General features: G+C 46.1%; 2 protein-coding genes across 2 annotated transcripts; both read left to right on the top strand.

The window, feature by feature from the left end:
* The first annotated feature begins 22,444 nt into the window (after nt 1–22,444).
* Nucleotides 22,445–26,086, top strand: NKX2-6 (NK2 homeobox 6). The gene is made up of 2 exons (XM_027087955.1): nt 22,445–22,718; nt 25,452–26,086. Exons 1-2 carry the CDS (start codon nt 22,445–22,447, stop codon nt 26,084–26,086), a joined length of 909 nt encoding a protein of 302 aa, XP_026943756.1.
* Nucleotides 26,087–49,574: 23,488 nt separating this feature from the next.
* NKX3-1 (NK3 homeobox 1) lies at nt 49,575–53,209 on the top strand. The gene is made up of 2 exons (XM_027087973.1): nt 49,575–49,929; nt 51,162–53,209. The coding sequence occupies exons 1-2, from the start codon at nt 49,623–49,625 to the stop codon at nt 51,578–51,580; spliced, it is 726 nt and encodes a 241-aa protein (XP_026943774.1). The 5' UTR covers nt 49,575–49,622; the 3' UTR covers nt 51,581–53,209.
* The last annotated feature ends 18,719 nt before the right edge of the window (nt 53,210–71,928 follow it).

Here is a 71,928-nt window from a genome sequence, read left to right as displayed (position 1 = left end):
AGAATAAAATATTAATTCTTTATATGTGGTCAGTGTTTTAGCTTTTTAAAAAAGTACATTCAGGTGGGGATTTTTTTCCCCCAGTGATCCTCGAATAAACCCAGTGATACAGGTTACTATGCGCATGTACAGATGAGGAAACAGAAGTTGAAAGAAGTTGTGTGACAGCCAAGTTCCTGCAGTAAATGGCATAAGCCAAACTATGGCTTGGTCTCCAAGACTCTACCCTTCATCACATACCTCATTGTCTTTCTAATCAATTCATAAGCAAAGGGCCTGCCTCAGGCAAAAGTAAGGTAATGCAAAGGCTCTTCTGGGGAAGAGCAACTGTCCCCACATTTTCTGCCTCTCTAGTTAGACCAAAAGTCTGAGTCCCTTGCATCCTTGCTACTCAGATTGTGGTCTGAGGACCAGCTGCATCAGTATCCCCTGGGAGCTTGTGGGAACTGCAGAATCTCAGGCCCTACGCTGCTGAATCAGACCTGCGTTTCCACAAAGTCCCAGTTACTTCATAAGCACCGTAAAGTCTGCGAAGCGCTGGGACAGACCCTCAACCCTTTGGGGTAAGACATGGTCTGGAGTCAGAACTGCCCCACAACCAGCGAACATCAGAGTCTGAGAGGCAGGTGGAGCCAGCCAACCAATGCCATCAAATTGGCTTGTTGCGTTGTTTTTGGAAGGGGCATCTCGCGGCACGATTAAACAGAGACTCTGGGCAAGTGAGGCTCAGCCGCCCTGAGCCAACAGGGCGGCTCTGAGGGACACAAGGGAGGGTGGGGACGCTTGTGAATGGCACCAGGCTTGCCCTGGGGTGGGAGTGAGACACCACCTTAGAACAAGAGGCAAGACGGTAAACAGGCAAGGAACTGCTTCCTAAATGTGTCTACAAAACACTGGATACAGTCTTTTGTGTCCGAGCAAATGGCAAGTAGGTGGTCTCCTGCATCTCCTATCTCTTCCCAGGCTGGTGGAGCGGTTGATGCTCGGTCAGGGCCCCTGGACTAGGATGCGGATGTAGACCTTCTTCTCCAGCCTCGGAGTCACGGGGCAGAGGAGCAGGTGCAGCCCATGTGGGGCAGGTGTGCGTTTCTATCCCAAGAAAAGGTACCTCCTATATATCTCATTTATAAAACGGGCTGGTTTTCATTTGGGGAGGGGGGTTAAAGTAGAATAAAGCAGTCTCTTCTAGAGCGTGTTGTCCAAATCGCAGATGGTGTGAAAGATGGACATTTGTTTCAAGTTATGGTTACAATGCAATATGTATTGGTGCACGCGCGCGCGCGCACACACACACACACACACACACACACACACACACACACACACATATATGTATGTATATGGCTCCAAACCTGTGCTTTAGTGAATACTATGATCTAGACTCAGGTTAAAATAAATATTTACGTTTTCTAAAAGCGGGTCCAATTAACATACTATTAAGTAAATTACAGTACCAAGGGACATCCGATACGGGCAGGAAAAGGGAACAGGATCGGGGATAAGAGAGCTTGGCAAACGCGGCTAAGTGCCCCTCGAGGGCGCGCAATAAACGCCAGCCTCTCTCCTTGAATCTGGACAGCACAGGGCACCCGGTGGTTTTATGGCTCTAAGTCTCCCCTCCGAGAGGTGACACCCAAACGGCCGGGTCTGGGCTGGCTGCGCCGCGCGTCGTCAGCCGCTCGCGGTGTCGGGTTACGGCCGGGGTAGGGGCCACCCCAGGAGGCCGTTGCAGTGACAGGGACGGCCCCAAGTCAGAGGAGAACAATTCCCCCGCCCACCACGGAGCTTCGGGAAGTGCAGAGGGACGGGGGATGGGGGAGGCGCAGCGCGGAGAGCCCACCGCAACCCCGCTGGGGACAGTGGGTCCCAAGGTAAGTGGATCCAACAGGCAACGTGGGCTCCACGGTCTCACCCTTCGAAGAAACACTAGCGAGGTGGCCAAGATTTCAAAGCTATCCCTCAGTTTGTTTCCAGTATCACTCCTGACTGGGTCCTTGTTTGCGGTGTCGCCGGAGCTTCGCCACCGCGCGGTTGGCACCCGGCCCTCCGCAGGGCTAAGGCCGAGACCCGGGCCACCCGTACAAAACATGTATAAAGCGTGAGCGCCAAGCCCCTTCCCCGCCCCACCCCGCCAGGGAAGACTGCCACCACGTCCCGCCCGCCGCGTGCCGTACACGGTGGGGTGTCGCTGCGGGACCTTGCCTCAGATGTGTAAGATCCCCCATGCATTAAACCACTGATGTCTCTGTTGCTGACTCGGGGCTCGCTCTTCCGTCTTGAAGCTGGGCAAGCACATAGGCTTGTGGGGTGCAGCGCAATAACTGGGGGAGCAGCCAGGAGACGGAGGAAACTCCCGTGAGCGCCAAGGTGCGAGGAAATACAGGACAGGGAATGGACAGTTGCGGAGGTGATCTCGGGGTGGCCGTCCTTGCTGAATGGGGGCTGCCAATAGATTTAGAGGACAATGGCGTCTAATGGCTCTGCTGTTGTATCAAAGGGAGACTTTTGTAATTGGTTAAACTAGCTCTCCAGAAGGAATTGGTATTTCTCTTGTGCCTTTGAGATGTAGATTATCTACCTGGGCTCTCTGGAACTTTAACTTCTGTGATCACTAACAGTCAAGGAGAAAAAAAGAGCTTTTAGGTAAACTCTAATGAAATAATTATGTTTTGGGAATGTCTATCTAAAATAGTCTCTCCAGATTTTGTTAACTTGAAACTAAACTAAGTTAAATGAAGAGAATTCATTGACTATCTGGGTCATTTCAAATAGGATAAAATATTGGAACATTCATTGCTGGGTGGGTCTAAGTTTACCTACCCTTGCCTTCTTAGGAGAGGAAGACTAAAGAATAAGTCTTCTAGTCAGAAAATGCACAATTACTTGCTTCTTGGTGTTTGCCAGAGATTAAGGTTTTCAGGGGTTAAGATTATAATCAGTCATAATTCTTGTAACCGAGTTTCTTTATCCATTACATTGTGATCAGGTGTTTACCGTGACTTTTTAAGTGTTTTGTCATTTATAGACAGTTATTGTTGTACTCTGATGCTTTTGCAAAAGTGCTTCATCTTCGAGAAGATTCTTAGGAAGGACCTTTTGACAGTAACAGATCTCTGATAAATTTCAGATTATACTGCTGAACATGGTAAGAGGTTGAAGAATCCTAATGGAAAACCTGATGGCTTCAGAAAAAAATAACAAAAGAATCGGTTACAGAGTGAACTGGTGAATATAGTTATAATTTTTATAGTTTTGTCTGGAATGCTACTGGTTTATATCTGTTTTCCAGGTAGAGAGAAGCCCTTCCCCTCAAGTTAGTTATGACCTACAGCAACTGGGTAAACAAACCCGTGTGTAGAGTTGAGACTTTTTTCTTTTCTCTCTGTCTGGTCCCTCCAGAAACTGGGAGCTCTTGGGTTCTGAGCAGCTTATCAGGGGAATGGAAAAGACCCTCACCTGGCATGTGCAGGAGTCTCAATATATTGGGGACTTCCAGAAGAGAAAAATCCACCAAGGCAGAATCTGATGGCAGGCCTTTTGCATGCATGGCTTTCCTGGCCTCGAGAGGCCTTTTGGGAATTCAGTCCGACACTCCTGAGGAATTCCACCACAGCCGGTTTGGAGGAGCCTAGGTGGTCAACTGACCACACTGGTTTTTGCAAACAAATTAGTTTTCATTTGGCTCTGTTTGGTGATGAGGGTAATTTCAAGAAGAAAGAAGACTATGTCTTAGTAGATATTAAATTCTAGTTCTGTTAACTGAAGTCTGTATTTATGAAAGTTATTGTGTTAGCCATACTTTTGCCCTGATGTCCTGGATGGAAAGAAAATTATCTAGTGAAATTATCACAGAGTATAATTACTCAGGAAGTGTGACACTGCATGCTTTAAGTCTGCTACTAAAAGTACATGTACAATGCTTGTCTGACAATTGGGTATAAGTGATAAAACGTATGGCCTATAAAATGTTTCCCCATTAACATACCTCTGAGCCTGTTCATGAGATCTGATTAGTTTTCCCTCAGTGTGAATGTCTAGGTGAATATAAAGGAGGCCTAGCATCGAGGGACATGATCTAAACCTGGGGTAGAAGCCAGCACCCCAGCATCAAGGGATGGATATTTTGATCATCAATGCTTTCTATTGAAAGATTTGCAATCAAAAGGGGAAATGATGGAAAAATCTGCACGTATCGAGGTATAGTGAAGTCATTTTGACTTAACTTAAAGTTTACTGACCAGGGCAGCCTGTTTTGTGGTCTTTCAGACATGTGTTGTACATCTGCTTTGGCCATTGAGGAAGGGAATGGATTTGAAAGTCAAAATGGACTGGCTGTGGTTCAGACATCCAAGACAAAACTAGGTGGCCATTGTATATGTGATTTTAGACACGTTTTGGTATCATTCAAAAGTTGAGTTTTCTGAACTCTATTGCAGACTAGGACAAAAACCACAGGCGGGGGTGGTATTATCTCAGAATGTGGTCACGGCTTGTATTTTGCTTAATTGTCATGATCTCCCCTGTGTTGTGCCTGTTAGATGTGTTGCATTTCATCCCTAGTCTGAGCGAGGAAACCTGTCTGAGGGCTGAACAGCGACACTGGCCTCACTGCGAAACGAGTCTAATCGCTGGGTCTAATTGCTGCTCTTGTCCTCCTCTGGACTTCCATGAAAAATTGATCTGGGTACTGTGACTGTGTAGGGACTACTGACAATGGGGGGGAAAGACTCTCACCATCTTCCCGTCCCACCTGCCAATACATCAGAAGGACCCCCGTTGGTAAACGTGACTGTACAGCTGACTGCCCATGAGCCCCCATGGGCTATGCTGTGTGGAGCGGGATAGGCTGCCTCTGGACACACAAAGCCAACTAGTGGCATTAACTGGTTTTTGTTTGGAAAGACCTAATGGGTCCACCCCTAATGGCACTCAACATAGCAGGGGATGACAGATCTATACTGTGACTGCTGACCCCTGGCTAGGCTACCAGAACGTTTCTTTTAAAGCTTGACCTTCCTCTTCCCATGGGGGTGGTTCTGGGTTTATGAAAACCAGGGGTGGCCTTACCTTCCTTAGAGCTGGACAGGATACTGCTGCTATTGACTCCCTTTCCATTGACCCAGGAAGTGCTTGGCTCCAAAATCGGCCCACATCCTGGCAAATGACTCTTCTGAGCATACTGGGTATCCTACCCCTCCTTGGTCCTCTTGGACTGCTGCCGTCTGTATTGTATTTGTGGTATCTGGTTGCAGTGCCCCCTACATACCTGACCCGAAGGATATCACGGAAAGGAGTGCACCAAGACTGTAAGGGTCGTAGGAGCGGAGTGTACAGTCAGGCCACTCAAGATGGCTGCTCTCTTGCTCTCTGTCTATCCGCTGCCCGACCGGTGCCTGCTTCACCTACACCCTACTCACAGGACTGACCTTCCTGCGTACTTGCCTCCGCCCCAGCTAGTGATTGTTCTTATCAAAGGAGTGGTGAGGGGTGTGCCCCTCTACTGGTTTCCCTGGTAACTAATGAACCCCCCTGACACCAATCTCCCCCCAATATAACTGGCCATGTTCTCTTCCCCCCGCCCCCCAAGCACCCCCCCAGGAGTGAAGACTGCCACCATGTCCTGCTGCCGTCTACTGCACATGGTGGGGTGTTGCTCCAGGACCTTGCTTCAGACGTGTAAGTTCCTCCTTCCATTAAACCATTGATGTCTCTGAAAAAAAATAAAGTGCTGGGGCTTCCCTGGTGGCGCAGTGTTTGAGAGTCCGCCTGCCAATGCAGGGGACACGGGTTCGTGCCCCGGTCCGGAAAGATCCCACATGCCGCGGAGCGGGTGGGCCCGTGCGCCATGGCCGCTGAGCCTGCGCGTCCGGAGCCGGTGCTCCGCAACGGGAGAGGCCACAACAGTGAGAGGCCCGCGTACCGCAAAAAAAAATAATAATAATAAAATAAAATAAAGTGCCAAAGCTAATGAATTGTTCTAAAACAAACACTAGGATAACAGCCACCCAGGTGAAGACTCTCTCAGAAACTCTGACCAGCCATTTCTGAATCATAAGTCTCTCCCTCTCTCCTAGAAGTAACCTATATTTGTATTACGTAGGGATGCATCTCTAAATGATATATAGTAAATTTAATTTTGCCTGTTTTTAAAATTTTGTACAATTGAAATCATCTGGTATGTGTTCTGTTGTATCTGGCCTCTTTGGCTCAATATTATGTCCTTGGGCTTCCCTGGTGGCGCAGTGGTTGAGTCCGCCTGCCGATGCAGGGGACACAGGTTCGTGCCCCGGTCCGGGAAGATCCCACATGCCGCGGAGCGGCTGAGCCCGTGAGCCACAACTACTGAAGCTTGTGCGCCTAGAGCCCATGCTCCGCAACAAGAGAAGCCACCGCAATGAGAAGCCCGCACACTGCAACGGAGAGTAGCCCCCACTCGCCGCAACTAGAGAAAGCCCGGGGGTAGCAACGAAGACCCAACGCAGCCAAAAATAAATTAATTAATTAAAAAAAAAAAAAGATGTAGTCCAATGTACCAATCTTTTCCTCTATAGATTGTGCCTATTGCAAGAACACCCGCCTACCCCAAGGATGTGAAAATGTTCTGCTATGTCATTTTTTTAAGTTTTAATATTTTGCTTTTCATATTTAGGAATTCCAGTGAGGTTTGAGCTTTAAAACTCTACCTGCCAGATGTTCTTAGGCGACACAAGACAAATACCCTCAGGATTTCGCTTGTGGCCGCTGTATACATTGGATTTTTCTGGGCTCCAGAGAGCCCAGAGTGTGGAAAGCACAGGTGGCCGAGAACAATTCATTTTGCGAACTGCCTCTGTGTAACCAGGCCGAATCCTGTTCTCAATGCCAAATGAGGCAGAGGAACAAGCTCCCTTTTGGCCCCTGGTCCCCAGGACAATTTGCAAAAGGTCGGGAAACCCCACGACTCCCACCTCCATGGGGCATGAAGGGCGGTGGCCGCCCGAGCTGCAGGCTGCACAGGACCGTCCCTGAAGTGAGAGCTGCTGCAGCCTCCAGCCTCCAGCAGCCATTCCTTGAGCTCTTTGGGAACCAGGAAGCCACCCTCCACCATCACTTCCTGCCTAGGAGGAGGGGAAGCATTCGGAAGAGCCCCTACAGAGAAGGAGTCCCCTTGTGAACGGTCCTGCGAGGCGCCCGCCCAGCATCAGACTCCTTGGGACAAGCCCCCCTCACGCCCTCTAGTGCCTGGGTGCGGTAGGGCGCAGACAAAGCTAAGAGGCATCTACAGGAGAATCTCCGACTTATTTCCATTTTTCTAGCAGATTCTGCCACTACGTGCCACCTTTCTGGAAGAACTAATGCCTTCCTCTCCTCTTCTCCCCTCAACACACTTTATACCAAGGAAACAATCTGGGAGGCATGCAAGATATTTATTACGGGAATGTTTATAGTAATAGTACTTAAAGGGAAATTTTGGAAGAAACTTCAATACCCTACAAAGAAACCTAGCTTTAAAAGTCCTATGTATCGGGGCTTCCCTGGTGGCACAGTGGTTAAGAATCCGCCTGCCAATGCAGGGGACACGGGTTCGAGCCCTGGTCCGGGAAGATGCCACATGCCGCGGAGCAGCTAAGCCATTGCACCACAACTACTGAGCCTGCGCTCTAGAGCCCACGAGCCACATCTACTGAGCCCACATGCCCCAACTACTGAAGCCCACGCGCCTAGAACCCGTGTTCCACAACAAGAGAAGCCACCGCAATGAGAAGCTTGCGCACCGCAACAAAGAGTAGCCCCCGCTCTCCACAATCAGAGAAAAGCCCATGCGCAGCAACGAAAACCCAATGCAGCCAAAACCAATAAATAAATAAATAAATTTATTTTTAAAAGTCCTATGTATCCCTAGATAAAAATATTCTACAGTTACTCAAAATCACGTTATAGAAGAATGTTTGATGACATGAAACATTTTTCATGATACAATGTTAAGGGAAAAAAAGCAGTTAAGAAAACAGCATATCCAGTTCCTATCTCTTTAAAAGGAAGTAATTATACATATATATATATATATATATATATATATAAAAATGGATAATATCAAAAAGTTTTCTCTGAGTCAGGATTAGAAAATTTTCATTTTATTTGTGTTTTTCTTTATTTTCCACGTGTATGCTACTTTAGGAATGTGGTTACTTTTGAAGAAAGGAAGGAGAGAGCAAGAGAGTCAAGAGATTTCCAAAACTGCTGTGACGTGGGGTGAGGATGGATCCCTCATCTAGGCTGGTCTTGTATCATCAACACGAGGGCAAGGGCTTCATCCCTAGAAAACTGAGTTGAGGCAACTACTGGGGTAATTTAAGCAGCAGATTAATAACAAACAAACAAAAACAAAAAACAAAGCAAAACAACCCTTTGCTTACTGTTTCAAAAAGATAGGAATTTGTTTTTCTAATCCTAATTATCCAAATATCAATACAATGTTATCTTTTTTTTTTTTTTTTTTTTTTTGTGATACGCGGGCCTCTCACCTCTGTGGCCTCCCCCGTTGCGGAGCACAGGCTCTGGACATGCAGGCCCAGCGGCCTTGGCTCACGGGCCCAGCCTCTCTGCGGCATGTGGGATCTTCCTGGACCGGGGCACGAACCCGTGTTTCCTGCTTCGGCAGGCGGACTCTCAACCACTGCGCCACCAGGGAAGCCCCAATGTTATCATTCTTAATCCGTATTTGATCAGTGCCCCCTGAAAGCGTTCAAACTGAAGGAATAAAGTAAATGTACTTCTAGTGTCTGGTACACAAGAAGCTAGTAAATGGCAAGTATTATTGTCTTTGTTATTAAATACATGTGAATTTGAACTACCCCCCAAGAAAAGTAAAATAAGTACACTTCTTATTCTAGTTATTTTGTTCTCCCGGTTCATCCTTCTCCATCCGCATAAATCTACTCCCTGCGCAATAAAAGCCAACGTCAGTATTTCCTGTACTCATAGGTTGTTTGATGGGCGCTTCGCTCTTCCAGAGGAAAACGCCAATCAGTGCTCCTAAACTGGAGAGTGGGGACTCCTCGCCCCCGTGGTTCCCCCCCAGGACTCTTCCCTGTTGCCCTCCTGCCCTGGGTGCGGCAGCCCAGTTCACTCACCACAACTGGTCCCCGTGACCACACACACACACACACACACACACACACACACACACTCCTGGCTTCTGGAAGCCCAGTCTCTGAATCAGCAGGCCCATCCTTTGGGCTTAGCCAGCAAGGTGGTTGTCACCCCACCACTGTACCCAATTGCCCTGCCAAGGTCACCATTGATAACATTTTTATAACCAAGAATCATTCCTGTCATCCTACTTGACCTTCCAAGAGTACTTTACATCATTAATGTTCCCTTCTTACCTACTTCCTTCACTTGGTTTCCAGGTTATCACCCTCTGGTTTTTCTGCTCCTCTCCAAAGTCTCCTTCATGGTTCCTTCTCTTCCTCCAATTTTTTATTCTCTGACTTTTTTATTTTGAAAAAATTCAAACTTACAAAATTGAAAGATCAGTACAATAAATAACCACGTGGCCTTCTTCTATTCAACTAACCATTCAGCAGCTACTACCATTTTGCCACATTTGTTCTCCCTCCATATCTCTTTTACTGAACCATTTGAAAATTCATACATCATGACTCTTCATCGGAAACACTTCCAACAAAACCATGCTACTATGATCACAGCTAGGAGAATTAACATTAATCCCATCATATCGTCTAATATCTATTCAAATTCAAATTTCTGAGAAAGATACCATATCATATCACTTATATGTGGAATCTAAAATATAACACAAATGAACTTATCTACAAAAGAGAAACAGACTCACAGACATAGAGAACAGACTTGTGGCTGCCAAGGGAGAGGTGGTGTGGGGAGGGATGGAGTGGGAGTTTGGGATTAGCAGATGCACACTAGTATATATAGGATGGATAAACAACAAGGTCTTACTGTGTAGCACAGGGAACTACATTCAATATCCTGTAATAAACCATAATGGAAAAGAAAAAAAAACACCCCCATGAGATATCACCTCACACCTGTTAGAATGGCCATCATCAAAAAGTGATAAATGCTGGCGAGGGTATAGAGAAGCCGGATCCCTCTGCACTGTTGGTAGGAATGTAAATTGGTGCAGCCACTGTGGAAAACAGTATGGAGGATCCTCAAAAAGTTAAAAAAGGAACTAACCATATGATCTAGAAATTCTACTTCTGGGAATATATCTGAAGTAGACAAAAACACCATGCTGAAGAGATATCTGCACCCCCATGTTAATAGCAGCATTATTCAGAGTAGCTAAGACAAGGAAACAACTTAAGTGTCCATAGACAGATGAATGGATAAAGAAGACTTGGTATGTATTTACAACGGAATATTACTTGGCCATAAAAGGGACGGAAATCCTACCATTCGAGACAACATGGATGGACCTAAAGGGTATTATGCTAAGTGAAATAAGTCAGACAGAAAGAGACAGATACTGTATGATCTTACCTATATGTGGAATCGAAAACAAAACAAATAAATAAATAAATAAACTCATAGGAAAAGTGACCAGAGTTGGGGGTGGGAGAATTGGATGAAGGCAGTCAGAAAGTACAAACTTCCACTTACAAGATAAATAAGTACTAGGGATGTAATGTACAACACTGACAATAGTTATGACAGTAGTTAACACTGCCATATGGTATATTTGAAAGTTAAGTGAGTAAATCTTGTGTTCTTATCACAAGGTAAAAAAACATTTTTTATTTTTGGGGGGAGTATCTATATGATGGGTGTTAACTAAACTTATTACAGTATATGCAAGTCAAATCATTATGCTGTATACCTTAAGCTTACACAGTGCTGTATGTCAATTAGCTCTCAATAAAACTGGGAATTTTTTTTAATTTAAATTTCTTCATTTGCTCCCAAAATGTTTTTTTGTAGCTTCTTTTTTATCCAGCATTCAACCCAAGTTCTCAAAATGTGTTTGGTGGTAAAGTCTCTTTCCTCTTTTATGTAGAACAACCTAGCACTTTTTTTTTTTAATGACATTGACGTTTTTGCAGCATTCAGACCAGTTGGTGTGTGAATGTTTCCTGTACTAAAAATCTTAACTTCGGGGCTGCATGAGAATTTGGTTTCAGACTTCTTTTCTTCTCTATTCACACTCATGCTCTTGGTGATCTCGTCCAGGATTGTGGCTTTAAATGGCATATATATGCCAACAACTCTCAAATACATATTCTCAGCCTAGGCCGGTCTCCTAGACTCCTGACTCCAACTGCTTACTGGAGGTCTCCTAGACATCTCAAATTTTGTAACTCAACTCCTGGTCTTACCAAAACATCCTCTGCCTGTAGTCCTTCCCTTTTCAGCTGACGGCAACTCCGCCTTTCCATTTGGCCAAGCCAAAAACCTTAGAGTCATCCTTGACTCCTGACTGTGTCTCACACTCCACATCCAATTGTCTGGAAATCCTGTTTGCTCAGCCTTCAGAATATGCTCAGAATCTGACCACTTTTCACTTCCTCCTTTGCTTCCACCCTGGGTCCATTATCATCATCTGTTGTCTAGATTACTGCAGTTACCTCCTAACAAGTCTCACCCCTTCCATCTCTGCTCTGCTACAACCTATTCTGAACACAGAAACCAGGGAGGTCCTCTGCAAAGTCAACTCACATTATATTGCTCCTCTACTCAAAACCTTCCAAAGTTCTGAGTTTCCCTCCAAAGTAAAAGCCAAAGTCCTTCACTCGCCCACCAAGGCCCCTTACCTCTCTGACCTTATCTCCTGGTACTCCTCTCCTTCCCACCCTCCCTCACTCCACTCCATCTATTCTCAAGACACTGATTTCAAACATGCCAAGTGTGATCCCATCGTAGGGCCTTTGCGCTAGCTGTTCACACTCCCTCCAGATCCACGTGACTCACTCCCTCACCTCCCTTGGGTTCTTACTCAAATGTCATCATCTCAAAGAGGCTTATTCTAATCCCCCTTAAAATCGCAATTGCCCACCTATGCACGGACACACACACAAGCACACTTCTGATCCTGTTACCTATTTGCTTTCTTCACACCTATTTTCTCTATATCCTATAGCACCTTCTAACATGCTATTCAATTTACTTACGTGCTATATTTGTGTGTAGTTTCTTCACCCCTCCCCAAATATTATCTCACTGAGGGCAGGAATCAAGGTGACCTGAGATGACCTGAGCGAAGACCTGAAGAAGCCATGAAGGCATCTGGAAGAAGAGGACAAGTGGTGGGTAATAAATTGTATAAATACATCAGAAAACTCCATGTAAACTACAGTGCCTGCTAAGCACAGAGTATTGGCTATTATAATATTCAGCCCACCCCTTCGCTCAAGGTGGAAAAGTAATGCTGAGAATTTTAATGCATTTTTTAATTAAACCATCTATATTTATTAAAGGCTATTTGGCAAGGAAGCACTGGATAAAAGGATAAATGTCAGAGGCGAACACCCTGTAGATACCTAATCATGCCTGGTGGTTCCAAACAGGAGTCTGGCTCCCTCAGGCTGAGCAGAAGCCCTGCTCCTTTGCTGCTAAGGAGGTGCCCTCGGCCACATTATTCAGGTTCTCTGGCCCTGTCTGTAAAAATGAGGGAGGTGGTTGATAAAAATAATGCATAGAGTTTGGTAAATTAGTGCTCAAGTATTAGGTTTGGACGGAGGGACCCTCCTGGGGATTAGACAGCAAATAATTATTCTTTGGACTGACACTTCCTTCTCTGCATTAATGTGGTTTGACAAATATCAAACCTGTGTCTTATAACAAGCACAGTTTTGCCACGCCCATCGTGTCTCTGTTCCCAGACCCCCAGAGAGGTCAAAAGGAAATGCAAAGTAAAACTTGGAAGATTTAGATATTTAACAGTCCTCCTGATGGATCAGAGTGAAACACTTTATATCTCTTTTTTATAATCCCCTGTTCTCCAGTCTCTCCAAATGATCAGGACTTGAGAAAGAAGAACGTATCAGCACCTTCTCTTGGGGTACAGTTGTTTCCCACACAACCTCCACTCTACCCCAAGCAAGCCCAGGACTCTGCGGCTGCAGATCCACTCCAGCCCTGCTCCAAGCAAGCAGGGCAGCCTACAGCATCCAGGCCCTGGAGGGAACCCACACCACAGCCGAGGTCAGAAGGAGCCCTGACTAAGGGAGCTGGATGAAGGGCTTTCTGGCACAGGGAGAGCTTTCTGGGCGTATTCTCCTGTGCAAAGTGGTACTGCTCAAAACACCAGACCTTCCCTAGGTCAGGTTTTAAATGAGCCGTACTACTCTCTAATGCGTCTACTCAGCGTCAGACTGTCTGGGGAAGGGGTGGAAAGGGAAAACGCACTTGGCTATCAGGCTAATTTATCTAGTGGCACCAAATATCAACATGCTGGCTGTGCCTGTGTGCTCTGTCTTTGTCCAGGAGGCTGTCCCTCAGCTGCCACTTACATACGGAGAGTGCCCACTGGGGAAAGGGTAATGGACCTGTTCCCACAGCTCCCCAGGTCCTGGGATCTCCCCCAGCACAGGGGCCCATGTGCCCTTCTCCCTGAGTTTTGGGGGAAGTATCCACAAGTTCCTGGGGGAGAGATCTCAGAAGAGTTTCCACTTTCCTTAGTATCCATCCAGGATAAACAAACATGGAAAACCGAGATTACATTACAAATTATATTCCTTATACGTAAGGCACCCACCAGGAATGGGTGGCCCCCCAGAGGGCTGCAGACAAGGTTATTTTCTCAGGGGAACATAAGAAGATTATGAATGCCTTAGGACTCAATCTGGGTTGGATGGTATTTAACTACAAGTTCACTTCACGATTATTTCCTTCTAGTGTAATCCTCACCCACCACACCTTAGCAGGTTTCTAGTTTTCCTAAAGGATGTGCTTAAATTGCCTGGAAAAATAATTGAACAACTTGCAATGATATTAAAGAAATAAAGAAGTTTTTGATGTCTTGTTAGGGTGAATTTTTGGTAGAAAGATTCCATTTAGAATGTTTTCCCCTTAGGACACCCCACATGCTTACACTCAGTTAAGAGGTGGCCCTGTGTGCTGAGGTGTTGACATCTTTTACATTTGCAGGGTATAACAATAATGATAGTAGAATATCATTTATAGCAACTTGCAAGTTGGTGGTGACCTCTCAAGGAAGGTGCCACTTGGAGCCGCAGACCCCAAAGCTCTGCGTGTCATTGCCCCCTCAGAAGGCAAATTGCTATAAACAATTACTGGACCTCTGTTCCTCAACACCCCATCCCTGGGATTGAGATGCTGACATCTGTCCTACTTATCTCAAAGGGACATCAATGACATCATGGATGCCCAAGCTGAGCAAGACACCAGATACTAAAAAGGCCGGGAAAGGATCTGCCTGATGCCCAAGGTCAGGCAGTCTGTGTGAAATTCCTTTCACAGGCTCTGGGGACGCAGCGATGCACTTGATCATTCCACAGGCTTTGGGGGTATCAGGAAGGCTCAGCAAGACCGCCGACTGCCAGTTTATTAAAAGAGTAGCTGCGGTCTCGCAGTGTGGAGGGACCGCTGCAGCCGGGCGCACGTCTGGGGCGCAAATGCTGTTCCTCGGCTACCGGGTATCAAGTTACCCGGACCCGAGCCCACGGCGACCGCGACCGAGCCTCGCCACCCCACGGCACAGCAGCGAAGCCTCGGCACTGCTAGCTCTGGCAGCGCTGTTTATTTGATCTGGATCTCTGCAGGTCCTACACACACACACACACACACACACACACACACACACACACAGCCGCTGGGGCCGAGTTTATTTTTCCAGGGGTGGGGACTCGCTCCCGAGGCTTGGTGGCCGGCGCTATCAGGCGGAGGGGCGGCCGGGCGCTGGAATGTTAATTGAAATGGAGCTGGGAGCTCGGTGCAGATAAGAGTCTCCAGCATCACCCGGGCCTGGCCCCCGCCTGTGGCTCCCGAATTCCCGCCCGCGCCTCCCGGAACAGAGCTAGCCCCTCACAGAGGAGCCCTGGCGTCCCCCGGGCCAACGATGACAGTCTTTTATGCTCTGAAGGTGTGGCCGGCGCTCGGGAGGAGGCTCAGGGTCCCACGAGCGCCGCACCCGAGCGCCGGACTGGAGGTGGTCCAGCCCCCGCGGTCTGGCAGCAAGACTGAACTGTGTCCGCCGCCAAAATGAGGCTGTGGAGAGATGACGGGGAGAAATTGAAAAACTGGTTGTTTTTTAAACAATTCATAAATCTCTTACCCCGTTCCGCTCTTCACTCCACCCATATTCCTCCTCTAACCCTGAGATTTTTGCACAGATTTTTCAGGGGTTCGAAGAGAGCGCCTCTGAAAGTCACCTCAGGCAAATCGTTAAGTGGTCCCAAAATAGCCATTTGGGAAAAGATAATATTAGATCTTCAATTGACACCAGACACTGGAATGCACTCCAAATAAATTTAAAAGTAAACAGCAAAACTATACAAATACTAGAAGAAAATATGGGCGATTAACCTGGGTGCAGGAAAAGTTTTTCTCATGACGACTCAAATCTAGAGACAATGAAAGAAAAGATGAATACATGTGACTACATTTCAAAATGCATGACAGAACGCACTATGAAAGGAGTTCAAAGACAACTGACAAACAGGAGAGAGTGTTCGTAACATACAGCACAGATAGCCAAATCACTGTACATATACATACATATATATATATATGAGAGAGAGAGAGAGAGAGAAAATTCTTAAAAATTGATAGAAAATGGGGGAAGATACAACTTAAATGTATTTATGTCTATATATTTATGTGTTTTTATAATTTGTATGTATATATGTCTATGCATACACACATCTGTCTATATCCCATAAAAGATGTTCCATCTCACTAATAATCAGAGAAATGAAAATTAGAATAACACTGAGACACCATTTCTCACCCATCAGATTGGTAAAAATTAAAAGGTATAATACATTCTTTTGACCAGGATACTACAGAGGAGGCAGCCACTTTCGTACATTGCTGGTGGAACGCAAGCCTGTACAACCATTCTGGAGGGAAACCTGGCAAGCCGGCATGAATGATACATGCATTTGCTTCTGACCCACAATCCCACTTCTAGGAATATGCCCTGAAGATATACCTCTACTAGTACAAAACCACAGAGCAACAATGTCACTCATTACAACACTGTAATTGCAAAATACAGGGAAAATCTAAATACTTGTTCAATGGCAAGTAGTTGGATAAACTATGGTACATTCACACAATGAAGTACTAAGCAACTGTAAAAAAAGAATAAGGAAGGGCTCTTTGAATCAATATGATATATTGTTAAGTGAAAAAAGCAAATTGTGAGAGAGTAGCTATTAGAAGGAATGGGTACTGGGAGCAGCCCTTATTCAGGGGAGGGTCCTGTGCTAGCAGGGGGGCCTTAGGCATGTGACTGTAGGTGGGCCTGCCTGTGGCAGCGTAAAAAATCGTACACTAGTGATGAACCACTCTGTTAAATATGGTAATCAGATCTACATCATAGATGTTGATGATGAATGTTTTCCCTCATCAAGCAGGTGAAATTAGACACATTAACGCCAGTGTACCAGATAAAGGTGTGCTGATGACATCCCATCATCCCATCATAAAAGTTCACTTGTCTTCTCTCTTACTGGACTGGATACTCCTGGAGGATTCTGGAATATGTGCTATTTAACCCTGTGACTTGAGTATTTGCAAAATACTATATATATATATATATATATATATATATATATATATATATATATATGGTGACCATATGTCCTAGTTTCCCTGGTACAGCTGTGGTTTATGCCTGACATCCCATCAGGTGAGTGCTTCCTTTCTTTTTTAAGAGTCCTGCTTTAGATGATAGATTATGTGATTACCTTCCCCATAGGTAATGGGCACTAGGAAAATTCTACTGAGTTGACTGGAATAATTTGGAAAATATTGGAGTAATAGTGTCAGTGAAATTTTAAAATATGTAGTGAATTTTCCTTAGAAACAAGTGTTCTAAGAAGTACTGAGCAAAGAACTAGGAAGAAACATAAGAAAAGATGATAACAAAGCAACTGCATTCATCTTAGTCTGTGTGCTCTGAAAGAAAGAGTTCCATCCTGAAAATGAGGAGACCTGTGACTCAAAACAGGTTTCTTGATCTTTCTTTGTAAACTAGAAAACTAGTTTCTTTCTTTGTAAATCAGAAATAATAACTGCTTTACACACCTCAGAGTTATTTTGAGAATCCATGAGTTGCGATGTAAATATGGATTTAAAAATCAAAAAGAAAACTATGTATAAAATAGTCCAGTTCTTTTGGCCAAATTGTTCCCAGTTTTTTTCTTAAATCTTCCTTTCTACTCTTGAGGGAAGTAAAGTGGGACAGCAGAGGTAAAGGGTGGTGTCTTTGTGTTTGTAACACAGGAATATGGTGGAAAGAAAACCAGCATCAGTAGTGAGAAAACCTGGAGTCTGATTTTCTTCTGGTAGTTGTGTAGTTTGGTATCATCTGTGTTCTTTAGCTGTAAAATAGAGTTAATTAAGCTAAAAGAAAACATGAGAAACCATCATTCAAAAGACACCATCATTTTAAAGAAAAAAAAAAGAGAAAACTCAATGAGTTGTTTTGAAAGGATTTACTTTAAAACTGCAATTAGGCATTCTGTGAAAATAAGGCTACGGAGATCTATGCAGTCATGAACAGTGGGAGATACTCAGTATCCTGAGTATACGGTACACATGGATTAGCTTATTTTGAGCCAAGGAGATGTAGGTATTGATAGAAAATGCATAGACATCGTTGTTGCAGCTGTGACATCCTGTGTTATAAAGCAGAACCACTCACAGGTGGCAATCAGAAGTGATAATACCAGCACAAAACTCTTAATAAATGTCACTGCTTTATAACCACAAGAAAGAGTCCCCATATTATGCTACCTTGTCAGCTAAGGAAGACAGAAAAATAGGAAACATATACGTGTAGCTGTTCATTTGTGCAAAACATACAGAGAGAGAGAAAGAGGAAAAAACCATGAGAGTGTATAGGAACCAGGAAAGAAAGAGGAACAGAAATTGAAAGGATAAAGCTGTGTGGCCACTTCTTTTCGCATAATTTTGACTTTTAGAATTATGTTACTGTTTCACATACTCAAAATATAAACAAGCTATTATAATATCTTTAAAAGAACCCCAGCAATAGAAACCGTGGCAAGTCAGTCTCCCCACTCCTGGAGGGCCAGACTCTACTGAACCAGTCCCCAGGGTATCGGAAGGACTATCTCCAAGCAAACAAGGCAGATTCCTTTATCCAACAAATGTTGATTGGAGAGCTACTATGTGCTGGTTGCTAGCCTAGGCCCTGGGGATACAGCTGTGACAACAGACCCAGAGCCCGAGTCCAATCTAATGGGGATCCTGAGCTCCCGTCAAAGACCTTGGAGACAGTTGATTTCCTGCGAGCACACAGGCCCCAGCGCCGGACTTTACTGGAAGTTGCCTGTTGCGTATCGAATTTTAAAGAAGGAATCCCTTCGTTTTGGTGAAGTCTGAAATAGGGGAGAAAAGGACACTTGTTAACCGTGGATGGGAAGAGTTTCAATAAATATGGCGCACAAATTCCATATGATTGTGCCAGGTATCATGGGAATGATTTGAGTCTGTCTCCTGTGCAAGAATGGGGTAAAATGGGGGAGGGGGGAGGAGATGAATTGGGAGATTGGATTGACATATATACACTATTGATACTATGTATAAAATAGATAACTAACGAGAACCTACTGTATAGCTCAGGGAACTCTACTCAGTGCTCTGTGGTGACTTAAATGGGAAGGAAATCCAAACAAGAGGATATATGTATACGTATAGCTGATTCACTTTGCTGCACGGTAGAAACTAACACAACATTGTAAAGCAACTATACTTCAATAAAAATTCATTTAAATTTTTTTAAAAAGAATGGGGTAAAATTAAGGCTCTGAGGCCCCTCATTTCCCCAGTATGTTCAGAGTTTGGACGGAACTAGCCCACGGTAGGCGCTCAAAACACATTTGTGGACCTAGTATTGTTTGAGCGTTTTGTGTTGTGAGCCAGGTGGAGTAAAGCAGATCCGCTCGGCTCACACACCGTCCCCCCCACCATCTCCCCCCGCACAGAGATGATGACTTCTCCACTCATGCCCAAGGGACACACACACCGCACCTCCTTGTCCGGGCTGCGCCGGGTCCGGGGATGCGCCTGAGAGCCCCAGGACTCCTGGCCTTTCTGCTCACGCCACCAGGCCAGATTACTCCCTCCCCTCCCCGACGCCCGCGCTCCAGCTAGCTGCCGAGAGCTCGCACTATCCTCCCGCCGCGGGGCTGTCCCTAACGCGGCTGCAATCCATTGACCCGGAAGGGGCGAGATCAGCGCAGCGGTTCCAGTCCCCGGGGCGCACAGCTCAATGCGCCCTGGCGCTGGAGGGGAGGAAAAAGTGGGACGCGGAGGCCCGGCTCATTTACCGCGATGTCCCAACGCCCGGGGTCCCGAACCGCGGCAGGCGACTCCGGGGGCGCGAGGCCCGGGCGAGGGGAAAGCGCCGGGAGCTGAGACCCGAGCGCCGAGGTGCAGGTTCCCGGTCCGCTGCTCTCCCGGCCTCGGTGGGCGAGGGCGATGTGGGCCCGGCTCTCCAGGTTTCCCCGGGGAGCCTGAGTTCTTTCGGTAACGAAGATTCGTGTTTGCACCGCTTGAGCGGGGTTAGCAATCCTTTCCACGTCCAAAATCTCATTTGATCCTGGCAGCAAACCAGGGAAGAAAGGCAAGCCTGCGGATCTGAGAGAAGGATTTGAACTCAGGGCTGCTGATGTCAATTTCTTCCAAGGTGCCCTTTCTTCTACGACTTCCTAGAGCGCGGCAGTCCGCCGAGAGAATTCCACTCTAGAATAACGTGCTGGAAGGTTTGTGACTTAAAGTTTTTAATCGGGTTCCCCTCCCAGCCGAGCTTGGAAGGCGAGGACTCTGCCTGCTCCCAGAGAGGAGTGGGAAGAGCGCCTACCCAGAGTGCTCTGAATGGAAAGGTTCTAAATTCGTCGTGTTTTGGGTGCCCGGCTGGTTGTAAACACACGCCTAACCAGACAATCGCTTACACCTCTGGAGGGAGGAGGATACCATAATACTGTTTTTCTAGGAAGTCGTGGAATATGTTTTAGAAGTGTTAAAATATTTGATTCATTGTTTATTCTACATATTTACGCTGAGGAAATAATCCAAAATGTTGACAAGGATGAAGATGTTCTCTGAAGCCTTGTTCACAGCGACAGAAAAAAAAAAAGCTGTAATGTAAAAGTATAAACAGTCTATTATGGTTCATCCATAACATGGACTATTATATTGCCATTTTAAAATATATCTGTAAAAACTCTTTAGAGAAGCTACACATGCTCATGATGTAAATTTAAAATATACAAGCTCGCATATCCCCTATGAGCGCATACATGCAAAAATATATAAAGAAGGAAGTGAGCTAAAATATCATCTCCGGATGGATCTTGTTTTTCTTTTCAACTTTTCCTAATTTTTTCCAAGTGTGCGTGACTTTTATAATCAGAAAAAAATAACAGAATTTAAATAAATGTATGAGTCATCGAAAGATTTCGATGTCTCTGAGGACAAAGAGATGTCTCTTTGTGGGGGGGGAGGAGGGAGGAGTTCTGTTTTGGCAAAACAGGGGTCCTGGTGCACCTTGCCATTGACGAGCTGGGCCACCTCTGGAGTCGCTCAACCTCTCTGATTTCGACTCTTCACTAATAAAAGAAAAGGAAAGCTGGAAACACTCAGGGTATATCTTCGATGTAAAGATTAAATGATACGATATATATAAGAAATTATTTCTCGACTGAACCATCAAATTTGCCAAAAATTTGCATGAATTTTTCCGAGAAATTTTGCGCTCACTAGCCTGAGGAGATGTGTACAGTTTATCTGGGTTTCAGGAAATAATAATGCCCAGTTAGTTCTTATAATATCGAATTCTCCTAAGAAGGTTTATTTAAGAAACATTGTATTTGAAATTCCAAAAAGAATTCTAATGAGATCTCATTTGGATTTAAAAAAATTTTTTTAACTTCTTAGATTCTGTGCTACGACTGCTGACCCGGAATCATGTTTGACTGAACCATATAGCGTGAGTAGTAACAATCGCTGATATTTTCATACATGTTATCTCTTAATTCTCACAATCATCCTGTGATGGACTTATTCTTATCTCCATTTTTTTTTTTTTTTTTTTTTTTTACTTAAGATTGGGAGGGTAAATACTTTGCTCAAAGCCCACAGTTGATATGCTCCAGAGTGAGGGCTGGACCTGTGGATTCCACCTGCATAACCACTGCACACACTGCCTCCCTTTACTCGGTCCGGCTGTGCCCAAGGAGCTTTCCCGAAGATTTGATGCTCATCAAAACTTCCCACCCCTTCGTGGGGTGCCGTGTTCGTACACACATGCACACACATTCAAGACAATCAACTTTAGGGAGGATAAAGGGGAGGAAAAGAAGGGCCCTGGGGTCGTGAAGGGCAAGGTGAGCACCTGTCTGGCCCCTACACCCCGGCGGGGACTATTACCTTTCTCCTCCTTACCCACTCACGGAACCTATAAAGAGGTCAGGGGCTCCCCCAATATAGCTCCCAAGTCCTTTCTTCGCTCCAGGTCTGAGATGTCCCTCCTGGGAAGTGGCGGATCTCGGCTCCCTACATGCGGACTCGTCTCTCAGTGAGACATTTCCACCTCAGTCTAGGCCGTGGAGGGTCCAGACTCGCTCCTCTGCGGTCCAGCCTCTGCTCCCTGGAAGGAGCTCTCAGCCTCCTGGCCCTTGCTATGCGCGCACTTACACTCATGCGTGCAGCTCCAATCCCGCGGGTGCCCAGCGGTCTCCACCTGAGTTTTCCTCTGCCAGGCGTTGGACAGTTGAGCTAAGGCTAGGCCGGAGGGACCAACTAGGGTTGCAGAGCAAGGGTTCTACCCCCATCCCCGCACACCCTCTAGGAGAGTCCCGAGGGACCCAAGGTTGACCTGGGAAGCTCCCGTTTGTACTGTATTCACCGAGATACGAGCCGTGCGCAGGCTCTCTCCCGTTTTCCTTGCTTTCGAGAACCCAAACCTTTCGGAAGGTGGCTGGGGGTTGGAGAGGAATTAGAAGGGCGAGAGAAGAAAGGACTGGGGCGGGGGAAGATGCTGAGTTAACACGTGGGTTCTGCGGGAACCAATGGGGGTCCGCGGTTTCGTCACCCGGCCCGGTCAATCGACTGGCAGGGATGGCCCAGAGGAAGGCGCAGTACGGGACGCTGGGTGTCTATCGTAGACCTTGGGTCTGCGGAGTCTGCAGCGGCAAAACGGAAAGCTCAGCGCGCTGCGCTCTGTGGGGACCGGGGACGCCCCAGCCCCGCCCCCTCCTCCTTCAGGATGTTACTGAACCCTGTCACCTCCACTCCCTTTTCGGTCAATGACATCCTGAGGCTGGAGCGTGAGCAGATTGGCCCGGAGGTCTTGCAACTCAGGGGTGCACGGAGGAGCCCGGAAAGCTCTCAGTACCTGCTACCGGTCCCAGAACAGCGAGGGTCGGAGGTTCCCAGCACCGGTAGCGGCGACGGCGACAGAAGGCAGGAAGGGTCGGAGCCTCCTGAAGGTCCCTGTGAGACAGTCACAGAGATGGACGCTGAACTGGTGGGCGAGCCACGTGAGTACGCCCTCGGGTCTTGGCTTCTACAGGGAGACCAAGAGGTGGGGTGGATTATTACCAATCGGCTCATGGGGGGACACGCATCTCCTGGGCTTCCCGGCTCCGAGGGCTAGCCCCGTTTTCCTTCACATGAACAGTCCGAAAGACAGGACTCCCAGCCCCCTCTAACATCTCCTCCAGACATCCTAACGAAAATGAGGTCCTGAATTTTGGGGGTTCACTATTTCCACAGCCAGTCCTCTGATTCCCACAGACACTTCCCCCCCGCCCCGACCCACAGCCACAGTTCCCAGAAACTCCAGCTTCTCTTTCTTACAGCAAAGCCCTCTACAGTATCTTAGCCGTGCTCCATCACCACCAGCTTTGCCAGCCATTTCCCACCCTCTATACCCTAAACCGTCTGCCGAAAGTGTAGCCATCAAATCAGCCGGGCGCTTTGGGAGTGGAAACTCCGTAGGCTCTGGGGTCAATCCCAGCCCAGCCTTTTCTTGGGGCTTGCCGAGTGGCCTGGCCAGTCCAGTCGTTCCTCTGCCTGGAGCACGGTAAGGGCAGCTCGCGTTTTAGCTGTTCTGGGAGACGAACGACTCCAGCGGAGTCTCAGCGCCTGGTCTCCGGAGGAGCAACCTTGTGCGCTGGCGGAGAGGCCAAGGCATCTGCGACCAGCGGCAGGAGGGGAAGAGGTGGACGGGGGGTCGTGCTGGGCTGGCTTTTGCAGCCGGGAAGTTTTGGCGGGAGAGGCTCGACATTCGGGGGGATGAAAAGGCTACTCCTCCTCTTTCCAAACCTCTGCGTCTTGGTCCGCAGCCTCCATGCTGGTCTGGGGGCTCCCGAGAGGCGCCTCTCAGGTCAGGCCTCCTCGGCCAGGCTGTGCCACGGACACTCCATTCGAGCCTCAAACTAACCACATGAAGAAAATTAAGATGCTGGTTCAGGGTTATTCGTCGACTTGCAGGCTGGTTATTCACCTGCTCCAGGAGCCTGGAGAACAGTACACTTTGCTGTGTTCCCAAAGAAACCTGTGAATTTTCTGCAGCGGACCCTAAACCTTCATCTCTCCCAGCGCTGCTCAGACAGTTCGCCGTTCACTTCGGCTTTGCCGAAAAAGGGGTCACGCTCCTCTGACCATTGCTGTCACCTGGCAGCTGAAGACAGCCGCAGGGCTTTCCTCCTCCCCTGGCACGCCCGGGGCAGCTCGGTGTTCTGCGGCTGCGGTTGTCGCCGAGAAGGGGCCGGCGCCCAGCTCCAGGAACTAAGCCCAGGGTCCATGGCAGCCACCGATCGCGCGTGGAAGGGATCTTTCCTGGGGGATTCTGTGCGCCTCCTCCGTCCTCAACTTGCTTGCAGGGACGCAGGGTGAGAGGGGCTCCGAACTGTGACCGGGAAGGCACGGAGTGGCCTGCAGCCCCTCGGTCTGCGTGGTCAGCGACTCCCAAATGGGGTCCTGCTTGTTCCACAGAGTCACCGAAGGCCAGCTGTTACTTTCCTCTTTCCTCTTTGCGGGGAGAGATGTCCTAAGTTTGTCTGAGCACAGGCTTCTCTGAAGGAAGGTTTTATTTCCTCAATCTGAAATACCAAACAGCCCCTTGCCCCAGGAGACTGCGCCAGCGCGGTTGTGGATTTGGAGTCGGATTCCAAGTAGTACTGGCTCTAATTAGGGTCTTCCTGCTCCGCCTCGCCAAGAGCATACATCCTTTCACGTTCCCGGTTTTCTCCTGGCGTGAATTTCCACGAAAACTCAGCATTTCCTTCCTACCTACCCTTGGATAAAAAGCAGAGCTTTGCCAAATCAGGAGATGTGGGAAGAAGGGAAGGAAAGTCTGCGTCTTGGAGGCCCCCGGGCACAGTCGCCCAGGGGTTATCTTCGAGGGCGCTGCCCGACCCGAAGAGGAAGTCCGGGAGAAGCCAACGCCACCCGCTCTCCCGGGAGACCCCAAAGGAGAAAGAGGACGCTTTTTAAAAGCCAAATGTGGATTTTAACTTTACATATCCCGCAAAGAGAACCTCAGTTTCCGAGCCAAGAATCAGCAGCCAGAAAATATTTTTTATTTTATTTTATGTTGTTAATTTGGATACAGAGCATCGCATCCAGGAAAGATGGGAAGGGTTCCTGGTGCCAGTGGAGCATCTGATGACCAAAGAGACAAGGATGTGAGCAAAGATGAGGTGAAGGTAGGAGGCACTGGAGACCCTGGCGCCTGGGCTAGAAACCAAGTACCCTGCGGTGCGCGCCGGGCCACAACAGATAGCCAGGCAGATGAGAGCCTCCGAGCAAGCATGTCACCGAGTTTTGGTTCTCTCTCTCTCTGCCTCTGTCTCTCTCTTTCCCCACCAAGAGCAATCTAAAGTCAGTCTCTAATAGGCTCGCAGCAAAAGTTTCCCCAAACTCGTCCACACTTTAGAATTTCAATTACAGAGAACAGCCCAGTTACAGACATTCTAAGAAGAGAATGAAGCTTAGACTCTGGATCAAGAGTCTATCTTTGGGGAAACGACTGTACACTGGGTACCACTGAGTGTCACAATTTGCATTATGTTCCAGCAGCTGCAAAAGCGACAGAGATTGGGGGAAAGGAACGAGCTTTGGGACGGGGTGAGGGGTCAGCAGAAGGGAGAGACGGGGAACCGAAGTGAAGGCTACTAGGAGGGGAGGGGAGTCCCTTGAAAACAGCGTAAGAATCTCTCGGGTGAGCCTTAGGCTGGCGCTGACGGTGTTCCTTCCTGTGCTTTTAGAGTCCGGCCTCAGCGCAGCCTCGCCCCCCTGCGACGGGACCCGAGTGCAGGAGCGCGACGTGGGTGACAGCGGCGGCGGCGGCGGCGGCGCGCGCGGGGATGGCTCGGAGCATCCCAAAGGGCGGCCCCGGCGGAAGCCGCGCGTGCTCTTCTCGCAGGCGCAGGTGCTGGCTCTGGAGCGGCGCTTCAAGCAGCAGCGGTACCTGTCAGCGCCGGAACGCGAGCACCTGGCCAGCGCCTTGCAGCTCACGTCGACGCAGGTCAAGATCTGGTTCCAGAACCGGCGCTATAAGTGCAAGAGACAGCGCCAGGACAAGTCCCTGGAACTGGCGGGCCACCCGCTAGCGCCGCGCCGGGTGGCGGTGCCCGTGCTGGTGCGGGATGGCAAGCCCTGCCTGGGCCCCCGCACGCCCGCCTTCCCCGGCCCCTATGGCGCGGCCGCGGCGCCCTATTCCTGTTTCGGCGGCTACGCGGGCGCTGCCTACAGCGCTCCCTACGGCGGCGGCTACGCCGGCGCGCCCCCGGGCCCCGCGCCCCCCGTACCCCAGGCCAGCTCTGGCTTCAGCGGGGGGGGACCGAGCGCCAACCCGCAGGGCCATCTGCCCGCCGCGCTTCAGGGGGTCAGGGCCTGGTGAGGCGTCTTGGCTCGGGTGCGCCACCCTGAACAGATGCTCGGTCCCGCCTCTCCGCTAACCTTTCGCGGCCGGGATGAGGGAGCGCCGCCGTGGAGGAAATATAGGCCACCCGATGGCATTTTTCTCCCGAGCGATCCCTGGGACTAGGAATTGCCTTCGACTAGCCATCCAGCTGAAGGCCCTGGGGGCGTTCTTCTCCCGAGAGACGCAACGCCGGGCCTCCGCCAGCCGCCCACGAAGCAGCACTGGGAGGGAGGAAAGCCAAGGGTGGCTGGCAGTTTCGGGCGTCAGAGTAGTAGTTCTGAGGCAGATGACTTTTCAGGCCTCAAATACAGGGGCTGAGAGGCTCCTTAATTTGTGTGCAGCAGCCCCAGGGAATAGGGAGGTGATGGGGGTGCTCTGGAGGGCCTCGATCCCCCGATTTAAGGCAACAGGTGGGGAAAGAAGGAGAAAAAGAGATGAGCCAGGGGAGGGGGATGAAGAGCCTGGAAAAGGAGGACCAAGAGGTCATGAGGACTTGTGTGCGAAATAGGTCCTCCTGCAGGGGGTAATCTGCGCCCCCCACCCCTTCCACGGGCTGCGCTCCCTGGAACTCAGTATCTAGTGGAGCGCTTTTTTCCTGGAGGCACAATTGTTCTCCAGAAGATATCCATCACACTCTAGTTCTTCCCTCACTGTAAGTGCTTTTTTTTTTTTTTTTTTTTTGCGGTACGCGGGCCTCTCACTGTTGTGGCCTCCGGACGCGCAGGCTCAGCAGCCATGGCTCACGGGCCCAGCCGCTCCGCGGCATGTGGGATCTTCCCGGACCGGGGCACGAAGCCGTGTCCCCTGCATCGGCAGGCGGACTCTCAGCCACTGCGCCACCAGGGAAACCCCACTGTAAGTGCATTTTATCTCCTGTATACAGTTCAACCTCTTGAGTAAATAGACTAAATATATTAGTGTGTGTTTGCCTTGTGTGTAGGCCATTAGAATCTATCCACCTCTAGGTTTCTGCTAAACAACTTCAAATTAAAGTAAAAATGAAACTCAGAAGTTCTAAGTCTTCAGTACACAGGGAATTCCCTAGAGAGACAAAAGTTGGATTCCGCTCTGGAGAGGTTACCTCTCTCCATCTCCTTCCCTACCAGCCCCAGTAGGTTTTCTTTCAGAAGGTAGTAGGTTTCTAAATTCCACAGAAAAGGAGGCTCCCACTTGTCCATAAGTCCTAACAGGATGGGCAGGAAGCCTGAGTTTTAGGGAAAGTTACAATTCCCCCAGGCGCAAATATGTCTGAAATCATGCAAACTGAAGACTGAGAACAAACTCATTTTGTTAATGGGAACATGGGAATCAAATAAGACAGTTGTCTTTGGCAGGTACTAGTAGAAAAATCAGGCTCTTTTCTTTTTCCTTGGATATCATTTTTTTAGACAATGAAAAACTCTGCTTCTTCATCCCCTGGACCACTAACTTGTCAAAAGTTCAATTCTATTATTTAATAAATTCTAATTTTAATTAAATTGTACTGGCCCTGCATTTTCTCATTTCTGCATCTGCCCTGGTTGTTTTTGCCAACGTGGAAAACAGGGACTGCTTGGTCCTATGTAAGCGATGCCTGACAATTGACAGCTTACATCTCTTAAAGTTTAAGTTAAAAAAAATGGTAAGTATTCACATTTCTCCTTACTACCATTTCCTTATATTTTCTCTCCTTTTTGGTTTCATCCCTTTTCTCTTTTATTTCTCCATAAATATCTGTTAATAAAAGTGTATTTAGAAACACCCTGCAGTGTTTTTCAATTATAGTTAGTCTTGCATCCCTGGGATAAAAATGTATATTTTAAATTAAGAAATCTCTGTAAATATTCCTTGGTCAGTTAAGCTAACACTAAAAAAAAAAAAAATAGAGATTACAGTTAAAATCTCCATCATGAGAAAATTGTCACATGGTGATATCATACTTCTTTCACTTTGCCCGGGGGGTGGGTATTCCTTACAAGAGGAAAAATTACCTGTGGACACTGGCCTTAGATTCATGACAGTTGAGTTTAAGTTTAATGCTGACACTCCCTAACCATCTGTCTGGCCCTCAGTTGTTCAGTGAGTTGTATTAAATTTTCCCGAGATCAGATTCTAAACTACTATAGGTTAATTTTTAAAAACCTTTTGCTCTTCTTTGGGCAAAGTTCTTACCTAGAAATGTAGGTCATCATTGTATGGATCTAGAAAAGTATTGATACTTGGCACAGAGTAGAAAATTAATAAATGCTATTCTCTTCACCCTCCCACCCTCTTGCAACCCAAGCAGTGGTTACCAAACACGTGTTGTTCTTTTTTTTTTTTTTTTTGGAGTATAGTTGATTTACAATACTGTGTTAGTTTCAGGTGTACAGCAGTATTGTTATGAACAGGGCTTGTCTCCTGAGCTCCCTCCATGCTTTTTGCCACACGGAAAAGCCCAGGAGGGAGAGCAATGACTGTGGTCAAGCCTGGGTGTGAAGGGGACAGGGGTTTCATTCAATCATCAATATCTCAGTCATCACTGAACATGGGACACAAGAGAAAATAAGATTTGGCTGGCACCCTGAAGGAATTTATTATCTAATTGCATACCAGAGACTACCATGAGAAAGATATCTGAAAATACAAGGTGGTATATGCTGCATGTCAAGTCAGACACACAATAAGCTCTCTAAAAAGAATGAAAAGCCAGTGTGAGCTGGGATGCTTAGAGGAGGTGGATTAAGCCTGGCGATTAGGGTGAGAATGACACTACTTACTGGGAGAGGGTCCGGGCAAGGTCTAGGACTTAGGAAAGGAGAAGAGTAAATGGGTACATGCCAAAGCTAGAGTCATATTTTCTAGTAGTTTGAGATACAGGTCAAGGCCAGCTTCTGGGACTTTGTAAACTGCAGTCAATGGGCTGAGGGGCTTTGGAAGGCAGGAGTGGATGTTGCTTTCACGTATACCCAAGATGTTCCATTGACCTGGGACATTTTCTGTTTTGCTGTCCAGATTGCTGTAGCATGCATATTTGCTGACCTAAACGAACAAGCAAAACCTACAACAAAACCTTGTCCATGTGCAACCCATGTGGCTTTTTCTTCAAATGAGCATGTGGAAGTTTGAGATTCCCAGGACACTGAGGAGATTTCTTTCCAAAAGGAAAGGAGAGTAAAGTAAAACTCTCTTCTCCCAACTCCCCACTTTAAGTGATCCTGTCAGGATCACTTTAAAACACATCCCTCTCTCAGATCCTCAAGCCCACCCCCAGCTGCCCATCTTCCGTCCTGTAATCTCTCCTTCGCACCGAAAGCTGTCCCTTTTTGTGTGTCTTACCAACCACAGCTTATCCAAGGCAGGGCTTTCACCAGGGAGCCGCTCTGTAAGCAATCAGCCTCTTATCTGCCTCGTTCAGTCCTGTCACTCCAGTCACCTCTTAATGTTCACAAGTTTCCCAAATGGGAAGTAATTGACCTCTAAACAAAACAAAAAAGCTCTCAGAGAGATAGCAGAGGTTCCTTTCCTGACTGTCCCAGGGCTAGGGTCTCACCTAGGCCAGGTGGATAAGTCAATAAAATTGCAGACTTCCTGGCTCCCCTTCCTCTGTCCTCCCCCACCCCGTCCCTTCAAGCCAGCTTCATCCGATACTATCTGCAAATCAGATGGTGTACGAGTCAAACCACAGATCTTAGGGTGGCCAGAGATTTCTGGTATTTATTTTTCGTCATTTTGTCATTATCAGGATAGAACGTTAAAGGGACATAGTTTTAAAATTCCATTTGAAAAGCGTTTACAGTCTTCAGGGTTTATATCAGCTCTTCATTATATCAGCCCAATGACTTGCCTTTTCCCTTTTTCACAAAACGAGGGAACTCCCAGGCATAACAGCTGTGCCCCCAACCTGCACCATTCCACAAAGAGGCCTCATCGGAGAGATGGAAGGTGGTGGAGGATCAGAGTTAGGAGTTGCTGGCCTTCATTCTAGGCCAGTTCCACTAGTGACACACTATGTGACCTTCAGCAAGACTGGTAGCCTCTCTGGGTTTCAGCCTCTTTACTTATAAAATTGAGGACGTGCATCTCTGAGGCTATTATTCTAATTTGGGGTGGCTCCCTATTGATTTCAGACGCCTTTATTATTTTTTAATTCTAGGATAGATGATATATCCAGAAGACTACCTAAAACATACATGTTTAACAACCGGCACAATTTAATAACTGTAAAGTGAACACAGACGTAACCCCTCTCAAGGCAAGAAACAGGGAGTGCCAGCTCCCCAGCAGCCCTTCTCCCCAACCCCTCCAAATATGTAAACCCCTTCCCTCCTTCCCCAAAGGAGATACCAGCTATTCTGACTTCTGTGATGATAATTCATAGGTTTCTCTTTGTGGATTTACCCATATGGACACCTGCTTCAACAGTGTGGCTGAATTTTGTCTGATTCTAGATGTTGCATAAATAGAATCATACTGCATGCATTTTTTAGTGACTTGCTTCTTTTTTTCAACTTTATGGTTGTGAGGTTTATCCATGAGGTTGGGTGGAGCTTAAGTTTGTTCATCCTCATTGCTACATGGTATCCCACTGAATGCATGTACCTCAATGTATGCATTTACCGAAAATGCAGCCAGCTGGGTGTCATAACACAGGACGCTGCTAGTGGTACCTTTCTCACAGGTACGGCTGCGGCTGCTGTATTCTCTAGCTGGAGTTGGTCCTGGCTTCTAGGAGCTGTTCTGCGTTGCAGAGCGAGGATCCATCCTCTGACAGATTTCTATTTATATAACAACAGCCTTTTGACTTCTGTATGATTTCATTGGGTACTCACCACCTCCATCTGAGGCAGAGCCTAGTACTCTTCCCATCTGCAGAGGAAGAGTCCAAGGGCTAGAAAGGTGACAGCCACGCTGTAAGTTAGTGACAGAACTGGGACTAGACCGCAGACCCTCTGCCCCCTAGTCCTGGGTTACGTCCAGTGAATACTCAACAAAGAGTTCAAGTTCTTACACAAATCAGGTGACTGTTGAGTGATACTGTGTTCTTCCTTTCCTGAGGGAAAAGTGCATGAGGGATGGGAGCCTTTTGGAAAGCATCCAGAGGGGATAAATATGAAGCAAGAGGCCAGAGAGGGTGGAGGTGGCGGGAGAGATATAACTGCATTTTCAGGCACTTATGAGCAAACAGAGTATTTCAGTGCTCTGGCTTTTGCACGCCCCCTGCCCATTTTTGTCTACATTTTCCTCTGACTTTGTGCCCCCAGAGACGTTGATTCATGCTTTCAGTGGCCAGCTCCTGAAGTGGAGAGAATTCAGCGCTGAGCTGTTTCTCCTCCGTTCCACCTCCCCCCACCTGGGGAGAGAGCTTCGTGGGAAGTCCCTCTGCCTTCCTTTTGCTCTGTTTAGACTCCGGTAAGTCCCCCTACCCTCAACCTGAGAGAAGGATGTGGTCTTAGTGACACAGTCCAGATTCCACTGTAGGAAAAGCAGATATGCCGGCAGCCAGGCCACAGACCTCAGAGTGCTTTCTGGCTTAGTCTCTATAGCGCCGTCCTCATAAGCTGGTCTCAGTCATACCTGCTTCCTTCCCATCCATGCTTCAATGGCTCCTGCTTCCTCCTGCCACCAGCCCAGCTTAATTGCCTGAAACGCTAGGGCCCGGGAAATTGGAATCCGAAGTTACGACGTAAGTGAGCCAAAGGTGAACTTTTCTTTTGATGGTTCCTGATTCCTGTCCTTCTCTGGGCCCTCTGGTGCCTCCCCTGGTCCTTCCCTGTGGGTCAGGTCTCCAAGGACCTGCTCCTGGAGCATCTTAAACCTCCCCATCACAATGCATTTACTCTCTATGTCTGTTGTACCATCTAAACAATCAGCCTCATGTCTGCCTCAGATCCCGATGTGTTTCCAACACACCTTGCGCCTGTCATGGAGAAGGGGCTCAATACTGTTTGTTGATTGAACAAGTGACTGAATGGTTGCTCTCACAAAGTCTGCATTGGCCTCACAAAGTCTGCATTGAAGACCTGGGCTCTGACCTGGCTCCTTGGTATTCAGAACCCTCTGGAAGAAAGTCCTCCTATATGTGGATGGGGATCTGGCTCCTGGCAGGGGTCACCTAAGCCCTGACACCAGGGGCCCTAAGAATTTCTGTCAGCCAGGGGTTATGACCATTGTGACAAGAATCCCTGTTTTATTCTTCTAGCCATTCTCCTGTAGGTCAACTTAACTTTAATTAGCAAGTATTAAGGAAAATTAGGTTGAACACTGTGGGGGAACATAAAACTAGTATCATTTTTTAAAAACATATATAAGATCAGAGGGACTCAAGGATGCATAGGAGAGTCCTTATCTTCAAGATTATAAAACTGGGGGTAAGACAAGTACCTATACAGCCAAATATCTATAGGAAAAACTAGAAAAGGTGCATTATAAACATATAAATCCTTCAGTTCATTGAATATACTGTAGAGGCTTCTAGATATCATCCAATATGTTTCTCCCTTTCTTCTTTTTTTCTTAAAGATTCTTTTTTTAAAAAATTAATTTATTTATTTTTGGCTGCATTGGGTCTTCGTTGCTGTATGTGGGCTTTCTCTAGTTGCGACTAGTGGGGGCTACTCTTAGTTGCAATGCACGGCCTTCTCATTGCTGTGGCTCTTCTTGTTGCGGAGCACCGGCTCCAGGTGCGCGGGCTCAGTAGTTGTGGCACGTGGGCTCAGCAGCTGTGTGCAGCTCGCGGGCTCTAGAGTGCAGGCTCTAGAGCGCATGCTCAGTAGTTGTGGCGCACAGGCTTAGTTGCCCCATGGCATGTGGGATCTTCCTGGACCAGGAAATGAGCCCACGTCCCCTCCATTGGCAGGCGGATTCTTAACCACTGCGCCACCAGGGAAGTCCCTCCCGCTTTCTTCTTTAATAATAGAACCCCAACGTTAAGCACACAACCTTCCAGCTAAAGGTATATTTCCCAGAGTCCTTTGCAGCTAAGGGTGGCCAAGTAACTAAGTTCTGGCTAAACGGATATAAGCAGAAGTGACGTGTGCAATTTCCGGGACATAGCCTTAAACAGAAGGCACCTTCCCTCCACTTCCTTTCTTTTCCTGCTCCTGGCTGGAATACAGATGAAATGTTGGGAGCACTAGCAGCTATCTTAGATTTTGACAGAGCAACAAGATGGAAGAAGCCTAGGTCCCCAGCACTATGAAATCACCTTATCAGCTTGGGTCTGCTTACACTCCATCTAATATATGAGAGAAAAAGAAACATTTGTCTTGTTTAAGTCACTGTTACTTTGACCTTTGTTGTAGCAGCTGAATGCATATCTTAACTCATAGAGGACACAAGCAGGTAATTAGAAGTTTGGCTGATACAAATCCAGTAAATGTTTAGAGGAGAAATAAATCAAACCAAGGTAATCTAGGAAGGGACAATCAAAGAGAAGGAGCTTGAGACAAGCCCCTCAGAAGGATGAATAAATTTGGATACCTGGAGGGGGAGGATGGGGAATCTACACAGAGGGACGTGGAGAGGACTACGGACCATAAAATGCATGGGATCCAAGGACTTTCTGAGGCAACATTGAAGGCAATAGTCTGGACATGTCCATGGTCATGGCGTTCAACTCGTCCGCCTTCTCCCCAGCTGGTATCATCTACTCCAAAGGCTTAACTACCATTTCTATGCAAGTAACTCCCAAATCCCACACCTACAGCTCCAGCTCCAGCTCCACCCTCCATCCTGAATTCCAGCTCCAAACTGCCCATTGTTCCCTGGACATCTCCATTTAAATGTTTCCCAGACACCTCAATCGAAAACCAAACCCACCTCTCTCTACCTTCCTCCTGCCAAACCTGCTCCACTTTCCATATTCCCTCTCTTGTGACCCAGGATGACACTCCATTGTCCTATTTCACTCTCTCCTCTCCCCTACCTGCCTATTTTGTGTTTCCACCACTACTATCTAAGCTCAAGTCATCATCTCTCGCTTCATCATGTGCAATTGCCTTCTAACTGGTCTCCCTGCCTCCACTCTCTTCCCTCCAGGCCATTTCTCATGCTGCTATAGGATTTTTTAAGAAATCTTGTCTACTCCTTGATGAAGACACTTTCAAAACGCAGACCACATTCTTTAACCAGACATATTGAAATATAACATATATCGGGGAGAAGTGCAGGAATACTACACGTACGCCTAGTTCGCAAAGTGAATTTCCCATATAATCAGCACCGAGATCATGAAACAAAACATTAACGTCCCCCAAAGCTCTTTTATGCACCCCCTTACTGTCACTTACCCCAAAGGAAACTACTAGCTTGACTTCAAACACCATTGACTAATTTTGCCTGTTTTTGACTTTTCCTGAAATGGAATCACATGGTGTATATTCTTTCGTCTGGTTTCCTTTACTCAAGATTATGTTTATGAGATGCCTTCATGTTGTTGTGGGTAATCGCAGTTTGCTCACGGCTATTGCTGGTTGAGTTTTCCATGGAATGATTACACTGCGATAGATTTATCTGTTCTACTGTGGATGGGCATTCGGGCTTATTATTTGGGGGTTTGGGGGTTATTATAATTAGTGCTGTCATGAACGTTCTTGTGCATGTCTTTTGGTGAATACATGAGCACATTTCTGCTGAGTATGTGCTAGATGTGGAAATTCTGGGTCATGAGGTATGCATGTGGCCAGGTTTGGGAGATGCCACTGCTTATCCAGAGTAGTTGTATGAACTTACGTTTCCACTAGGAGCGTTTAAAAGTTCCAGTTGCTCCATCGCGTCAACACTTCTTGTCAGTTTTCCTTTTACCTCTCCCTCCTTCCACTTTCTTGCCGAGACATGGCAACGCAGGCAGGTTAGGAGTGCTCTGTGAATATCTGAATAATGGGGTGGTTGCGTGGAAGCACTGGAGGATCCGTGGGAGACCGGTTTGAAGATGTGCCTAGTCAGTGTGCAGAGAAAAATAACAAATGCTTATTAAGCCCAAGCTAAGCGCTCAGTGTTTGGCATTATATCACGTAATTGCCATAATCACTCTCTAAAGTCTAGGGTCCAAGGAATCCAACGAGCTCCCAAATTAGGAAACTGAGGCTGGGAGTGTTGAAGAAACTTATCCAAAAATCACCACCACTAAAGATAGAGGTAAAAATTGAGCCTCCAAAGTTCATTTACTTTCCATTATGTTCGGCTGCCGTTTCATACACATTACAGGCTGCTGCTTCTTACTGTTATTTAAATACCTAACCCTACAGCTATATTTGCTAGTGATGGAGTCTCCGACACATGCTCTCTGGCTGGCTGTGCTTCTTTCTGATCCCGACATTTCCATCCCAACCCCAGAGAGAGTCATCGGAGGGAAAAGGTCTGTCCTGAGGAGCGCATTCAGATGTTTGGGATGGAAAAGATCACGGATATTCCCATGGGGCCCTGCTCTCTGTGAGGGACATCTGCATCTAGAATCAGTCCTGTATGTAATCAACACATTACATAAAATATGACATGTAACCCAAGAACATTTGTGTCGGAGACAACAGCGCCAGTGGAGTAACCCTCCGCCTCTGACTGCAGCACTTAAACTGCCCACCAGGGGACACCCTTGCCTCCGGTTTCCCGCTATGGGGAAAAAGGGAATTCCCCAAATTCCTTGGGCCTCCACCCAAAACCTTTGCTTCCAGCAGTGCTTCAGATTTCTTTTTCAGGTCAACCCCTTTATCTTCCGGTTTGGATGTTGACAGTTGGGAGTGGACAGAAGGAGACAGTGAATCAAAGGATTAAGGGCTCCATAGACACCAGCTGTTGGCCATGGTTTCAGTGCGACAAACATTCATAGCATAATAACATTGTGATGCTTGTGGCTACAAGATCTGTGGGGTGCTTTCCAGGGGATAGATGTCCTCCATATATACTGGCTCATTTATTAGTCATATGCGGAAGTATTATTGTAACACAGAGGAAACCAGGGAAAGTGAGGGGAATTACCCAAGGTCATAGAGCTCGTAAGTTAGAGTCTGAATATAAACCCACTGACCCTGTTTACAACTGTGCAGTGAACTTGGGTATCTAAAATACAGCTGCCTGGGTGTGGAATATTAACTCTAAGGGGCTGGTGAAGCAAATACCACTAGGTTAGCTTGCAACTCTGCCTTCCTTTTCACTTTCTCTCCGGACTCTTGTTCAAACATCCTAAAGGGAAGCTAATCTGATTGGTCCTTCACATTGAACCGTTCTTGACTCACAGCAGAGGTTCCCAAACTGTTCCTGAGTTGAAGACCACTTTGAGCATCGATGTAGTTAAATCGACTGGATTCTGGCTTAGCTCTGCCACTGACCAGCTCAGCCACGGAGGACAAATTACTGGATCTCTGCTGGCTTCAACTTCGTCTTGGGTAAAATGGAGTTACTTAAACCAATATGATTCTCTGTGACTCTCTAGGTTGTAAGTGACAGGAACCTAACTCACACCAGCATGAGCAAAACATTCAAGGCAATTTCTTGACCCTCAGAGCTGAGTGGCAGGAAGGCTTATGGTGAAGCTGGCTAAAAGCAGGGACTGGGGCTCATCCGGTTTCTCCCCATCCACCTCTCATTTCCGTTTCTCTCTACCTGGTCAGCTTCATTAACCTGGGCTGGCAGAAACCATGGCCAAGTACACAGCCGCTGGCAGCTCAGAATCACATCCTTACACCTGCACAGTCAGAGACGAAATGGCATTTTCCTTGCCACTCCAGGTTGAAAAACCAGGCCAGCTCCCCTTCATCACAGGGCGTAGTGAGTATCAGGCAACATAACAGGTATGGAAGGGCTATGGAAGGTCAACCTCAGCTGCAGAATCCCTTCCTATTGAGGGTTATCCTGCCCCAGGGCAATTAACTTACATCATCTTGCCAGTTCCTTGTGAGAGCGGGTCTTACAGGGGAGGGGATGAGTGGCAGTGCAGTGTGTTGTGTTGTGTTGACGCCCTCTCTTTCCTGGGCCTCAGCCATGGTGTAAGGAGGTGCCTCCGTGTGTCTAATCCTCCGTAAATCTAAAGAGAGTGACCCAGACTGGTCCCTCCGAGACGGCTATCACTTTGCGTCATTTCACTTTGTCTCTGAGGGTCACATTTTCATCCCTGAGGCAACAAATGGAAAACGGGAGCAGCAGAGGCACCCTCACGGCAGAAGGCTCAGCACTAATGCTACCTTCGTCTTCTGCGACCCTCCTGGACAAGTGGATTTCGTCTCTTATCAGCATCCTCGCAGACCATGAACCTTGTAACCTGCCGTCCTCTCATGGAATCCCATTCATCGTGGCCCTTTAATAGCAGCATCTCTTATCCGAGCGGTGAAGAAATGAGGCAATACAACTCTTGGGCCTTTGTATTCTCCTACCTAATAGACGAATCTCCTCCTGACCTCAAAATAGCCTTACCTACGGGGCAGGGCCAAGGCTCCCAGGTGGGCCAGGCTGTGACGGACGCGGCTGTAGGCTTGCTCCCAGGCTGCAAGCAGTAGCAATAGGGCAGTGATGTAGAAGGGCCGCGAGAGGACCAGAAGAACATGGGTCCCCCCAGGAGGATCAAAACTGTCAGAGGGTGATGTGCACAAACACCGGCCCATAACTACCAGCCACTTCTTGTACGCACACCCACTGTCCCCAGGGTGGCCGGACACACACTGACACATCCACACCAGCCTCCAGGTCTGCAGCCGTCCTCTGCCGACTGCCCTAGCCTTTATTTTGTACAGAGAGAGCACACAGACCAGGACTTGCTTCTGCCCTCCACCACCCACAGAAGGCTCTGCTTCCGGATGCCTGCTTCTCTACCCCCCTCAGCAGTTCCCCTCAACGCTGAGCCCCCAAAATTAAGGAGCAGAGTCCCAATCCTCAGGACTGTATCCAGAGGTAGTACCTCCAGCACTGACCCAACATCCAGGCAGAAAGCGGCTTCGCACACATTCCTTTTTTTTTTTTTTTTTCACATTCCTTCTTGTTCCTCAAGCACTCTCAGCTTCGAGGTTGGGTGATGGTCGTTGACAAGCTCTTCTGGGCTGAGCTGGGGGAAGGTCTGGCCTCCTGCCCCCTCCCTCCGTCCTGATGGGGAAACTGACATGACCCACTGGGGGGTCATGGATCACATTGGCTGGAGCTCTCCTTGGTCTGGACGTTGGCTTAAGAACTTCACATACAAGACACATCCATTGGATCTGCAGGACAGGACATTTCTGTCCCCGAGCCAGCTGTTATCCCTTATCAGAGGAGGTAAGTTAGGCCAGGAGAGGCCAATAAAGAAATCAATTAAAAAAAATAAAAGGGCTTCCCTGGTGGCGCAGTGGTTGAGAGTCCGCCTGCCGATGCAGAGGACACGGGTTCGTGCCCCAGTCCGGGAAGATCCCACATGCCGCGGAGCAGCTGGGCCCGTGGGCCATGGCCGCTGGGCCTGCGCGTCCGGAGCCTGTGCTCCGGAACGGGAGAGGCCGCAACAGTGAGAGGCCCGCGTACCACAAAAAAAAAAAATAATAAAATAAAATAAAAAAAAAAATAAAAGGTCAGGTAAGTTTTTAGCTACTCTTGTTTTAGTGCCAGGCCAAGGATCTCTGTGTCATTGAATCTCACTGGTTTGGAAAGCCCTATTTCATGCCATCCCCATGAAATGCTGGGTCACCGGAAAATGACTGGACATCAAACGGCCCAGCTTCCCCTGCCGGAGCTGAGCCCTCACTGGAGGAGGTGGGTAAGTCTGTCTATCAAGACGAGCTTCTCACCTGGCCTTCTTCCCCATCCCTGGCCACTCTCTCCACACTTTTTCTCCTCAGAACTCAGATGACACCGGTGGCTTCTAGCCCTGTTTGAGGGAGACAGGCACCAGAGATGTGCTGGGCCCTCCATACCCACAGGAGTTAGTTTCTCGGGGCCCTTGAGCCAAGCTCAGCAATGAGAGGCCAGCCCGCCCCCTGCCGATCCCGGCCTCATCTCTTAGACCACCAGGTTAGGCCAGATTCCTCCTGCCACCTCACTCCCCCCACCTCTGCCCTGCCCCCACCTCTTCTAGCCAGAGGAGGTCTCGGGGGAGAAGCAGTGTCATGCTTGATCTGACCCACCAGTTTTTCTACTTATCAATCAGCTACCTACTGGCTCTGCCACGAGGATTCATAAAGAAGAATTTTTTCTTTTTCTTTTTAAAGGCCTTACCATGTCCGTTGGCATGTCATAGAAATAAAACACTGGCAAGGGGACTTTGGCTGTGCCGGTAACATTTTATTTCTTTAAAAAAAATACATGCTATCGATTAAGTGATAGCAATGATCTCTGCATTTTTTTTATCATTTAAAACATTTTATAGTAGAAATCACATGTGTTAAGAGATAGAGATAAAACTGACCTAGAGATTGAGAGACATGGGTTAAAGTTCTCACTTGGTCACTAACAAGTGATTTTGGATGAGTCATTTCCATTCTTCGAACTTCAGCTTCCCTACTTCTAAAATGACACCTCGGGTCTCTCAACACCCAATTCTGTGAATTGTATTTATTTTTTTTATCTTTGGGCTGCACCGCTCAGCCTGTGGGATCTTAGTTGCCCGCCCAGGGATCGAACCCGTGCCCTTTACAGTGGGAGCGTAAAGGGAAGTCCCTATGTGAATTTTAAATAGGAGTGCCACACGCCTCCCAGTCGTGAACATCTGCCCCTCTAGCATGCCCTGTCTCCATGCCTTCCAGGTCGTTCTCTATCTCCCCTCCTTCCCCTCCCCAAGCCCCCTCAGAGGGGATGAGAACCTGGGTAAATATGTGAATGGGATGAAAGCCTTTGCCGATGCCCAAAGCATCTCAGGTGCTGCAGGGTGGTCTCTAAGCACCTCCCCATCCTTCTGCCTGTGCCTGGGTGGTCACTTCCCTCACAAACTGTGAAAACATCAGGATGGCCTTAACTGCATTGGGCAGGACTTGCCTCAGGTCAAATATGAACCCCTGGCTGAGTGACTTTCTTCTTCCTCAGTGGTCAGTGGCTATGTCGTCCTAAGTGATTTTCAGAAAAGTGTCTGTCAGAGAAGCCCTAGTCAGCAGTTCTGGAAGAAGACAGTTTTCTTTGCAGAATAGCCTCTCGTGTCCCCATTCCCTGTCTAGTCAAGGGGATCAGTAGAAGTGTCTGGAAGGCCAAGCACAGTCTTAGCCCTCGGCCCCTCATTCCTGGGGGATGTGCACCCACTCCATCCCCAGAAACTGACTCTGCCCCTTCTCAGATGATCATCCACCTGGATACGATCATTTCAGGGCGTCGTCTGTGATGGCCTGACCAGTTTTATGATGAGGGGGCTGCTGAGAGGTGGGAGAGAGTCGGTCTCAAATTGCTTCTGGCAGCCGGAGTGCTGTGAGAAGGTCAGAGCCTCCTTCCCTAGACAAACAGCCCCCAGTGTGCCTCCCCGTGAGGGCCTCTGTTAAGCTGTTGAACAGAACAAGCGCAAAGGGACAGAGGCCACCCAGTTAGAGCACGTGGAAATTTCTGCACATGCTCCCACAGCCTTGAGCTCCCCAGAAACAGGCAGCCGTGGAGGGGGCAGAGAGCAGGTGACCAGGGGCACTGTTAGCAAAATACTCTTGGGTTCCTATTGCCCAATAAATCCTCCCTAATGGCTTTTCTTAGGCAATCAGCACTGATGGAAGCAGAAGGATGTTGAGTCACTCTCTGCTACTGAACTTTCCCACAAACCCCAATCCCTTTTGCCACACAGAAAAGTCTGCAGGGAAAACTGGCATAAATAGGTACAGAGTCGGAGGAACAGACCTTTTTATAGGGTCCTGGGATGGAAGGAAAGAGAGGTCTTTGGGTAAGTATGGCATTTGAAACATGAATGGGTTTCAGAGTGACAGACAGGGCATAGGCACATGTCAGGTCAGAAGTCCCTGAAAAAGAATTGGAGTAGATCACGTGGGACTGCAGTGGCCTCCATGCCGTCCTCACAGGGTCCTCCACTCTCCCCCCCAGAACCGCCCAGGGCCCTCAGCTTCTCACTACTGGTGGTGGTGGGCAGGGGGGAGGGTCCTTGGGCCAGCAGCAGTGGTATCACCTTGAAGCTTCTTAGAAATCAGACTCTTGGGACTTCCCTGGCGGTCCAGTGGTTAACACTTGGCCTTCCAATGCAGGGGGCGCGGGTTTGCTCCCTGGTTGGTATACCTCGGGGCCAAAAAACCAAAACATAAAGCAGAAGCAATATTGTAACAAATTCAATAAAGACTTTAAAAGTGGTCCCCACCAAAAAATATCTTTAAAAAAGAAAAAGAAAGAAATCAGACTCTCAGGGTCCACCCAGACCTACTGAGGCAGAATGCATTTAATAAGATCCCCGGGTAATCTGTGTGCACCTCAAAGTCTGAGAAGCACAGATCTAGCCCTTCAACGTACTATCCCCTCCCCGCATGGCCTCCCAGCCTAGTTTTCCTGGGCTCTGGGCTGGTCTCCTTGCCCTTCACTCTCAGGCCTCATCCTTCACATCCTGCGGGTGTGCACCCTGCCCATCACCAGTTGGAAAATAAAAGTCTGACTAATTCATGCCACTGTGTAACTGAGGATAGCTTAATGTGTCACCCAACACACATAGCATTTTCACATTAACACATGAAAATCGTCTTAACCCAAATGCCACAGCGGAGAAATGTAGGGCACTGAGCGATATCCATGGGGAGGCAATGCCTTTGAACCACTGCAGGGGCGGTGCCTCTGATCCAGGTTAACCTGGTGGGAGGTGGTTTCCTCTTGTCCCTCTTTTCAGTGGCTCTGCCTATTGGGCTTCCATGCGAGGAGAGAGAGAGAGAGAAGCAAGGAAATAGGGTAGACTGAGCCAGGGACTCTGTAAGAGGCCATGGGAGACTCCACTGCAACCTGAGGATGGGTGTCTAAGGAGCAGCTGCTATGTGCCTAGTGCACGGCATGGCGGGGAAGACACTGGGTTTGGAGCCAGAACAACCCGGGTTAGCTGTGAGAACCTGGGCATGTTACATTCAATCTCTGAGCTTCTATCTTCTTATCTGTCAAAAATGATCCCCAGTGGGTTGTAGTGCAAATGAAATGTCCGTAGTGATCCAGTCCAGAGTGGGCACTCAATACATGTCAGTTCTCTCCCCTCTCCTGGTGGGAGTAGGACACGGACAGCTGAGACACAGCCCTGACCTTTGATGAAGCCAACAACACAACGGAGAAGCAGAAAATGATGAAATACTCCAAGGCACTAGAGGATCAGATGCTCAAATGAGCAGCAGAGACAGTGATGGAGGCTGGAGAGGTCTCCGAAGACTTTGGGTAGAAACTGAACTGCTGAAGATGAACAAAAGGCTGTAAATGCACACGCAGCAGGCACAGAGGCCTGAGATAGGACTGGGCAGGACACGAGTGGGAACCATGACAGAACAATCAGTAAAGGCAGGGGACCATGTCGGGGAGGAAGTAAGAGAGGGAAGGAGGGCAGGGAAGCTGACGCCTCTGTGTGGGAGGCCTTGGAAAACCGAGATGAACACTTGAGATATTGGGTTTTTACGATGCAGATATCTCAGGCATGTTCATTCATTCATTGCACTCTCCTTCCCCTCCCCTCTCCAGTTTTATTAGGGACCCTAGATTCAGACCTCCTATTTGTTTGGGAAATGTGCAGTGTGCCTGGGAAAAGCAAATTTTGTTTACTCTGCAGGTGGGTCTAGAACCTAACCCTACCAATGGGAAGAACCCATTCCTGGACCCCCTCTGCATGCCAGACGCTGAGGTCCTTTATCGTGAAAAGCCTCATCATTCCTTTCAATAATCCTTGAGGGGATGTTGTTTTTGCATGAGGAAACTGAGGCATGATCAGAAAGGTTAGGTAACTTGCCCAAGGTCCCACAGCCAGAGCTACTCCATTAGCCACTGTCCTCCTTCCAAAACAAGCAATTCTGCCTCTCACCCCCCAACTGGTCTAGGGTTCTAAGACACACTGAACTCCCTGAAGCTGCTTCCAAACAATTCTTTCTCCATATGGGCTAAAATGTCTTCAGTTTTATTGCAGGGAGGACACGAGGGTAGGGAAACATACAGGACCCTTTCTAGTAAGATATAGAAAATAGAAAATGAAAAACAGTTTAATGTTCCAATCCAACCTGGAAAGATAATGAAGGGACAAGTCTGAATTCCAACATCACTGAATTTGCAAGAACGATGTGGAAAATCTTCTCACACCCCTCCACTCCCAGAGCCAGGAAAGCAGATTCAGGAAGGGATGGCACTGGACCAAGGAGGTCTGTTTTATATTGAGGGTGGTAGGAGCCTCTACTGTGAGAAAATCAGGGAGTCCTCTCTCACTGAGGCCCATCTAGACCCAGTTGGGACTGGGAATTGGAACAGGGGCTGGGGCTGGGGGGGTATAAAAGGGAAGAGGAATAACAGGAAGGAGGCTCCCTTCACCCTGAGCAGGTAGCCCTTAGGGAAGGAACACTGCAGCTCTGCCATCAACTGGATTAGACCTTGAGATTAGACCTCAACCTCTCCCACCTCCAACCGCTACCTTCTCGGAAATCTTATAAAACGTGTTGGCTGGTGGAAGGCTTTTGTCCTTTCTGTTGCGGTGATGGCTGGGATCGACTTCTCTTTTCTTCTTTCTTTTTGTCTTTCTGAATTAGCAGAGCCAACACAAGTGCCTCCTTGGAAGACACACAGCACGCTGTGTTTCGGTAAGTATAAACTTGGTGTGGTTACCCCAGAAGGCTTTGAAATGTATTTTAAAAGAAAAATGTGTGCTGTGACAATGATGCATTTCACATTAATCACGTTTTCTATTTTCTGTATTTTATGATGCTTGGACATCTGAGACCTTGCTGAACCCAGGGAGGGTCTGTCAGAGTTAGTTAATTCCTAAAGACGGCAAACAACTTGCCTGTGAACACACCTTTGATATGCAAATCAACCAGTGGAGTTCATACCCCCCAACCATCTCCTTTATCTAACTCTCACACACCAAGCCCATATTTCCTCTGCCCCAAATCACGCCAGGGCCAAGTACTGGACAACTGGGGACCACCCCTATAGCCCAGAGCCTGCTGAACTTATTCAAACTACCCAATCCTAAGTTTGCTCAGCCTTGCCCATTCCTTCCCATGGAAACCACAAAAAAGGCTCTGTCCATGCTTTCCCCTTGTCTTTTTTGTCTCTTAACCCTGGTACTTCCCCATGTGGCCCTGTATAGTGTGTTGTGCCTCCCGTTTCTGGGGATCTGTGAGTATAAACAATTCTTCCTTCAATACAGTCATTTCTGTGTCTGCACATGTTGCATACTTGCTTAAAATAAATTCCGAGTACATTTAAAAACGTATTTATACAGGACAATTCTATAAACTCTGCTCCCACTTTCCACACTGTAGGGTAGCACCAGAGGCAGGTTGGGGTGGGTGGGAGGATGGAAGGTGATGCAGTGAAGTGTTTGGGCTTGTATAGTTTCCATCTATAGTTCTTTTGTCTCTGTAAATCTCAGGTTTGGGAATTTCCTGGTGGTCCAGTGGTTAGGACTTGGAACTTTCACTGACGGGCCTGGGTTCCATCCCTGGTCGAGGAACTGAGAGCCTGCAAGCCTCGCAGTGCAGAAAAAAAAAAAAATCTCGGATTCTTTCCGAGAAAACCAAGAAATTTTATTAGATGATCCCCAGATCCCTTCTAGCTCTAAATGTCCTTGGGTCTAGATGGCTTCTAAAATATATAATGGGGGCTTCCCTGGTGCCACAGTCGTTGAGGGTCCATCTGCCGACGCAGGGGACATGGGTTCGTGCCCCGGTCCGGGAAGATCCCACATGCCGCGGAGCGGCTGGGCCCGTGAGCCATGGCCGCTGAGCCTGCGCGTCCGGAGCCTGTGCTCCACAACGGGAGAGGCCACAGCAGTGAGAGGCCCGCGTACTGCAAAAAAAATAAAAATAAAATAAAATATATAATGGAACAATATATAAATGCTTATGATGTAATATGAAATTGGAAGGAAAAAACAAGATACAAAATTACACTTATCCAACAAATGTGTATGGCTGAAGACTGGAAGAAAATATACAAAGAAGATATGAAGGGACAGGATTATGGATATAAAAGTATATTTAACATTTTTTTTAAGAGACCCAAAGTTCATATGAAGGCAGAGCTGGTAATCCTTCTCTCATCGTTTTTACATCCCTTTATAAATGCCCCTGTATTAGTTTCTAGGGGTCAGGTGTCTGAAATGGGTCTCACTGGGCTAAAATCAAGATGTTGGCAGAGCTGTGTTCCTTCTAGAGGCTCTAGGAGAGAATCCACTTCTTGTCTTTTCTAGCTCCTAGAGGCTGCCCACATTCCCGGGCTCACATGCCCCCTGCCTTTCGTTTCAAAGCCAGCAAGGGCCAGTTGAGTTTTTCTCACCTCCCATCGCTCTAACCTTACTTCAGTATCACCTCTCCTTCTCTGACTCTGACTTTCTCGCCTCCTTCTTTCACCTATAAAGGCCCTGGGATTACATGGGGTCTGCCTGGATAACCCAGAATAATCTTCCCGTCTCAAGGTCAACTGGTTAGCAACTTGAATTCCATCTACAACTTAACTCCCCCTTGCCATTTGCAGGTGTTGCATTCCAGGCATTTGGAGGGGAGCATCTTGGAAGGGGGGTGTTTATTCTTCTCCAGAACTCTATTCCATCTAAAAAAAGCCTACAACAGCCCCTTGTGTCTTCCTATTCCTATCATTTTCATCCTGTTTAAGCTGGATAGACATGGCAAAGAGGGGAGGACAGACCTTACACTGGTATGTGCCTTGGGACCCTGTGGTCCCTTATGGATAACGCTGCCAGCTAGTGAGATGCCACATAGTACCTAAAGCTGTACATCCCCCAGCAAATATTTATTGAGTGACTTCTGTGTGTCAAAAACTAACTGTGCTACGGATAGTGTAAATGAGGATGACATGGTCCCTGCTCAAGGAGAGGACCCATCTACATAAACGTCCAAAATACTAAGTACCAAAGGAACAACATGCTAAGTGACGTACGGGAAAGGGCTGGGGCTGTGTCCCCACCCTGAAGGGACAGCTGATATCTGAGGAGGAGGTTGTGGAAGAAGGGAGCCCAAGCTCAGCTCTGGCTCTGTTCTTAATTTAAAAAATTATAATTAGTGCAAGGAAATGCACCCTGTTCCACTCTCCTCTTCTCCCAATCTGCTATCTCCATCTCACTGACCAGAGGTAAATGCTCTATTGAGATATTTCTATCCTTCCAGATTTTTCTATATGTTCAAATGTTCAAATGTAAAATCTTTTATAGATAACCTGTGACTATTTCTTTTAACACAGTGAGTTCATTTTATAACATTTTATTTTTTTGCATCTTGAATTGCAACTCTCCGACTAAATTGAGGATATGTTCCCAAGTCAGTATGTTGTGTATTTGTAGATTTCTAGAGTAAATCTGTAGGCACGGAATATCTGTGTCAAAGGATATGCCCAGTTTTAAATTTGACAGATTTTGCCAAGTTACCACCAAATATACAAAACTGACTTACTCTCTCTCCAACGGTATGGGGGCAACTCTTCCTCACACCCCCACCAACACTAGACATCATCTTTCTAACCTCTGTCAATCTGATAGGTGGAAAGAAGGTATCTAAATGTGGTTTTGATTTGCATTTCTCTAATGATGAGTGTGGTTAAACTATTTTTTTTCATGTGCCTGTTTATGTTTTAAATGTTTGAGCCATCTGGGATTTATTTTGTTATGAGACTAGACCTTTATTTTTTCCAAATGGCAGTACTAGTTATTAAATAATTCACATTTCCCCCCTGTGATTTGAAATGCCACCCAGCTCTAAATTCTAAAACTGAGAAGAGGTCACTCAACCTAAACGTCACACCATATACAAAAATTAATTCAAATGGATCATGGATTTAAAAGTAAAATATAAAACTTTTAGAAGATAACACAGGAGAGCCTCTTCAGTACTTAGGAATAAGCAAAGAGTTCTTAGGCATGACACCAAGAACAAAATCTGTGAAATAAAAATTCACCAACATCAAAAACTTTTCTGCTGTGAAATATCCTGTTAAAAAGATGGAGGGCTTTCCTGGTGGCGCAGTGGTTGGGCGTCCGCCTGCCGATGCAGGGGACGCGGGTTCGTGCCCCGGTCCGGGAAGATCCCGCATGCCGCGGAGCGGCTGGGCCCGTGAGCCGTGGCCGCTGAGCCTGCGCGTCCGGAGCCTGTGCTCCGCAACGGGAGAGGCCGCAGCGATAAGAGGCCCGCGTACAGGAAAAAAAAAAAAAAAAAAATGATGGAAAGACAAGCTATGGACTAGGAGAAAATATTTGCAAACCATATATTCAACAAAGACATATATAGAATATATATATTAAAAAAAACTATCAAAACTCAACAGCAACTCCGCCCAAATCCAATTATAACATGAGCAAAAAGAGTTGAACAGATATTTCACCAAAGAGGAGACATGGATGGTAAAGAAGTACCTGAAAAGATGTTCAATATCACTAGCCATTTGGGAAATGCAAATTAAAATTAAAACCACAATGAGCTATCACTACACACCTATTAGAATGCTTAAAATAACAAATAACGATCACACCAAATGCTGATGAGGATGTGGAGAAACTGGAACTCTCATACATTGCTGGTGGAAATCTAAAAATGCTACAACCACGATAGTTTGGCAGTTTTTTACAAAACCAAACATGCAATTACCATACAGCCCAGAGATTGCATTCCTGGACATTTACCCCAGAGAAGTGAAAACTCGTGTTCACACAAAAACCTGTACATGAATGTCTACAGCACTTTCATTCAAAATAGTAAAACAAAACAAGCAAACAAACAAAACCCTGGAAACAGATCAATTGTCCGTCAGTGGGTGGACGGTTAACAAACTCTGGCAGATCTGTACAGTAGAATACTACTCAGCAATTTTAAAAGTATCCACTATTAATATATGCAACAGTCTGAGTAGCCTCAGAAGCACTATACTCAGCAAAAAAATAACCCAATTCCACAAGGTTGCATACTGTACCACGTTTGATTCCATTTATAGAACATTCTCCAGATAGTAAAATTATAGAGACAGAGGACAAATTACTGGTTACCAGGGGTTCGTGATGGAGGGAAGGGGTTTGGGTACACAAATACAAAGAGATAGCACAAGGATGCAGCTATTGCTGATGCAGCAGCAATTCTGTATCTTGATTGTGGCTTTACAAGAATCTACTCTCATGATAAAATTGCATTCAGCTACACACACGCTCGCACACACACGTGAACGCAGGCTTTTACATGGTGACAATAAAATAAGGTCTGTAGTCTAATTCATGGTGTGTATCAATGTCAATTTCCTGGTTTTTATATTTTACTGCAGTTACATAATATGTCACCATTGGGGGAAGTTAGGGGTACAGATTTTGCAAATTCCTGGGAATTTATAACTATTTCAAAAGAAAATGGTACAAAAATTTTTAATGAAAAAAATGAGAGAAGAAAACCATCCTTGCCAAAGACCTTCATTCATATTACACAAGGTGGTTCTCTTTAGCGGTTTCTTTATCCGCAATAACCTACTCCCTCTCCCTTCTCCCCAGACATACAACATACCGTCTTTTTGAAAAGTTTCCAGTCGAATGAAAGGTGTCTTAGAGTAGGACGTACAGGAAAGTTGCTTAAATAAAGATAGTTCAAAAGAACACTGGTATACCCTTTTTCTAGATTCACCAATTAATATTTTAACCCATTCAACTTTATCATATGGAATCTATCTATCCATCTATGTCATTGTTTCTGAACCAATTGAGGGTAAGTTACATACATCATTGGCCTTTGCCCCTACATACTTTAGTGTTTATTTCTGAAGAATATTCTTTTATACAATCACAATACTGTTACCAATTTCAGTAAATGTAACACTGATTCAATACTTTTAGCCATTGGTCCTATTCCATTTTCATCAATTGCCCCAAGTACAGAATCCAGCCTGGGGTCAGGTACTGCACTTATTACCTGTCATGTCTCTTTGACAGACTTAGGTTTAGTAGACCCAGCTTTGCTACCATTGTGTCCTTGTCAACTGGGCACCCAGAATTCTCATCTGTAAGGTGGGATGCTGGTAATTGCCCCACCTATTTCTTTGTGAGTAAAGGCACTTTAACGATCTCTAAGAGCTAAATGGAGTATTTCTCTTCTGCATCATGATTTCCCAGAAGCAGCTAAACATATTGTGAGTTGGGGCAGAAGAGACCCGCTTTGGTTTTCTCTACCAGCCAGGGAAAACGACGTAGGGAGGAGGGAGGCGAGCCAGGATCCTGGAGAAGAAGGAACTTCGGAAGAAATCCTCCATGAAAGAAACGACCCAGACTGTGCGAGGGACTCCCCTTTACCCTCACCTGGAGCGGCGGGCGGCCAATCAGCCGCGCGGTTCGGGCGAGCGGCCAATGGGAAGGCGGCGCGGCGCGCCCCTAAGGCTATAAGTTCCCGGGGCCGCGGAAAGTGAAAGTGGTGCCGGAGCGGCGAGCTCAGCCTGGTGGCATCCGCAGGGGCCTGAGCCTGGGCGCCGGAGCCGAACCTCGGGGATGCTTCGGACTCCCGAGCCGCGGCCCGGGGAGGCGGGGGCAGCTAGCTGCAGCCCCCGGTCCGTGCCGCCCACCCAGTCCAAGCCGCTCACCTCCTTCCTCATCCAGGACATCCTGCGGGAAGGCGCTGATCGGCGCGCAGGTCACGCGGGCAGCCCGCAGCCCCCGCGCCAGCCTGACCGGAGGCGAGACCCTGAGCCGGAGCCCGAGGGAGGAAGAGGAGGCGCCGGGGCTCCGGAGGACCAGCCGAGAGCCCGGCCCCGCGCTGCGCGCGGGGAGGCAGAGCAGCCGGCGGAGACCGAGCCAGGTATGCCGGCGAGGTTGGGGAGGCCGGGCTGGGCCGGGGTGGGTCCTCTCGGAAGGAAGGGCCGGTCCGCTGGCCGAACGGGCGTGAGGGCGGGTGCTGGGTGGACCTCCGGAGCTCCGGCTGCAGGGATGCGGGGCCCCGCGGCGACGGGCGAAGGGACCTCACGGCCTCCGCCACGGGCGCGCCTCGGAGATTAACCGTGACCCCAGCGTCAGGGCGGCGCAGGATTTAGACTGGGCTTGACTCGCCCGGCAAGGTGCTCTGCGCAGCGGGTTCTCCGCGCCCCGGGGTCAAAAGGCGAGCGCGCACGAAGCGCCCACCGTGGTCCAGTGTCCCAGAAGGAAACCCCAACATCACTCCCAGCCACAGTGCGACCCTTGATGGGCGCCAGCCCCATATTACTTCTGGGCAGTTACGACAATTAACATATAACGAGTTATTGATAATAGCGTATTAATATTAATAAATCAGGGTTTGACCAACAAAGATGCCCTTCGCTTCCCAGTCCCACGGGCAACAAACAGTAAGTCTAGGAGCCCCTCTGGTCTTCAGGAGTTATAACGTCGGAACGCTTAGAGTAGACTTACTTTCTTTCCCATCAGTTTTTTTTTTTTAACTGAGGTAAAATTGATACATAAGATTATATTAGTTTCAGGTACAACACAATAATTTGATATGTGTACACACTACAAAGTGATCACCACGATAAGTCTAGGTACCAGCCGTCACCATACAATACACACCCTTCCTATGAGGCATCCTAACGGCTGGTTGAGAAAAAAAAGGGGGGATTAAAGCCAGAGAATGAACTTTCCTACCACACAAGCCCTCTCTTGCCACCCGGATGTTAACATCGGGTGCCTTTGGGGCCCGCTTTACCGGGTATCTTATTTCTCAGAGTTTTCCCTGCCTCCCTGCTCCCGCTTCCCCTCAAGACATATGCAGAATCCCTATTTCATTCTACTGGATGATATGGCAGGAAGTTCTAGCACTAACTGCTCCTACTTTGGGAACTTGATGACTGGTAGAAAACTAACACGTAATCTACATAGGCACTCACTCCCCACTCAGGGAGTTCCTTAGTCCTGTGAAAAAAGTGCAATGTGTCTAAACCGGCAGTGGGCTGTTTGTTCACTCACCAGAAGAGATAAGGGTGGATTGAATTCTGTACTCTTCCGTGCTAACATGTAACGTTTTCCTTCCCATCCCTGCTTCTCCCCTCTCATTTCCAGATAGGCACTTTGAGACTTATCTGTTGGACTGGGAAAACACTCGGGACGCCTCACCGAGCCTGCCCCCAGCCCCCAAGCAGCCACAGAAGCGCTCCCGGGTCGCCTTCTCGCACAATCAGGTCGTTGAGTTGGAGAGGAAGTTCAGTCACCAGAAGTACCTGTCAGCTCCCGAAAGGGCTCACCTGGCCAAGAACCTCCAGCTCACGGAGACCCAAGTGAAAATATGGTTCCAGAACAGACGCTATAAGACCAAGCGGAAGCAGCTCACCTCAGATCTGGGAGACCTGGAGAAGCATCCTTCCTTGCCAGCTCTGAAAGAGGAGGGCTTCTCGCGGGGCTCCCTCATCTCCATGCATAACACCTACCCTTACTACCCCTACCTTTACTGCTTGGCAGGCTGGAGCCCAGCTTTCTGGTAACGCCTCCGACAACCACGAGGGATCAAGAACCGCCTTCCCCAGGTGGCCCCTCTGGAAGTCAAAAGGGCCCGGGGTCAGGGAGCAGCAAGAGGTACGAGACCAAAACTGTTGGAGGTTTGCATGGAAATCCCAGATTCTTCACTAGTGGGCCAACGAAAGATCTGGGACACGGAATGATTTAGTATCCAAATACTTCCCCCAACACAGAACGTAGGTCATTTTTGCTTTTTAGAGACCTGCTTGAAGTAGAGAGGGATAAAGCCAAGTGCTGTTTCTAGCACTTTGGGTGATTTTGTAGGAGGTGTCCACATCACTTCCGAGGATTCTGTTTCCTCCAACTCCACCCTCTTGTGTAACTGAGCGTCCACTCTGAAAGAGCACACCCGAAGGGGGAGGGGGGCGGGGAAGGACGGCTAATAAGAGGATGTCACCTACTGAATTAAACCGCAGGTCAGAAGCCTCTCGTTGACCTTGGACGATGACCAAGGTTTCTCTCTGTCCCTGGAAGAGAGAGGGACATGGAGAATCCCATAGAGAAGCCTGTCGTGCTCAGCGCAGGTTGGCACGGGATACGGAGGTGGGTAGGAAGAGATGAAAATAGAAGCTTTTTATTATTCCTTTTTAAATAATACGCCGACTTAAGTATTTACAGGGTGGCCCAAGCAGAACAAGAAGCACTCACTGTGGTCTTAAGACAAGCTGTATAAACAGAACTCTACTGTAGGAGGTGGGCCCAGGCCAGAAGAATCTCTGCGTGTCCAAGACAGCGGTCTAAGGGGGAGTCTCCGCAATGCTGCTGGGGGGCATTGCATTTTTTTTTTTTAAATCGGCAAAGGTAAAAGATTCTCTTCTGACCTTTTTGCTCTGGGTCTGAGAATTCAGAATGAGACGGCTCCTGGAGTTTTCAGGCTGTAATTCATACTACACCATGACAGATCACGTAATTCCTTAAGCTCCTTCCTTTCCCCTTTCTTTTATTTTTTGTTCCCTTTCCACAAGTCACCCACTGAAGTTCTTCTTTTAGTCTGATTGCACCTAACATACACCTTCCTTATTTAGCCTGAGATCTGGTCTTTTTTTTTCCGCCCCCCCAAAGTTTTATCTCTCCTGGGTTTAAAAAAAGTAGGGGGTGAGCAGATTCTGAATTGGCTAAAAGACATGCATTATTTTAAAAAACTAGCAATTCTTATGTCTTTCCTTTAAAAATATACAGCATTAAATCCCAAATCCTATTTAAAGACTTGACAGCTCCAGAAGGTCACTGCTGCTTTTATAGGACTTTCTGGTGGCTCTGTTGTTACAGCTCAAAGTCTGAGAACCCTTTGGGATCCCTGCAGGCAGAGGAGGTAAGAGGTATGGAGTTTCACACTCAAGGATGAATACAGCGCAGAGTGAAGGGTCAGGCGCCCGTAGAGCTGTCCAGTGGACATTGAAGGCTCAGGGGTGGAGCGTGGAGAATAGGGGCCTGGACCTTAGAAAGCCCCACCCCCTAAGCAAGCTGACCGGGCTGATGGTACTTTGCAGGAAGGAGCTAAGAAAAAAGAAACAGTTTTCAAATCACATTATTGCGGCTTCCATCACCAAACAATGAAACTGTCCAAATGCTTCAGGAGCTGTGTTTAGTGCTTATAAAAAAAAAAAACGGTCCCCCCCTGGCAAATGAGTCATCTGGTGACTTCAGAGAGAATGAGAAGAGGGCACAGGAGAAGTTTGGCCACCCTTCTGTTTTTATCCTATAATCTCAGGTGACCTGGGAGAGGGGAGACATTGGAATGAAAAAAAGCCAGTTGCTAATGAGGTACCCTGAGGCCTGGAAATCTCTTGATCCCACTACTTAATTCTGTTCAATGAGAAACCTTTCAATTTCCTCCTATTAAAAAGGTCCAATTTACTGTTGGTGGCAAAACTGCCAAAGTTGATAGAAAGTTGGCTCGTTTCATCCCATTTTCTATGGTTTGAGCTCCACATTGAAATACTGTCAGATGCCACGTGTTGCCCACACAGAAAGGGGAGCACGGAAGGCAGTGCAGCCTAAATTGCTTTTCTGCCTCTCACACGTCTTTTAAGATAAACGTTCAGTGCTCGCTCTCTGGTCAGTACCCTTCCTCTCCCTCCCTCTGCGTTGAATTCTTTCAAGCCCCAAACCTGCAAGTATTAAACATTTTACTGTGATGTATATTGTGTTGCAGAAAGAAAAAAATAAGTCTTTGTTTAGAATTCTTTGGTTTGGTGAATCCATCTTGCTTTTCCCCCATTGGAACTAGTCACTCACCCATATCCAAGCTGGTAGAACAACCTTTGAAGAGCTAGTATATCTGTATCTGATAGGTAAACTGGAGGGTACCCCACCCCGCCAGACCACTTCACCCAGACAACCTGTTTCTATCCTGTTTAATAAATCGGTTTGGGTTCTCCACGTGCATAACAACTCTGCTCCAATCTGTAACACACAAACCTGTGAGTTGAAGTTTAGTAAAGTACACCGACCAAACTTTATATTTCTATGTATTTTTTGCAACACCTGAGTATTTTTTAAATAAAGTACTGCGTCATTTTTAGACATATCTGTGTGTGATTTTCTGCTTCCTACAGACTGAATGCTATTGAGTTTCTGTGTTTCTGATTACCCTGTTCTCCCACTCTTAGCCTACCGGACTAAGCTATGGAGACTGAATAATCAAAAGCAGTAGCTTAGTGGATAGCAGAGGATGGTCATTCTTTTTTTTTTTTTTTTTGGGGGGGGGTACCCGGGCCTCTCACTGTTGTGGTCTCTCCCGTTGCGGAGCACAGGCTCCAGACGCGCAGGCTCAGCGGCCATGGCTCACGTGCCCAGCCGCTCCCGCGGCATGTGGAATCCTCCCGGACCGGGGCACGAACCCATGTCCCCTGCATCGGCAGGCGGACTCCCAACCACTGTGCCACCAGGGAAGCCCTGGTCATTCTTTTATAAATGCTCTGGCCTCCGTTACTGGTTAATCACATGGAGTGGAAAGAAATGTTTGTGTCATTTTAATAATCACCTGCTTTAGCCCAGGGATACCTTTGGTTTAGAGAATGTCAGGTATTTACCTAAATTTCTTGAAGACCCTGAAGGGAACATGGGGACCACAGCAACACTTCTTTTAAAATTCCCCTTCCTGCACCCAGTAGCCCCTCACACGACGACTGCTTCCCTGGCTCCTGCATCTCCCTGAAAATGTCACCTTCATTCAGGGCACATGGACCTCTGGCAAGCAACACCTTGGAATTGGAATTGCAAGCACTGAAAATAGGTTTAAAATAAAATATATCAATAACACATCCTTCATCCACCTGCACTTAAACCTTCATTCAATCCCACAAGCAGAGTGTCTCATGCACCTGATTACCTGAGAGAATTGATGGTTTTCTTTCCTCCCACCTCCTTCCAGGAAATAGAAGCTTAAAGGGTAAGGTGCTTACTGTAGGTAAAACGTATCATAATTTTCAAAGTTTGCTCTAATCCTTTAAGTACATTGTACACACAGGTGGGGCCTCTCGTTGCATGTTCACATCACGAGATTTAACTCTTTGCATAAATCTACAGTCATCCTCCCCTCCCTTGGAAGGCTCTCAAATTACAAAAGCTCTTGCAGTAAATTAACAGATGTGGATTATTTTCTTTAACCATTAAAAGTAATCCAGGAAATTGAACAAAAATCTCCCATCTCTAAAGAAAGCCCCCTGCTTCCTCTTCCTTGTCACTTTTCCAACTTTCCTTGAACGTCTCTGCTAATCTCATACCTGTCTTCTTCCAGCATCTCGCCTTAGCGAGTCTGTGGGATTCAGAATTCCTTTTCAATCTGTCTCTCAGGTTACTTCAGGTGCAAATTTCTAGAGTCACCGCAGCTTTGTCACTGGAGGTCTCACTGGTCCTCCCCAGGCCTCCTTAGGAAGGCCATGGCTGCCAGAAGGGGAAATACATGTCAAAGATGTGCACCTGATAAAAGTTTTCCTTCTAACTAGAAAGCAAGCCGTTTTCCTGGGGTGATGTTAATACCCTGTGTCTTAAAGCTGACCTCTGAGGGACCAGTGGCTGTGAAGAGAAAGTCACTTAGCTTGGGTGCCCTGTGAGGGAGAGTTGCACACAGAAGGTTTGTTGAGGTGAGCTCAGGAAACACACCCAAGAGGAAGTGAGGACAGCACAGTTGAAGAGCAGGAGAAGCTGATTCCTAAGACAGGTGTGACTGAGTCCTCACCTGATACTTTAAGAAGCCCCGAAGCCGATGTGTCCCAGATCGAGGAAAGGACGGATACTTGTATCCCAGCATCGGCCACCTCCTGAAAGAGGCAGTAACCTTGGACGATGCATTCCTTTCTGGCCACCAAGGGACAAGCTATAAGTCATTACCGTGAACATTCCCAGCAGCTGTGGGGCTGCGTCTCCCCAGTATGGGGCCTCGGTGGAGCACCACGGAATTCACTGTAAGACATCAGACCCCGGCCATGCTCAGTCTCAGGGCCACGGTCACCACCATTCCTTGTAATGAGGAAATATCAGACTAGGCTTAGGGTACCAGGCTCTGCGCAGAAACACCCAGACTCTGCTCTGCCCGCAGCCATCACCAATGTGTCACCAGGGCTTGTTTGTCAAAGCCAAGAGTTATTTACTGCCCAAGAAAAGGGGCAGGAATGATAGTCCTGGAACATAAAGAGCTCCGAGTTTAGCCATAGACTTGGCCTTCGTGCAAACTTTCCCAGACAGACTAGCGCGTCAAAAGTCAGCAAGGGAAGGCAGAACCTCAGTCTCTGTGGTGTGTCCTCCTCTGACCTCTACAAAGGCTCCAGACATGGCTGGACTTATTTCCTGAACTTGCTCTGGGCCTGATATGGGGTTTAGGAGAGATCTAGAATGGAAATTTAGGATGGGTCCCCTGTGCAGCCTCTTCTAACTGGACAGTCTCCTCCTGTTTTCAGCCGATCCAGTGATGGGCACAACCCTCAACAGGAAGGTGATGGGGCAGAAAGGAAGGGGTGACACCCAGAGGAAAGCCCCGTTTTCTCCTTGGAATGACTGAAGGATACTCAAAGATTGTTTTTTTGCGGTACGCAGGCCTCTCACTGTTGTGGCCTCTCCCGCTGTGGAGCACAGTCTCCGGACAGGCAGGCTCAGTGGCCATGGCTCACGGGCCCAGCCACTCCGCGGCATGTGGGATCTTCCCGGACCGGGGCACAAACCCGTGTCCCCTGCATCGGCAGGCGGACTCCCAACCACTGCGCCACCAGAGAAGCCCTCAAAGATTGTTTTTAAGCCTAGAAATCCATGGCGGTATGTGGGAGAAAATGCTGACTTCGCTCTCTTGAAGGTGGAATTCCAGCAGCAGTTTTTTTTTATAATTTTTTAAAATTAAACTTTATTTCTTTTTTACCCACACCACGTGGCATGCTGGATCGTAGTTCCCTGACCAGGGATCGAACCCGTGCCCCCTGCAGTGGAAGCGCAGAGTTTTAACCACTGCACCGCCAGGGAAGTCCCTCCAGCAGCATTTGATCTCAAATACCAGGTGACCCCATAGGCTCCACTGCGTTTGCAGGATGCTCTTCGGTCCCGTGGTCATCAGTATCGGCTGCACATTAGAAAATCCTGGGAGACTTTACCAAAACATGGGAGCTCCAGCCCTGCTTAACATTGGTTGCACTATAATCTCTGGAAAATGCCTCAGGCATTAGTAGTTTTTTAAATATAATGTCCAACACTACAAACCACTTGCTTCGCCCCTTTTCAACTGGTTTTCTTCCTCAGCCTTACAGATGCCAGGACAAGAGAGAGCTACCTGGAGAAGCCTACCGGGAAGGGAGGAGTTAGGGGTAGGTTTGGGTTGGTTTTGTTCGTTTTGTTTTGTTTTGCTCGCTTATTATTTTTACAGAGAACAGATGTTCAGCTTTTCTTACTTTCTTCTCCAGCCTCCTCCTCTTGGAATTTCTGACATCATCAAAAGGCCCTCTGTAATTCTGGAAAGCCCAGCTTATTCCAGTTAATCCCTCGCTCGAAACTGAAAGGACCCAAACTTCCTGGGTGTTTGACTAACCTGGTAATCCAGAAGCATTTCATTTATTACCCATCCGCTACCCGGGCCCATCAGAATGACAGTACACTCTGCCCTGGAAGACAGGAAGGAAAATTCCACCCCCAACTCCTGTGGAGCAGTTTTCACCTGTCCTGGAACTACCTTGTTTGTGCACCATTGGGAACTGCAGGTGTCATTTAACACGTGTCAATAAGTGTCTCGCTTCCCTGACAACTCATCTCTCAGGATTAAGTCCTGTCTTAACACTGACATAACATTTACACTTCCTCCTGCCAAACTGGTAATACTAAACTTTTTTTTAAAGTGTGTGTGCAGAGATGGATAACGTGGAGGGTGGTGGCTCATGGGCTGAGGGAGGGGATATGCCTGTGACAGCACAGGGTTTTTTTTAACTTTTTAATTTTATATTGGAGTCTAGTTGATTAACCATGTTGTGTTAGTTTCAGGTGTACAGCAAAGTGATTCAGTTATACATATACATGTATCTATTCATTTCAAATTCTTTTCCCATTTAGGTTATTACAAAGTATTGAGCAGAGTTCCTTGTGCTCTACAGTAGGTCCTTGTTGGTTGCAAAGAGTTGGCATCAGAACTCCAGCTCAAAGCTAGAACAGCTTATGGTTGACCTAAACAACATGTGAAAACAAGAGTGGTAGAAACGAGCTAGCTTTTATGGAGAAGAATGTGGGGAATATTCACAACACAGACTTGGAGGATGGGGAGATGTCGCTCTCTCATGGAAAAGTTTGGAATCCCTCTCCCTCACTCCATGCCGAGAGCTTGTTTATACTGACATCCTTGACGATTTTTCCCCCATTCAAGGAAGATCTGACTCATCAGAGGTGCAGGTTCTTTGCCTTGCACAGTGAGGTGCAGAGCGGGTACTGAGGATTGCCACGGCACAGGCATGCGAGGAGATGTTGCTTTAGCTTTAACAGAACTCGAGTTAGAAGGACCACGTCTCCCTCCTGTGACAAGAACCAACAAAATGGAGGAACGAGTGTGAGAGCCTTCTGAGTCGGAGAAGGGAGACACTGATGGAGGCTGCAGACTTTTCTTCTGCTGCTCCCTTCGTGACATGTACAAACCGACAGGGTGAATTGCTGATGGAAGCTTAGGACAAAGGTCCCAGGGTCCTCAGCGTGACTCACCCAAATGATTTCTCTGGGTTTTAAATCTTGCTTATCCTATTAATGGGTAGACAAGACCCTCCATAAATGTGTAAATAGCATCAAGAAATTCCATTGAAAGGAGCTCTTTCAAGAGAGAAGGGGAAAAGAACAGGATGAGGAGGGATGGCATGAGCGAGGAAAGACACAGCAAGATAGGATGGTACAGATGTCAAAGCTCTACAGCCTCCTATTTCCAGAATCCTGACTCCAGAAATGCTGTTTAGACCTTGACTGAGATCATGTGCCCTATTACTGGGTGGTTGCCTTTTTCCCCAGGGAGCCAGTTCAAGTGCATGTGAAGAGCAAAGGCACAAAAGGAGGGATAACACGGTGGGAAGCCACGGGGAAGGGACTGGACAGGTAGTTTTCCACAGCCTGCGGAAGCATCTCCATGTACATGTGAGCTCGCCACCCCCTCCTTGGCTTCTGATTGACTCCTGAGTGCAGAGATGGCTCTCTGTCCTAGAGATTAGGTTTTATTACAGAGATACACTGGGGGCATGTCAACTTTGGCATCAGGAAAAAATAAAAGCTGGGCCGGGATCTGAGGAAAGGTGTTCTCATTAAAACCCAAATGGGTTTTATTAAAGCCTGTGTAGGCACCCCCCTCCCCTCCCCGCCCCCCGGTGACAGGATGGGTTTTCACACAAATAGGGCAAACTTCCCACACAGAGAAACAGCTTGGTAGAACTCAAGCCACACACTACAATAGGAGTCCATGGGAAATGACTTAAGAGAGCTAGCTGACCATAAACCCTTAAAAACCAGAAAGAATTTGATCTTGGACAGTAACCAAAAATGTATCTTGTCCTGAGCAACAGGACTGAGCATTCCTCCTTACTCTGCACTGAGCTGATTGTAGTCTGACACTGATCAAATATATTTCTGCTGAATGAAGGAAGGAAGGAATAAATAAGTCCAGACCTCACCTGGAGTACTAGGTTTGGTTCTGAGAACCATATTTTGAGGTAAACTGTAGCAAGTTCAGAGAAGCTTAATCGGAATGAGGCAGGGATTTGAATCAGAAGTGTCAGAGAAGAGAAGGGAAGCGTTAGTCTTTTCCTGTGTTATCCTATAGGTGGAGTCATCAAGGTGACACAGTGCTCAGATCAGCAATGTCTAAGAAATCACTGGACTGATGTGGGTTCCCTGTCACTGGGGATGTGACAACTATTTGGTGAGGAGGTTGTAAGGAGAATGGACATGCCCGTTGCAACTTAAGATCTTTGCCAGCCCTCTAGTTCTACAATTTTAGGGAGGAGTATCGGGTTCTAACCTGTTTACCACCTACTAACTGTGAGGTGAGGGCAGATCTCCACAACTCTTCTGACTTTCAGCTACTCCTCTGTCGAATGGAGAAATTAATCCTTATCATGGTGAACTGAATCTATTCAGCTCTCCAGGTCCCATGTCTGACCCATAAGGGAAACAAACAATTTTACGATTTCAGGGGCAATGGAGACCTATTGATTGATTGATACCTGCTGATTGATATCTGAAATTCCATTCTTGAACCATAAGATTCCCATCTCTGGCTAAAATATAAATGGTCCTGGGAAAAGAAGTGAATTAAACTTGATGAATCATTTATCCCCCAATATTAATGTTTATTTAAAAAAATGTTTTACTGACTCTTGTTTAATAATTCAAATTTCACACCAAACCAAACTTAAAGAAGGCAAAAGTTAGCTCCAGAACCTTCTTCATGCTTCCTGTATTCGACCTATTATACAAAGCTTATGGTGCACACCCCTTACTCATTAGGGCAGCTGGAGGGATCTATAGCAGCTTCAGAAAACAAACTGTCCCCAGGGAACCACTCAGAGGTCTTGAATAAGTTTATTAATTTCAATAGAGACAGCTTGTGATACCAAAAATGGGTCACTGTAAAAGAGAGGGGAAAGAATGCTGGAGGTTTAAAAAGAAAAAAAAAAAATAAATTTCTATTTCTAAATTTCATCTAAGTTTAGCCCTGCCCATACTGATTTGTTTATTGCTGTCTTATGTTCAGGGCTTAAGCTATTGCATTCTTTTCATAGAAGCCGTTTGACTTTAGACCTCAGAGCATGTATATTGTTGCCTGGGAAATGGATGTCCAGAAACAGGTAATAGTGAAAGGACAAATGGATGATGAGTTCTCTCCACTGTACCACTCATACTTCCTTCACTCAGAAATTAGTAACTCAGTGAATATGGAGGACAAAAATATCTTCATATTTATTTTTAACTAAAAAAGTCATAACTCTAAGCTCTTTACCTAAATCATTAATTGTTAGGTTTCTCTAAATGCAGCATGACAGAATAAAAATAACATGGATCTCAGCTTTTGGACTGAACTGGAACACTGGTTATACCTTTATATTAGCTGTATGACCTTTGGCAAGTTATTTGACCTTGTTGAGACTCAGATTCGTCATCTTTAAATGAAGGTAATAATGCCTTTTTACAGGGTTATTCTATGCATTAAATGCGATAAACTCAGCATATATTAGGTCATCAAGAATTGTCAGTTCACCTTCCTCTTTTAGAGAAAATGTGTAAATTTTATCCAAATGTATAAATAAAATTTGCATACTATAATTAAATATATGCAGTGGTCACTTAACATATATATGCTTTTCCATGAAGCAACATAGCAAATAGTATTTACCTTTTCATTTTTGTGGCCCTTTAATATGCCATAATATATAACCACTGTATTATTGGACACTGGAGTTGCAAACAGATAGATAGATAAATAGATAGATAGATAGAGATAGATTTCAAAACAGGCAGGGAGAATGCAGACTAAAGTTACCACAAAAGGAACTGAAGATGATTCTCCAACATGTAGCAATTTCTCCTGGGCTGAGCTATAACTCCATGGGATTCCATATGGGGTCTTTCCCACAGGAGAGAGACTATGTTCCCTGAGTTTATATCATTAGAGGTGGACGTCTAGTGGTCAGGGCTGCTTGCTTCCATGCCCAAAGCTGGATTGCACAAATACAGACAAAGAAAATAAATCAACAAAAATAGCTAAGAGGCATTTCTAAACATATCCAGCTGCAAAAATTTATGGCTATTAGCTCTTGGAAAAGGTCATTTCAGATAAGACAACTATTTATACAGAAAACAAAAGTGAAACATATATTGATTGCTTTTCAGTTGACTATCTTCAGTCCTGGGAGACACAGTAAGTGGGAAAAAGCCTACCTAACCACCTACTGTCTGCCAGCATCTCATTCACTGAAGTCCTCCAAAATTTGGACTTGGGGCGGGGGGGCGGGTACTTCTGAAAAAGCTGAAGTTCAGTGTTTTATGATCATGGAGACCATTTTTTTCTCCAATATTATTTTATGAAATAGAGGAAAGGATCTCAAGACATAGACATTTTTGAGTTGGCCAAGTTCTCTTCCATGGCCAAGTTAGATCTTTGAGTACTGTAGGGAGATGGCCCATTGTAGAAATTCCCCTAACAAGGAAAATAAGACTTTCTCTTCAAATTGATACAGTAAATCTACTGCTCAAAGGTTGTATGACCTAAGGAAAGTTATTCACTTCCCTTTACCTTCGTTTCCTCATCTGTAAAGTAGTCTCTAACTGTTCTTCCAGCTCTATCAATCTATGTTCAATGACTTCTCTTCCGTTTTTGAAGCTCTCAGACCCTTCCCATTACCGTATGTTTGAATGAATTAAAATGTAAAAATTAAGCTTGCATATAAGATGTTATACAGATTTGGGGTGAGATAACTTGAATTTGAATCCTGAGTGCACAACTTTTTAACAGTACAAACTGAGCACAATATTTAAATCTCTAAGCCTTGACATGAGAATACCTACTTCCTAGGGTTAAATTAACACACCCAGCCAGCGCAGCCCATGGTAAGCAATGAGCTCTCAAAATATGTTGAGGCCTTGGGCTGAGCCTCCACCAGATGCCCCCTCCTGCCCCGGCACCCCACGACCCTGGGATTCCTGGTCTCCTCGTAGCACCCAAGTGGATATACACAGTGGAAAAAGAAGGGATAGAGAAGGTCCCCAGAAAGTTACAGAAGCTCAAGGTTGTGTCTCCACCCACTAAACCCTTTGATTCCGTTTACTTATGGGGTGTGTGTGTGTGTGTGTGTGTGTGTGTGTGTATGTGTGTATGAATCTTGATTTATACAATAAAAAGTCAATTAAAAAAGTAAAATGTAAAATGTCATACAAGCAGATTCTCAGTAATTTGTCACAATGTCCAGCTCAATGTAGGTTGAGTTAAATCTGCACAATCTAAAGAAAAGATTTCCTTTACATGATGGTTGATGGAGCCAAAGAAAAAAATTCTATTGTAATTTGAGAATTATAAAGGAGTCCTTACTGTAATATCTATAATGCAGATGCTAGCTTAGCTAGGGTCTCCTGGCCCCTGAGAGCCACTTAAGCTTAGCTTAAATCTCCATTCATGCCCTGTCAAAATCCTAACCTTCAGCAAGATGGTTGCTAAATCCTAGGTGGGTTCGTTTCATTCTCAGTTTCCACAGGCGCTATCTCTGTTCTTCACTGCAGAAATGAGACTCAAATTCTTGAATTCCTAAAACAATACAAAGCTCTCACACAAAGCATTCGTAAGTGTGGTCAAGTTTACTGAAAATGTGTTGAGGTGGTAAGGGACAAAAATGGATGTTATACCACAGCAACATGAAGATTTTCAAATTTAACATCAGAAATCCCTCATCTTAAATTGTGAGATTTCTACTGATTGCTTCATTGAATGTGGACCTCAGCCTCCTTTCATCTGCTAATTCCTTCCCTCTTTCTGGATCCTCCCCCTTGAGAACAGAGAGAGAGTGCTCTCTTTGTTTCAATCAGGGAACATTGTCACCACTTTCATTGCCTTGTCTCATGCTATCATATATTTTTCCAAAAAATGGCACGTTTTTTCTCAAGAAGAATTCTGGTGCCTAGTAATAATAATAATCCATTTGCATTACATACAAATGTATAATGTTGAAAAAGTTTCGGAAGGAAAAGTTAAGGCAACTTAAAAAAAAAAAAAGAATCTTTTCAAGCAGTCTTAACATGGCTTTAGCTGTACCCTGGGGTAGACAAACAGCGAATGATTAATTTAGAACCTATGATTATTTAAGGCTCTGAGCTAGGCCTCCAGAGTCAAAGAAGTTTGAAACACAACACATAGATGGCAAATAAACACATAAAAAGGTGGTACACATCACTTGTCATTAGAAAATTGCAAATTAAAACAACAATGGGATACCATTACACACCTATTAGAATTGCTAAATTAAAAAAAAAACTGACAATACCAAGTGCTGTCAAGGATTTGAAGCAATATGAACTCTCATGTATTGCTGGCAGGAATGCAAAATGGTACAGTTACTTTGGATGACACAGCAATGACGTTCCTAGGTATTTATCCAATTGATCTGAAACTTTATGTTCACGCCAAAACCTGCACGTTGAATGTTTATAGCAGCTTTATTCATAATTGCCAAGAAATGGAAGCAACCAAGATGTCCTTCAATAGGTAAAGTGTGGTACAGTCAAACAATGGAATATTATTTACCGATGAAAAGAAATGAGCGGGCTTCCCTGGTGGCGCAGTGGTTGAGAGTCCGCCTGCCGATGCAGGGGACACGGGTTCGTGCCCCGGTCCGGGAAGATCCCGCATGCCCGCGGAGCGGCTAGGCCGGTGAGCCATGGCCGCTGAGCCTGCGCGTTCAGAGCCTGTGCTCCGCAACGGGAGAGGCCACAACAGTGAGAGGTCCCGCCTACCGCAAAAAAAAAAAAAAGAAAAAAAAGAAATGAGCTATGAAACATGAAAAGGTATGGAGAAACTTAAATGCACATTGCTAAGTGAAAGGGACCAGTATGTAAAGACTATATGCTGTGTGATTCCAATTATGTGACATTCTGGAAAAGGCAAAATTATAGAAACGGTAAAAATATCGCTGATTTTCAGAAATTCAGAAGAAGGAGTAAAGGATGAATAGGCAAAAGGGGAATCTGTGAGTAAAAGCTCTCGGGCTGGTATGGGCAAGGCCTCCAGTGTGCAGAGGTTGGCCTTACCCTTGACCTCCTGTGTAATGCACCTGTCTTCACCTCTGCTGGGTCTTCTCAAATCCAGAACTGGGTAACCTCTGCCCCAACTATACTCAGCTGCTTTGGGAGTAATGCTTACATTTTTCCATCCCGCCAGTGCAGAGAGATATGCATCCCACCCACAAACTCACAAATACTTCTCAGAAACTAACGGAAACCAACCACAGCAACTGGAATTCCTAAAAGGGCTGCTGGAAAGGTGGTGACACAGCAAGGACAAGCTGCTCTGATGGGGGTTTTCTGCAAAGCAAAGAGACTCTCACCCCCAGTCTGGGTTGATGCGAGTTGGTGCTGCCCAGATATCAGATGGTATCCTCAGTCTCCAGCCCTCCTAGAACTTGCCTCCTTCTCTACTACATTAGAGCCATCAAGTTTTCCCCCCTCTGAGCCCAGTGCGTGCTGCTCAGCTTTTAATCCTGGATTCTGACTCTTTACAAAAGAAACAATTCCCTACGTACATCCCAAAGACCATTGCCCTGCAAGTTAGACGGTCAAGTGTTTCTACCTATTCATGAGAGCAGTCCAAAGCATCTTTACCTGGAAAAATTCTCTGCCTAGTTTGTGCTGTTCTATAAAGTAGATGTTTCCATTAAATCAGGTGGCCTTTCCCTCACAAGCCACCAAGATGATGCCCTTCTACGCATCAATTACGATTCCTCTGTATGCGACAGAGTCGGCAAGGTTGATCTTCAGTTCTGCCCTCTGATCACTAACTCCTTGGAAAGGTCATTGCTCTTACGTTGCCCTGGAGGCCGTAAGACCTCCACCCGCAGGGACCTTCTCAAGCAGCAGCTCCAGGGCCAGGCTTTCTCTGAGCTCCAATACTGCCACTTTGCTTGCTATGGGCTTTATTCCTGGGGGAGGAAGGACGGCTCTGGGTGAATTCTTTCTTAGATTACAGCCTTCTCTACGCAAAACCCTGTAATCTTAATAGCCTTTGTGTCTAGTGTGGTGTTTGCACAGTGAAACCACTTGGGAAGGGCTGTTCTTAGCCATGAGGGGTGCTGAGTATTACAACTTAAGTTCCATTAACTGCCAGGATGGGCCTGGGAGCTGGGAAGGACCAAAAGACAAATCAGATGCAATCCTGGCTGGCCCTATGACTGAGACAAGTTAAATCTGAACTGTGTTTTTCTCTGATAAATAATATGGTAAAGGGATGCAGCAGATTCGTCACTGAAATCATTTTTTATTGTTGCCATTCTATGATTCTCTGATGATTTGCTTTCATTCATTGAGCAAACATAGATTAAATACCTCCTATGGGTTGTGTACTATGTTAGGCATTTAATCTGCTTTCATTTATCCATGATATTTTACCAGCTTGGAGCTAGGGGTGCAGCCCGTGGCCATGAAACAGCACAAAGCTAAGTGGCCCACAAGGAAAAGGACCCACACTTTGCCCTTGTTACTGCATGCTTCCAACCAGCTGTGCTAACCAGGCAGAACCTGGAGGATTCTGGAAATACTTTGAATATACGCACGCTTAGAAGAGTCCTTATGGGACCCTGAGTGTTTGGGAAAGAAAATTAAACAATCATCTCCAGTTTGGTCCCTAAACCAAGACAAAACAGAAATAGAAGGTGGGAGAAAAAAAAAAAAAAGGTGGGAGCGATGGCCTCCCAGGAAATGTTACATTCACAAGGCCCCAACACCTCCCATTGACTCAGAGATGCCAACCACCGCATCAGAGTGAAATAGAAAAGTACAGACAATGCAATCTGTCATCCCTGGCAAAGCACCCTGGCAGAGATGTGCTCTGCTTTCAATACACTTGTGCCCCCTTTTAAAGAGTGCAGTGCCTGTCAAGAGCTCTCAGCTCCCACGCACCCAGGTCCTTATAATGCTGGACTGTTCTCCAGCTCTGCTGGACAGCAACAGAGTAACAAACACAATTGCTAACCTCAGCTCTCGCAAGGGTTCCAGCTGACAGGACCAATCCAGCAACTGCTACTGTCTTGCTATTTTCAATCCAGCGCCTGCTGCAGGTGGTCAAGGAGAAGGGCTCTCTGCTGCCCTCTTCTCCCCAAAGAAGTAATTTCCCAGGACAGGAGACTTCCTAGGAGCACCGGGAAAGAAGAGTGGTTTTCAGTGGTTCACATCTGGTTTCCTTTACTATTCCATACAGAACACAGTACCTGAAAGGAGTGAAACAAAGGGAGTTCTGGCAATGATGCTGATTCTGTCTGAGAAATTTTAGCTCAGCTATTTCTATGGCTCCTCATACAGATGGCCAAGGTCTAAATTGGATAGGAGCCCGTGAGTACTTAGATTTGAGGGGGTTTGTTTATTTGTTTGTTTTGTTTTTGTATAGACAGGAAAGGGAGGTTGGAGAAACAAATTTGGAGGTATAAGGTCTGTTTGCTGGAATACAAATATTCGGAGAACTCTTACTTTTCCTTCAGAGCAAGTGCCAACACGGAAGTCCTCAGACTGAGAACGAAAGAAACACAAAGCCTCAGGCTCTAGGGGGAGAGGGAGCCTCCCCCACTCTTTGTCAGCTTCTTCCTGGGAAGGTCAGTACAGAGAGAAATAATCTCTAAAGTAACTAGCTACAAAACTGGTCTTCAAAACCACTCTCTGTTAGTGTCAGATTGTTATTTATAATCTTCCTTCCAGACTTGAAATGCAACAGCCAAAGTAATGTTGCCACTGTGAATGCTTTGCGGTGATGGTTTCTTTGTAGTGATGTTGCCACATACTGGGAGTGGAGGAGGCATCATAGGAATTTCAGAGATGAGCTCTGTCCTGGAGTGGAGTTTGGGGTGCTGGATTCTGCTCCATACTACTCCCTTATGCCTAAGCTCTTCAACCAACACCTGTTCACCTGGCTTAGTCAGCTTTCAACTCCAACCCAAGTACCTACGGAACTTTTCATCTACACCAATAGAAACCAAATCCCTGAGCTCTGCTTTTCTGAATTTTTAAGGAACTAATACAAATACTGAGTGCCTACCTTTTAAAGACATCAATTCCTGTTCTTTTGGTTTCAAATAACACCAAGGTAGTCTGATATGAATAATTAGAATCTATAAGATAATTTTATGTTTTTAATTGTCTTCATATAAATTATTTTTTTTCAGCTTCCCAATATCTATGAAGAAGCTAGGATTATGTACTTAATAAGATGTTATTGCTGTTATCATCATCATCATTATTGCCATTTAACAGAGAAGGAAACTGAGGCTTAGTGGAGCTGAGACTCAGCTAGACTTACACAGCCAATCAGGGTCGAGGTCAAGACTGAAATTCTGAGTTTCTGATTCTTAGTATAGTAAATAACTACATACAGAAAACCCAGCCTGTGTCTTTGTGAAAATGATACCAAAACTTTATGACAGAATGCCACTGCTCCTTTTCCAGAAGGCCTGCTTTCATTCCCAAGTGTATTCCAAGCTGATGACCACGTGTTGGGGATACAGTAGAGGAGATGCCTGCATTGGATAGAGGACAACTCAAGCAATTAAGTCTCTTCTAACTCTTGGACTCTATCACACTATGTAAACTGACATGTAACACAAAGTAAAGCAATGAGCACTCCACATTATTAGGTAGACATCTGGTTGTTAGACCAATGGTTCTGAACCTGTGCTTACAGACACCTGAGATTTACAGCACCATTTCAAGCCAACCAAGAATCCACCACTCTGAACCAACCAGTCTGCACACTGAGGAAATAATGTTTCTTGATCATGTAGATGCCATTGTAATTAATAACACAAATTTATTAAAATTTTGAGTGAAAAAAAAATCACATGATCATCTTAATAGATGCAGAAAAGGCATTTTAAAAAAATCAACACCTTTTCATGATAAAAACACTGAACAACTAGGAATAGAAGGGAACTTTCTTAACCTGATAAAAGACATGAGCAAAAAACTACACAGCTCAAACCATATTTATGAAAGATTGAATGCTTTTCCCCTAAGATCAGTAACAAGACAAAGATATCTGTTCTCACCACTTCTATTCAATACTGCATTGGGGGTTCCACACAGGACAATTAGGTAATAAGAAGAAATCAAAGTCATCCAGGTTGGAAAAGAAGTTACAACTATCTCTATTGGCAAATGATATTATATATAGAAAACTCAAAGAATCAACTAAAAACTATTAGAATTAATAAACAAGTTCAACAATGTTGCAGGATACAAGATCAATGTACAAAAATCAATTATATTTCTACATACTTACAATGAACAATCCAAAAATAAAATTTCAAAAACAATTCCATTACAATAGCATTAAAAAGAATTAAAACACTGAGGAATACATTTAACAAAGGAAGTGCAAATATATACTCTGAAAACTATAAAACATTCTTGAAAGAAATTAAAGAAGATCTAAATAAATGGAGAAATATCCCATGTTCATGGATCAGAAGACTTAACATTGTTAAGATGGCAATGCTTCCCAAATTAATCTACAGATTTAATGGAATCCCTATCAGAGTTCTATCTGACTTCTTTGTAGAAAATGGCAGAAAATGGAAGGCTGATTCTAAAATTTGTATCAAATTGCAAGAGACCGTCAATAGCCAAAACAGTCTTGAAAAATAGAACAAAGTAGGAAGACTCCACTTCCCAATTTCAAAACTCACTACAAAGAAGCGTAATCAAGACAGTATGGTACTGGCATGAAAATAGACATACAGACCAATGGAACAGAATTGAGGGTCCAGAAATCAATCCATACTTCTCTGTTCCACTGATTTTCAACAAGGGTGCCAAGACCATTCAATGGGCAAAGAATTGTCTTTTCAACAATTGGTGCTGAGGCAACTGAATAGTCACGTGCAAAAGAATGAAATCAGACCCTTACCTCACATCATAAACAAAATTAATGCAAAATGGACCAAAAAACTTATGTAAAAACTAAAACTAAAAAATTCTTAAAAGAAAACATAGGGGTAAATCTTCATGACTTTGAATTTGGTATGGAATTCTTAGATATGACACACACAAAAAAACACAAGAAATGAAGAAAAAGGTAGATATGTTGGACCTCATCAAAATAAAAGCTTTTATGCTTCAAAGGACACCATCAAGAAGATGAAAAGACAACTTGCATAATGGGAGAAAATATTTGCAAACCATATATAAGAGACTTTTATCCAGACTATTAAAGAACTCTTACAACTCAATAATAAAAAGACAAAAACGTAATTTTTTAAATAGTCAAAAGAACTAAATAGACATTTTTCCAAGGAAGACATACAAATGGCCAATAAGCACACAAAGAGATGCTTGACATCATTAGTCATCAGGGAAATACAAATCAAAACCACAGTGAGATACCTCTTCATTTGGCTAAAATCAGAGCCAGATAATAACAAATGTTGGCAAAAATGTGGAAAAATCAGAACCCTTGCTCACTGCTGGTGGGAAAGTAAAATGGTGCAGACACTTTCTATAGCAGTCTGACAGTTCCTCAAATGATTAAACATAACATTACTGTGTGACCCAACAATTCCACTCCTAGGTATATACCCAAGAGAAATGAAAACATATGCCCACACAAAAACTTGTTCACAAATGTTTAGAGCAGCATTATTAATAATAGCCAAAATGTGGAAAAAACCCAAATGTCCATCAGTTGATGAATGTAAAAACAAAATGTGGAATGTCCATCAATGTAATATTATTATACGACCATAAGAAAAGAAGTACTGGTACATGCTGTAACATGGATGAACCTTAAAAACATTCTGCTAATTGAAAGAAACCAGTGAAAAAATATCTATTATATTATTCCATCCATGTTAAATGTTGAGAATAAGGAAACCTATAGAGACAGAAAGTAGATTAGTGGTTGCCCAGGCCTGGGGGAAAAGAATGGAGAGATGAAAGGGTTATAGCCAAAAGGTATGGGGTTTCTTTCTGAGATGATGAAAATGTTCTAAAGCTGACTGTGGTGATGGGTACACATATCTGTGAATATACTAAAAGCCATTGAATTTTATACTTTAAATTGGCAAACTATATAGAATGTGAATATCTCAATAAAGCTGTTAAAAGAGAGAAAAATTTGAGTAGCCTTTGTATTATCTCAACTGGTAGATCTTAAAATATACCCACCATCATATGAGGATCCATGAAGTTTTTAAATATTGAAAGGGATTTTTTCTTTATGAGCCATAAAATAATTGGTAAATAGAACTTTATCAAGTTTAAAACATCTGCTGATCAAAAGACTCTTTTAAGAAATGAAAAGGCAAGCTATACACTGGGAGATAATATTTGCAATACGTATGTCTGGCAAAGGGTTTATATCCAAAATATATAGAGCTCATAACTTAATATAAGACAACCCAACTAAAAATGGGCAAAAATGTGAACAGACAGTTCACAAAGATGATATGCAAATGGTCAATAAACACGTGAAAAGATTCTCTACATGACTATTCATCAGATAAATGCAAATTAAAACCACAATAAGACACCACTGCATACCCACTACTGTTGGTGAGGGTGTGGAATAAGCAGAACTCTCTTATACTGTTGGTGAGAATGTAAAATGGTACAACCACTTTGGAAAATCTGGCGACTTCTTATAAAGTCAAATACACATGTATCATATGATGCAGCAATTCCACTGTTAGGCATTTACTCAAGATATATGAAAACATATGTTCACCCAAAGACTCGTATATGAAAGTTCATAGCAGCTTTATTCATAATAAGAAAGAAAAGAGGAAAAACCCGGAAGTCCATCAATAGATATATGGATAAATAAATGTGTATAGCCACACAATGGAGGGTATTCAGCCTTAAGAAGGAAAGAATTACTGTTGATTCATGTAACAACATGGATGAATTTCAAAAACATCAAGCTGAGCGAAAGAAGCCAGACACCGAAGAGTACATGCTATATAATCCTATTTATAAAAACTCCTAGGAAAGAGAAGGTCTAATCAATTAAATGACAAAAGTCAGACCATTCCTTGTCTGAGGCTAGAGGTGGTGGTCCAACTGACTAGGAAGGAGCACAAGGGAACTTTATAAGGTGATAGGCAGAAGACCTAAACCATCAGAGTTCAGAGTT

Source organism: Aethalodelphis obliquidens, unplaced genomic scaffold (genome assembly GCF_003676395.1).
Source record: "Aethalodelphis obliquidens isolate GAN/ISIS:26980383/991018 unplaced genomic scaffold, ASM367639v1 scaffold61, whole genome shotgun sequence".
In the NCBI taxonomy this organism is placed as follows: Eukaryota; Metazoa; Chordata; class Mammalia; order Artiodactyla; family Delphinidae; genus Aethalodelphis; species Aethalodelphis obliquidens.
The sequence above is the reverse complement of the archived record's forward strand: the minus strand, read 5'-3'. Positions and strand labels throughout refer to the sequence as shown.

Excerpts from the sequence above, each read along its gene's own strand:
- NKX2-6 (XM_027087955.1), top strand. The coding sequence starts at position 22,445 with ATGTTACTGAACCCTGTCACCTCCACTCCCTTTTCGGTCAATGACATC. Across the intron at positions 22,719-25,451 it reads TGAACTGGTGGGCGAGCCAC|AGTCCGGCCTCAGCGCAGCC; the intron begins GTGAGTACGCCC and ends CTGTGCTTTTAG.
- NKX3-1 (XM_027087973.1), top strand. The coding sequence starts at position 49,623 with ATGCTTCGGACTCCCGAGCCGCGGCCCGGGGAGGCGGGGGCAGCTAGC. Across the intron at positions 49,930-51,161 it reads GCCGGCGGAGACCGAGCCAG|ATAGGCACTTTGAGACTTAT; the intron begins GTATGCCGGCGA and ends TCTCATTTCCAG.